Source organism: Paramacrobiotus metropolitanus, unplaced genomic scaffold (assembly GCF_019649055.1).
Source record: "Paramacrobiotus metropolitanus isolate TYO unplaced genomic scaffold, Prichtersi_v1.0 Parri_scaffold0000046, whole genome shotgun sequence".
NCBI classification, from domain to species: Eukaryota; Metazoa; Tardigrada; class Eutardigrada; order Parachela; family Macrobiotidae; genus Paramacrobiotus; species Paramacrobiotus metropolitanus.
In genome coordinates, this window is record NW_026570266.1 from 437,180 (window position 1) to 505,055 (window position 67,876).

The following is a 67,876-nucleotide window of genomic DNA, read 5'->3' on the forward strand; positions in this document are numbered from 1 at the left end:
GACCCACAACTACGCAAAATCATTGATGAACTGGAACACCCAGAGAACCTTGACCATAAGTCGCAACATCTGGAACATTACCAGATGGCGCAAGAGTCTTGTACAGACTGAAGACCATCAACACAAAGTTGGAACGGTGCTTCGTCGTACCACTCTTTATGCGTAATCAAATCATCCGATCACTCCACGATGGAAAAACCGGAAACCATTTCGGACGGGAGAAGACGATCGAAGCGCTGAAGCTGCGTTACTATTGGCCACGGATGAACACCGATGCCATTGCCTACATTGAGAAATGCCGACAGTGCATCATGACCAATAAGCAACGACGCCCACCACCTGGTAAACTCCAGAAGATGGAAGTCGGTGAAGCCTGGTATCGCATCTACGCGGACTTCAAAAGGTCCTCTTCCTCGGACGGAGACGAAGGGATACCAGTACATCGCAGTGGTAACCGACCAGCTGACAAAGTTCACCGTAGCCCGAGCAACAAAGACGAACACCGCGAGGGAATTCGAACGGTTCTTCGTCAAGGACGTCCTCCTAAAGTACGGAATGCCGACCTTCATCCACTCGGACAGAGGGGACACACTTCACAGCGAAGACGTTCGCTAAGGTCGCAAGGATCTTCGGCATCCAACATACGCTCGGAACCGCCCATCATCCGGAAGGACAAGGACAAGTCGAACGGCAAATGCAAACGATTTGGGACGGAATAAGGAAGTTCTGCGATGTAAAAGACGGACACCGATGGCACAGAGCCTTGGATTATGTCGTCTGCGGAATGAACCGAGCCGTCCATGCCGCGACTAAGTTCTCACCATTCTACATGATGTATGGTCGACAGATGACCATGCCACAGGATATAGTGGCCGGAACGAATACACCGGAAACCTTTACGGATAAAGAACAATATATCCGACGGATAAAAGAACGACTTCAACGCTCGCACGAGATTGCTCGCATCAACATTGATGAAGCATTCGAACGGAACGCCGAGCATTACAATAAGAAGAAGTCGAATCCGACCTTCAAACCGAGGGACAAGGTAACGGTGGAATTCCCGACTAAGGATCCAGCTCGGAAGGAACGCTATGACGGAGTTTGGACGGTCATCAACTACGTTGGCCCAAACAACTTGTTCCTCCGATGCGAAGACGGACGTGAAGATACGGTAGCCGTCGACCGAGTTAAACATTGCCGAGTCGAGACAAGTCGACCAGCAACTCGGTCAACTGGCCCGGTAGCCGACCCGACAGAAGGGAAAGCTACTCGGAAGCCGAAAAAGAAAACGGAAGAAACCGTCGAAAATCCTTCGAATCCGACCAACGATGCGGATAAACCCGAACCGACGGAGAAGAAGAAACGAGGTCGACCTCGGAAGAAACCACCGACCGACTTCGAGACACCTGCACTGAAGGAACTTCAGAAGCAAGATGTGATAGCTGCTGACCCAGTACCGACCTCGGAAGAAGTCGCTGACGATAAAGTTCAGCCGACCACCGAGCAGCCGAAGAAGTCTGATGACAAGTCGGAAACCCCGGCACAGCCAGCCAACCAACCCGTAGAGGGACCGAAGTCGGCAACAAAGCCAGCTCGGAAGAAGAGGACGGTAAAGCAAACCGACTCGTCGGCACCGACCACAGAGGCCGTTGTAGCCGACTCGGCAGTCCAACCGACTAAGCCAAAGCGCAAGTACACGAAGCGGAAGGTCGACTTACCTAGTACATCGGCGCCGACCATGAAAGTCGTAGCAGCCGACCAGGCAGTCGAACCGACTAAGCCGAAGCGGAAGTACGGTACAGTCAAGAAACCGAAGCTAACGGCACAACAGATGCTGGAGGAAACAGAAGTCGCTGAAGATGAAGCCCATAAGGAAATCCTCGAACGAATTACCGAAGGACGGGCGGACTCGGAGAAACCAGTCAAAACAGCAAAACCTAAGACACCCAAAACAGCAGTCACAACAGAACAGACTCAGTCATAGGGCCATAGGCGTAAAACTTAGAATAAGTTTTAGGTAGCTTAACAATGGCCAGATATAGATGGACCTTTGGTGTCGAAATGGAACCTCTTCAGTTGACCGGAACATCTTCAGTTGAATGTACGGGAGTTGGTAGAATTCTAACGCGCCGTATTTCCTTTCCTTGACAGCAAGCAACAATGTCAGGCCGTCACCGGCGACCCACCTTCCAGCGGATCGAATAGCGGACGTAGTGGCAGCGGATCGAACCGATCACAGCCCTACCGACTTCCTATACGAGTCATCGCTCGACATCGCGATTGGATAACTCGCGGTCGGCCACGCAGACGCCTTTACCGCAGACTCGTACGGAAGAGCCTCGAACGGAAGCCTTTACTGGGGACTGCCAACAGTGCATGGATAATGTGACGAGGGACAACAACAGATTGCCCTGTGCGCTGTGCATCGTATCCTTTACGAATGAACGAATTACCGGCACCGGAGCGCAACACCGAGCTCAGGCGGCGGCACTTTACCTAAATGTTGTCGCTGGCAACCTGAGTGCATACCGGTATTTGGCCGGCCGAGAATACCTGATCAACCAATTGGAATCACACGAACAGGATAACCTGGCCACAATTCAGCGGCAACGAGCCCGCGATCCTAGATGGGAAGAAACTCGACCACCAGTCTTAACGAATAGACTGTTCGAGTATCGTCAGATGCTGGACATGCAGCGTCAACTCGACGACCAGAAGAAAATGAAGGAGGTCGATAGAAAGATCGCCACAATGCGAGTCCATCCACCACCGACCGACTATGAACCGGAAATAAAGATTCGGGTACAGACACCCACACAAGGTCTCCCGACAGCTGGAGAATTGACCCCACCATACGCGATGTCTTCGTCGGAGATCCGGACCGACCGATGACGGGTGCATCTATAACAATGATGATGAATATGCCGGACGGAACTCAACAGCCAGTTACTTTTACACCGGCAACTCAGGAACAGTTGATGGCAATCCCACATAGGGCAACGCCAGTAGTCACACAGGCTCGTCCAACTGTTTCTCAGCAGATTCCTCAACCCGGAACTCACGGAAAACGCACTCAACCGGCAGCTCAACAACAGCAGCGCCGGCCGAGTAAAAACCTTGCGGGACATGACCTCCGACATAGGATCGGTCCAGTTGACCTTCGAGACAGAATCGAAGAGCAACGAGCCGTTATTCGACAAGTCGGAAAAGAGCCAACCAGAGCTCCACCAGGGAAACGAACCGGATCTGGAGAAACGGGAATGGGACTTACGGTCGACTTAACAAATAAGTCAAAACGTAACTTCGTCCCACCCGATCAGCAGCCGGAAGTTCAACAAGTAGAACCGGCGGCTGAAGTCCAAGCTGAACCACCAGCTTAACAAGAGCAAATGGACGTTGATGTAGCCGACCAGATGGCACAACTGCCACAAGTGGAAGTGCCGATCCGAGAAGACCCTCGCTACGACCGAGCTCGACAACAAGGAATCGAGGTCGTCATGCTACACCCCACCGAACGGACAAACTACATCATGAATGTCATGAATTACGAGGAACGGAACCGACCACAAATTTGGCGGATGGTAGAAAACCTTCGTCAATTCCTCGTCCGATCCGGATATCAGACACTGTTCGAGCAGCACCAGTGGCAATCCGACTTCAACATGAACGCGCACACAGCGCCGAATGTTGAACACCCATACACCAGATCGATTGCGTTACCGTCGATGACCGATCCGGTTTTACTGAACGTGCCGCTGTATAGCCCGGACGGAACACGTGCGAGCCAACTAGGAGCTCGGGAATGCTCCCATGACGAGTTGGAGAGTATTGCCCAGTTCGTCATCACGGACGCCCATCCAGCCTTTGTAATCACCGCGGCTCGGGCAGCACTGGATTTAACCCAGTACCTTCCAGAAGGAGAAGTTGACATGGCTCAGGACGGAGTCACGGCATTTTTGCGATTTATTTTCGCAGCCCGACTTGGCAACTACTTTTGCCATTATACTCTGTACGGATTGTACCAGAACGAAATGATACCAGCGGCTGTGGAGACTCTCGTAGCCCAACGTGGCACACCGATGAGAAGTGTCATCCTGGCTGTCTGGATGCGCGACTTGCTGTACACCCACGAACGGTATGCGACAAAGTATGCCTTTCGTGAGGATCACATAGATCCCACCAGATTTATCAGCTGGTACCGACGAAAGAAGACTTTGCCCAGCGGATTTAATTCGTCACCCTACGAACCTTGGATGTCGGACGACATAGCACCCGGTGCACGACCATATGCGCTGCGGCTCCGAAAACAAGCGGCCAGGGAATCGAAGAAGGGCAGAGCGGAGCGCTCAGGCCAGGAAATCGATGAGACCGACGAGATGTCTCAGCGTGGTGGCTCGGCGACCTGTAAACCAAAGGACTCAACTATCCGGCCGCACAACCGACCTGGCCCGGACGACGATGAAGAAGAAGATTACTTCGGCGGCGATAAACCCGTCGAAGTCCCACTTAGTTAAGGTGGAGCTCCCACACTGGAACTCGATCCCCCCATTTGGAATAATCTCGGGAACTTAACGCCGAGAAACGGCATGGTCGAGAACCGACCTGACTGAGAAACAGTCCAGCTGAGAAACAGCACCGTCGAGAAACGACTTCGGAATGGACACTTCTTTAGTTTTCACGGAAACCGACTAACCATGTACGCGGCGGACGTCAAGGACGACTTTGCCAGAAAGCCGACTACACAAGTCGGCCGGATTCTTTGGTCGGACCCGTAAACGCGTGGTCAGACCTGGGTATTTCGGTTCTTTCACCGTACCGGTACGTCCCCCAAGGAATCCCCTGGAACGAACTGGACAACCGACCCCAGTTCCCCAGCACGGCAAAAACAGATCGTAACCACATCTGCTAACATAGCAGATCGCAACCACGACCGTCGGAGCCAACAGAAGCCCCAATCCGCGTTACATGGAGATTACTCCGGCCAACCGACTCCGGAGCATAGACCGAGAAGATTACGCTAACATGGCGCGAAACACGTGACTGCGCGCGTTTCACGCCATGTTTGCCAAGCTCCCGTGGCCAACTTCGGAACCGGGTAGCCGAACAGCCTTCACCATTGTAAACAGCGGAAATCCCTCGGCCGAGTCGCCAACAGCGCAGGAATACTCGGATTTGACTGCGCGTACTTGAGCCGACCACAAAGGTCGACTTAGTACCTCACTCACAACCTGGAACATAACCGAATAAGCTGCACCAGCCGACCACACAGGTCGGTTGTGCAAGCCGACTACACAAGTCGACTTTGGAAACGATAGCCAGATTGACTAACGAGAAGTCGACATTACGGCCGACCACACAGGTCGACCATAGCGGCCAACAGAAGTCGACTATGGAGAATGGATGGAAGCTGGCAGTAGTCACGTGGCAATTCAACCGGATTCTCCGTTCGAATCCAGACCTACAGGCTCTGTACCTGGAGATCAACCGCAGTCTCCCCCGGGCGATATCGGGTAAACCAGCCGATTCACCGGTGACCACGACTACGCGCGTCTTTGAACGTGCTGCCATTCCCTGAAGAGGAACAGCGACGGTGATTTGGCCGCCACTCCAACGACTCCGCCGCGACCTGCTTCCCCATGTCTTCAATGGAACATCCTAGGCAGACCGAGTTAGAACACTCGGCCTGCACCCCTTAACGAATCCCCGATGGCGATGACCACCTGCCCGCAACAGTAACGGCCAGTTGGTCAGCGTCACCGGCAAAGAAAAATTTCCCCCGCGGACGTGAGTCGTCTACCCCCAACAGAAGCGGCTAGGCGTCACAGGTTCGCGACAAAACAAAACGGAAGAATCGGATCTGACGACCTCAGGGACTTGCATGTGCATGAAGTTTAAACCCAAGAGCTCGGCTCGGCAACCGGGGCCACAAAGACCCTTAGTGTTGTGAGCGAGCGCAGTGCATAATAAACGCCAGTCAACCGGCCAACAGATGCCAAGGAACTCCTACCTCGCAAGACCTGGCGGCCCAGAAGCAAGTCATTCGGATTTACCGATCTCAACAGTAGTTCGGATCCGACCCAGAGTTCATGTCGGAAATTACAGAAGGAACGGAGTTGTGCTGCTGAACATCCTTCTGCCAGTCAGTACTGACCGAATGATGTCCGAACAACGAAGACCCGGCCAACTGTAGCCGAATGCACAGAACTCCTAAAAGGAAGTTGGCAATCACCAGATGGAGGTCGGAAGTAGACGACAACAAGTCGGAAAATCCATCAGAAGTAGGAAATTGACCTCCCAGCCGAAAAACTTCGCCTTTTCGACGGGTGAACACACAGTTCATCCGACTCGAGGAAGTCGGAAACCAGCCGACCTCCAAACTTCGACATGGACAGCCGACCTCAGGTCGGAAGTCACCGCACAGAAGTCGGAAGGATACGACAACAAGTCGGCAAAGGCATTTAGAAGTCGAGAACCGACCTCCTAACGGAAAAATTCGACCTCGGACGGATGAAAACAGTTCATCCGACCTTCCGAAGTCAACCATAACCGACCACAAGTCGGAAGTCGGAACCCCAGTCAACATGACGGAAAAAGACCGACAGCTGTCTGCAGTGGACGAATTCGACTTGAAGGAACTTGTTTAGCCCTACATGGGCATGTTATTGCAGGTTAACCCTAGTCGACCACTAGCGGATAGGATGACCGACCTCGACAGAAGGTCGGATAACAACGTAACATACTGGATGGAAGTCGACTTGACACTTCCGCCGAAGAAACCCATGATCTCCGATCGGACCTTCGAGCCAGTTCGACTCGGATTATTCCAAACTAGGCTCGCGGTAGCAGATTGAACGGTTGTAACCGACCACTTTTGAACGGAACTGCTGTACATGACGACCACACAGGCCGCATGACTTACACACAGCTTTTTCCGACCTGGACTTTAGCAATTCGGAACATAGCCGAATTTCCCCTAGCCGCCGGTCGACTTACCGGTAGGCCAACCTTGGTCAAACCGACCTCGGTTCTATTCCCCATTCAGAGAGGATGCCTCGGCATTTGCAACTGCAACAGTGCCTCTCTATCCCTGACGGACGGATACGAGTCGGAAGTAAGTGTTTAACCGTGCTTATCCGACCTCGGTGAATGTAACCGGTTACGACGGGTAACTCGGGAACCGATGCCCCGGACCCAACTTACCGGATGAAAGTGGACAGGAGACCCCGTGGAGACTCAACTGCCCCGTGGACGTCATCCTAGTCGGAATAGGACCCCCGGACAGATTTTTGCATTTTTCTTTAGCATTTCTCCTAACAAACGGAATTGTATTTTTCTAGTTCGATCTCTTTAACAGATCTGTTTTGTAACCCCTTTTGCTCACTGGAATTGTGATTAAACTTTATTTCAGACTTTCTTTCGCGCTGCATACAACTTTCATTACATTTCTCTTTCACATTGTTCTCCGCTGCCAACAGAAGCAAGAAGCCAGCCAACAGAAGCATCACCGGTCCAACGAAACGCCCGAGCGGCTTCCGGATTTCTCGGCCGTGAGTGGTTTCCACTCATGGGTCTGGAAGTGAAGAAGGGACGGTCAACCAGACACCGGACTCCCACTGCTAGGGGACGCGTACCAGCGACCCCACATTGGGTCCGACCGGAGAGCTGTGCGGTACTGGTGCGGTACCGAGTCGGAGTATCCTTCGCAGGAGCTCGGATTCCCGCCCAGAGGCATGTCAGAGGCGTACGACTGCGCCTGGTGCGTACGGTCCACACTGGACGTACTTGCACCATTGCTTGCCGTTATCGTCTCTCTCGCTGTACGTACGTGTGCTGCTGCACTGCACTCGTATCCGCTGAAGCGGATATACGCAGCGCATACCCTGAGCCACACTTGCTCTCTCGTTCCTCTCTCGCAGTATGACTCAGCGTTCATACGCTCGCGTTGGATCGAGTCCAGTCTGCGCATCATCACACAGCTGATGGCACACACCACGTGCTTGCCGCGAGTTGCTTCTTTCACGCCTTGACAGACGCTTAAGAATCCACTTCAGCATCACTTGCTGTTTAGCCATCAGTGCTTTTGTTCTTGCTTTCCCTGCTATTACGCAGCATTGTTCCTTTATTTTGTACAATAAAGCTCACTCGTGATCTCCTCGCGCTTGCCTGTTACAGCGATTTAAAAAATAAATTAAAAATGTGGATTAGACTATTATTTGTTACAATAAATCACGCGAAACGCACTGTCAGTTTAATCATTGATCTAGTATACAGTCCGTATATTAGCATAATGCGCTCAGTTCCCAAGAGCACATCACAATACAGAGCCGTATTTTGTCAACGAACGGCAGTACGAGTATTGAATGCTGGTCAGGCATTAATGGCTTGTCGACGTCGTTGACTACTGTACTGTCGAAGAGAAATAAACCGGCCCAAAAAGACTGAACTACCGACTAAAGACGCTGATTGTTTTAATGGGGTGCATCGTTAGCTTTCATGTCATAAATGTTGTACCGGAAACCGGCTGCAAGTGCTGTTACAAAAAGTGCATTCGCGTAATACTACTTAAAATGATTCAAATTTAAACGTTAAAAAAAACAGCCAAAATCGTTATTGCTATCAAAAATCCTAGGACGCATATTCAAGGTGCCCAAAACAGCAGCGGCATTTCCTTTCACTACAGCTAGACTTAATCTCTGCTTCAAAAATGCAGTAGAACGGGATTCCCCTGTCACGTCGCGAATCTTTCTGCCAGCGAAACGAATGAGCTCCATAAAATCCGAACCGAAAGTGCCAAAAGTTTCGACTGCCAGGGCGTAAAACAGGTAACCCATCCTTTCCACCGTAAGCGTTACCATATGCGTCACTACCGGATGCACTCGCACTTGCCCGGACATGCGATGCGGCTACCGTGTCCCAGCATGTAGCGTCCCATACCAGCGCCTTACCATCCCGTACCGGGACGAGAGTCATGCCGTCTGGCCGCGTGTTGTTTATGCCTGACAGTCCGAGAGGCTCGCTTTGACATGGATACCCCGCATGTTCCAAAGCCCGCTTTATTTCGGCATTTAGTTCCGTATGTCTAGACCATCTGCCTCTGCTGCTGGTACAAGAAAGACCGTGGTGGCCATTCGTCTCCACATGGCTTCCGCAGTTCACGCAATCGTGCTTTTCTACTACTGGAAGTCCGAAACGAAGTGCCACACCGATTCGTACTTCTTCATCCCGCAAAAACGTACGCAAATTTGGTGCAGGCAACGCATTCAGCCATGCGCCTGAGTCACGGTGTTGCGCAGCTAACAATACCGCTCGACTCGTTTCGTCGGTAATGGCCAGTCTCATTGACACCACTGCTTTATCGATCCATGGCCGATCCCATGCAAACTGGAATTTCCTTTGCTCTGTAACAGGGGGTTCACAGCCTGTCTCTTCCATCCAGCGTTGCACAATCGCATCGAGCGATTCCTCCGTAGCAGGGCGATAGATTGTTGAAACCAAAGAGATCACCGAGTACGCCGATGCCAAAAAGGCAGGAAACACTAGCGACTTGGCACTCCGTAGTCCCATTCCTCCGTCCCTGATAGGAAGCGTCATCTGGCTCCACTGTGCATCGTTCACGCGGATGTTCAGAATGGATTGCAAACCGGCACGAACGATCTTATCTATAGTTTCGGTCAATTCCACATGTTGATAAAATCTGCCTGTGCGGAACCCGTAGAGTAACTTCGGTATCAGCAAGCAGTTTTTCAGGAGATATAGACTGTAATGTGCTGGAATGATTTTAAGACGCGATATGAAGAATTCCAGTTGCTCACATTTATTGCGCAGGAAAACGTCACATGCTTTTGCTGTCATTGGCGCACCAAGGAGTACAAATTCTTCTTCTTTCGTTACCACCATTTCGGGAAAAGCATCGAGCACCAACTGAACAGCATGCAACCGATCCGCAGTGAATTGACCCACGGCGTAAACTTCGCATTTACTCAGATTGAGTTCTAGTCCCATTCTAAAACCACGTGCAATGATTAAACGAATGGCTGCGATGACTGTTTCTGCGTATCCTGCTAAGGTGACATCATCCAAGAAGCCCACTGCTATATCGCAGCTTAAATTTTCGAATAGAGGCAGCGTTCCAAGACAATAACCGAAAGGGCCGGCCGGATCACCTTGCTGTACGCCGGTATCTGATGACAACTGGATCTTGCCGCACGAGAGATATGAGGCATAACGATAGGACTGCCAAAAATAGTGGAAGTATGCAGGGAATTTATCACGCACTGCTGTCAATAACACATCCCGGCGCAGAGTGTTAAAGGCATTCCTAAAATCCAGTTTCACAATAACTCGTGCGTCTGCATGGGTAGCTTCAAAATAACTTCTGACAGCATGGGCGGCCGCTTCGGCACCTCCTCTTACGCCGAACCCAAGTTGCACAGGGGAGAACATTCCGGCTGCTTCTTCAGCGCACCTCTTGCTGGCGATCTTGGATACCAGCCTGCGTAACGTCTCCCCTACAGCGATCGGTCTCACGCCTCCGTCTTTTTTTCCCAGCGGGATTAAATTGGCACCAAAAAAATATGGTCGGATATCTTCAGGAATGTCTGTCTTGAGTACCAGATTTGTCAGATCGGTGAGGGCGACACAGAGATCACTTTGTTGATCATCCTTACGATTCAGAAGATCCTTTAAATGCTGCGGGCGGAGGCCGAAAACTCCTGCTGCTGATCCAGTAGGGAAGCTGAAAACAGCATTCATCACCTCGGCGGGAGAGACTGTTGGTGGCAAAACGTAATTATCAGGCTCTGGTGGGAAACGGCAGTCATCGGGTGGAGTATATATAGTACTAATTTGGAGTAGAGAATTATGTTTTCTCAGGCTATCCAGTTGGCTATATTTTACACAGGGGAATATGCTAAGATTTCGAGTTACGAAAATTAACAGAAATGCGTTACAAAGCATATCGTTGCGGTTACCCCTATGTACAGTCTGCACAGCGTTTGCATTTCACAATACCCACAAAATCTTTGCGCATGCTTTTGGAAGTTTAAGAAACCTGCGCCCTCCTGGGGGGTGTCCCCTCACTCCATCCCCAGGGGGGCGTCAATCTTTAAAATTCCACTATTTTAGGCTCTGAAGCTATACGTACGTAATACGCAAAATAGCAGACGAACAGCCAACACCTTATTCTTTGTGGAAAATTAAATGTGCCAGTCGGTCATCCTCCACCTTCACGAAAAATCGATCCGAACAAGGACGAAACGGATCGTGGGTATATCCAGCAGCTGTAAACACTAGCTGAACAAATCGCACAATCTCGTGCTCTCTGAGCTTCGGGATGAGGCGGATGTGATGTGATTGAAGAGTCAGTCTGCCAAAGTTCTCGTGGAATCGTCCATACAGTGGTGGCTGCTCCGTCGGCAGCTGTATAACAACTTGCCACGCATGTGCAACCTGTCTGATTTCGTGGTCTCTACTGCCATTATAAGCCACCATCATGCATGGTGGCCTTTGTGATGCACAGGCGAGACAATCAGGTTTTATTTGCAGCATTCGGGCAGGACGGAAAATGTACGGTCCATCAGCACTGCTGCGTACAGCAACGAATACATTGCCCGGTCTCCAGGGTGGCTTGTAGTAAACATGCTGCCACACATTTGAGGAACTGATCCAAGCAGGCGCTACAGCGGAACAATCATAATCGACGTAAACGTTATCGCCGTCCACATCCTGAGCGTACGCCAGCATCCACACGTTATCACCACGATTAATCAGCACAGTGTTTCCATAGTTCACGTGATGATCGTTACGCTTACCGTAGGAGAAATATCCATTATTTTGGGAAGATTGCAATTCTGCGCTAAGAACTTTTCTGCTAACTTTTCGACCGGCTTAGCGTTTGCCGCACAAATAGAGTGAGCAAGTGGACAACCGCTGCGATCAATTATTCCCCTTTATATTGCAGTTCGTTTGGTTTGCGCTGATATCCGGGAGTAAGACCTACAATCGCTGACCTGACCTACACAATATTTGAATTGTTTTTACCTTGTGCATGTACATGTCCGTGAACCGTGACGAAATTTCGAGCTCCAAATAGCGCACTATTGTGCTATATTATATCGTTGTCTTTCTATGAGTGCGGCAACGCTCATTAAAGCCATCCGGATTTAAAAAAATGAAGTGTAATAATGAGGAACATAACTCTTTAAACTATAAAGAATACCTATTACTCAATATCCATCTGTATTTTATTGTTGTAACCATCAGAAACATGGAAAACAATCCAAGGGCAATTCAATTTGATGACAATTCGACGATATCCGCGTGGCACGCCACGATTACGTCCAAATAAACGTCTAAACACCAACCCGTAATATTAATAGCTAACGGGATCTGCTCAACTTATAGGATTAATCAGTGAGCAACTGCCAGCCCATCGTACGACCCAGAAAACGGGATACGGGACTCAGGATATGAGATACGGGAGTCATTTAGGATACGGGAGTACGGATATGGGAGTCAGTTTATATTACGACCGTATTGCAGTCTGATTTAAACACGTGGCTGTGTGGTACTGATATCTGGGAGCAAAGCTGGAATCTGTGACCCTAGAGGTTGGGGTATATGCATGATGCATCCCCTTTTCGTACGTGTGTTATTACGTTATGTCATTATTATGTAATTATTATTTTTTTTGATTTGGCGTCTTCGGCGAGTGAATTTACAGTTTACCGTAACCGCTGTAATTTTCAATTTTGGCAAGAATTTTACTTTAGGAATTCATTCACCATTTCGTAGCTGTGTTTTAATCAGTAAGTTCCGCTGTTCGCTCGCACGGTGTATGCGCGATTCTTCGGCCAGGAGACTCCATTACCAGCTCAATTCATACATGCCGCGATATCCTTTGCAAGAACTTTAAGGGTCATTGGGAACAAACCATTCCTCATGAGGTTGAAATTTAAATGGCAGTTCCGTGCTGGCGCCCAGTAGATGCAGCATGAACCGGCTAAGATGCAGTGCGTCGAAATCACGTAGGTCCGCAGTTTGCCAGTACTCGTTGCTGATTACTCCATCGCCGAATGAATGGCTGCAAAGGGTTAGATAATATTACTCAATGTGGTTATAAACGCGAAATAAAATTAATGTGTAAAAATGCTTTGTACGGTACGTTGAGTTCAGTCGTGGGACTCACAAACCGGTTTATTAACCTTATCTTAGAAATTATTGTGGTGTGTCTTTTAGAATACTAACCATATTTCTAGCTGCCTAATTTCGTGGCGCTCGTGGCTGCCTTATGGCTACTAACAACAAGATACAGTACCGTAGTAATGCTCAGAGTATTTTGGGAACTGGTCCATCTCACGTTAACTGGAATAGTTTCTTCATCTAGGTCGTGCGAACACTAGGCGCTGCCTTTTGCAAAACATACTGATTAAAGTTATTTGATAGGTACAGTAAATAAATCCAAAAAGCAATGCAGTCTATTGGAGTGGAAAGTCTGCGCGTTAGTTATTATTATTATTATTATTACATCAGGAGCAGACAACCCGCTAAACGGGACTTCAACGTCTGGTCGGCACAACACTAAACAAAATAACAATTTCTAAGACAGATCAACTGTTCGGAGAGCAAATTTGAAAAATCCCACACCATCAACACTGAGTATATGCAAGTTAACTTTTTGTATGCGCTCAAAGATGTTCTTTAGTCGCATGGCCAGCGTGCCTTCTCCGATCTTCTTCTTCGCTCTGGCAGCAATTCTCGTTGGGTTCCGCAGGTTGTACCGCATTCCGAAATCCGTGAAGTCGATCATCTCGACCATGTACCTCGGCGGATGGTATGCTTCGTGGTTGTAGATCTTATACAACCAAACCGCTTCCGACTGCTTCCAACGGTCGTACACCGGCAGGATGCGCAGTTTCTGATACAGCTCGGGTGTAACCCGCTCCTTGTAATCAGAAATCGCCCGCAGTGCTTTCCGCTGTGCCCTGTCTATCTCGTCGCGTAAAGCCGAAGATGCCGGCGACCACGTACCTGACCCGTAGTCAAGGTGTGGCTGTACACAGGCATGGTAAAGGCTCCTACGCTGAGGCAGATCCAGGCCGTCTTTCGCGCGGTTGATCATTGCGATGCCGTAGTTGACTTTCCGCAGTACGTGATCGTAATGCACACTCCACTTCAGGTTGCGGTCAATGTAAACGCCAAGATACTTGACCGACTGTTCCGCTTCCATCTGATAACCGTTGATCGTTACAGCAGGAGAGTGCTGGCTGTTCTTTGCGTCCGAGCAGATGTACATTAGCTTGCACTTCTTCTCGTTAATGCACAAGGTGTTGTCTGCAAGCCAAGCCGTCACGTTGCTAATTTCAACAGTCAGTTTCGCTGCTGCTTCTGTTTTGGTGGCACCGCATCCGAACAGTATGGTGTCATCTGCAAAACATTCTGCGTCGCTTCCGTTAGTCATGTCGTTCGTATAAACCGTATACAGTACAGGCGCCATCAGCGTCCCTTGCGGAACTCCCGACCGCACTGGAAGCCACTCAGACACACGCGCGGTTACTTTCACTCTCTGCTTCCGACTGGTTAAGTAACCATGAAACCACTTCAACACGTTGCCTTCGATTCCGATCGTTCTTAGTTTTTCGAGGAGTTTGGCATGGGAAACCGAATCAAACGCCTTTTTCAGGTCAAGGAGACATATAGCAGTGACATGCCCGTTATCGATTGCTTTTCGCCATCTCTCCGAAACTTTAAGGAGCAGTGTTTCACAGGAGTGTCCTTCTCTAAATCCAGACTGCTTGTCGGAAAGGATGTTGTTTTTTTTCAGAGCGGTCACCAACTGATTCTGCACTACCTTCTCAAAAGTTTTGGAGAGATTGCATACGAGGGATATGGGGCGATAGTCATCTGACTGTTGGGCATTGGCTTGCTTTGGTATTGCCACTACATCGGCACTTTTGAAAATATCAGGATATACTCCGGACTTCAGCGAAGTCACGTCAACGGTTTCGTTAAATACTTGCGGATTCCACCGAGGATTTTTGCAGGTATACCACATGGTCCAGCGCTTTTTTTTCGTTTGGCCATCTTCTGCAACTCGAAAGAAACGACATCCTCGGTGACTTCTTCAAATCTGCAAAGCAAAGGGTTAGTACTGCCACCGCCCGAAGGGGTGGGTGGCGTAGCGTGTTCATTGCCATGCAGTCCTTGTGCTACAAAGTGCGCATTCAGTAAATTCGGATCCAGTGCTGGCTCTTCCGTTTGTTTTCTCTTCCGAAGTAATTTTCCAAGCTCGCGCCAAATCACTTCTCCAGCATCCCGGTTGTGTTGGAAGAATTTCCGTTTTTCGTCGATAATAGCAAAGCGGACTTGTTTTTTCAGTGCGTGAAAATGATCGTCATACTGCGTGTATTCGGGTTGCTCACGGAACTGGCACCGAAGGCGGTAGGCTTGATTCTTTTCTTTAATTAGGTTTTTTAACGACATGCTCATCCAGGGTGGATCATCCTGGCGGACTCTTCGGGATCTTAGGGGATAGCACTCTTCAACGATCTGGTTCAATTCATTCACATAATTTGTTATAAAATCTTCGATGGGGATTTATTCGTCATACACGCTAAACTTCTCTGAAACTACATGAACGCGCTGGTGGAACACTTCCTCTGGTGTATGCTTCCACAATCGGAACGTAATCGTTTTATGTATAGGACTTGCTGATTTGTAGGACGCAACTGTTCTGCATAGTCTGTGATCTGAAAAGCACACGTCCTCGGCTGGCAAAGAGGAATAACTTTGTGCTGGTGAACACAGCATCACGTCAATCTTCTTGGCACTGTGCATTAATGTACCATCTTTCTTCCGAGTTCGACAAGCTATCCTGGTATATCCCGCTACCGTATCGATCAACGCATGATTGTTCAATAAACCGCGATAATAGCGAAAATAGGGAGAAGACTGTACTGAGACGTCAATGTTAATATCGCCACATACCACATGATCAATACCAGGATACTTAAGCAACATTTCGTCCACATGGTTAAAAAGAAATTCAGTATCAATGGCGCTGGCATCAGGGGCTCTGTACAAGATTCCAAGTAGCACCTTTCGCTGTCCTATCTGGAGGAGAACCCACAAGCTTTCACAACGCCCGCACGTTTCAGTTCTGCGAACCTCTTGACATGGGATATGAGCAGGACAATACAGTAGCAGGCCACCCCCCCTTGTTTTACCCGATGCTTTCGTGCGGTCCTTACGAAACAGTTGGTAGTTAGCAAAGGTGTAGAGCTGATCCGGATCATTATCAGACAGATGAGATTCCGAAAGACATAAAATTTTAGACTGATTATCCTGATTAAGTAGCAACTGATGGAGTAGGTCGACTTTAGCATAAGATAGTCCCTGGACGTTTAAATGATGAAAAACAACGGTCGAGAGCCTACACTGTTTCTTATTCCCAATAGTGCGAAAGCGTACTCAAATACAGCAACTAACCACGGAAAAGATGCAGAAAAACTTTACCTACATTTTGGTACAAAAAAACTTAAGAATTATTCCATGTTTGCGAAACTAAATCAATAACTTTATGCTGGCTCGACGGAGCTAAATTTAGCCCGCCAGCCAGCCTAATACTGCGGTAGTGGCACTCGTTTGTCACCGGTAGAAAGGCTAATAGTCGAAGGAGAAGCATCCACCTTCCTGCCGGGCTAATACGAGCTAATAAAGGATTACCAATGATTTACCATGTCAGAAAATTTCGAAAGCGTCTCCATTCCAACGGATACTCAGCTTTCTTCGTCATCACTTCCCACATTCTGCGCACGCGTTCTCGGACCAAATCAACTAGAGGTAAACTGTTTTCCAATGCAGCCATATAATGATGGACACCAATGAACATAACATCCTCCTGGGATTCGGAAAAGGCAGAGCAGTCGAAAGCCTCTTTGAAGAATGTTACAGGGAGACGAGGCTTGCCCGGGCGAGAGCCAAATTCATAAGGCCGATACCGCTCGGAACAATCGCAGAAGACATTCATAATCGAGTAATCTCGGAGCAACAACCGCCGGCAATACGGCATCAGAAACGATAGATTGTGCAGAAAATGCTTCATTGGCCTGCGGACGCAGTCTAACTCGAGCGTGACAACACAGCTTTTAATGACAACGATTGCCAGCCGGATCTTCCTTTGGCTTAGCACAGTAGCAACAGTGCTTAATGCTCCATAGACATTCCCGCGTCGACCGAGATGCAGTAGCGCTAATGTCTGGGTGGAACGGTTCACGCTGCGATCGGCCACACAGCCAATGACATAACCAAGGGTTTCGGCACAAACCAGAGGATATTGGCGGATGGTCAGGAAGTCAATTACAACGAATGCCGCGAAGGAGACGGTTTTCAGCACTTCATTCCACAGGTGACACACTCTGAAAACGACCGCTTGATTATTATTTTCGAAAACAATATTTTGGAAACCGATCATGGTATCAGGTCTTTTTCAACCAAACAATTTCAGTAGGCAGCCGGATAACCAATCAGCTATCACTTACCGTTTCATTCTAGCTCGAGAACAGCTGTCCAGTTGCAGCAGTACTTCCGGCAAAACAGTGACGGCAAAAGTTCCTGGCACGAAGACTATGCTGTCTGCAACGACAATTTGGACAGTATTAGGATACCGCAGCGACAATACTTCATTTACATCGCATTACCAGAAGACCAAAACGTTCGCACAAAATCATTAGTTGACTCACCTGAATGAGCAAAGCGACCTGCTGAACTGGGAACCGTGTGGTCACAAACATATCTGTACAAACATCTGTCTCTGCTGCGCACTGGAAATAGATATTGGCATTTGCATGGTGCAAACCACTCATTCGCAACACGCTGCAGAGCTAACGAATCTGGCAAACCGTAGCCGTTCTGCGCTGAAGCTGCAAACAAATGAAAATATTTGCAACGATCGTACTAATAATTTCCAAAGGTCTTTTTCCAACTTTAATGACCTGGTATGTACTTATAGTCATCTATTATGGCAAACTGAAAAGCTCCAAATTCACAACCGTGTAATGCACAACTTTAAGACTGCTTACGTACCTAAAATGTAAGCGGTCCAGCGGGCTTCCTGCTCCCTTTTAGGATTAGTGTAGAATTCGATGAGATTCTCGGCAGCACATAACAGTCTCCGTTTAGCACTAGCCATGAAAACGAAATTTCTGCTCGCTCTATTTGCTAATGTATCCCATCCATGCACCTCCATAAGCAGCCATTCCAGCCGGTCGTTCTCCAACTTCACAAAGAATCGATCCTTTTGGGCGCGCAGCGAATTGCACTCGTATCTAGCGGCACTAATTACTAGCTGCATAAATCGCAAAATTTCGTGCTCTTTGAGCTTGTGTATGCGATGAATATGGTCTGACCGAATAGTCAGTTTGAGGAAGGGAAGCTCGCGCACTCGTCCACCCAGCGATGGTTGCTCGGTCGGTAGCTGTTCGACAATTTGCCACTGATGCACCACGTGTTTGGCTTCGGGATTCCCTTCAGTGGCACTAAAGGACACCATAGCGCACATTGTTGCATAGAGGAGGGGTTCTTGTATTTCTAACACGCTGGCCGGACGGAAGATGTACGGTCCCTCCGCGCTGCTGCGTACAGCAACGTAGACATTATGCGGTGTCCAAGGCTTGTCGTCGTAAACGTGCTGCCACACATATTCAGATTGAATCCAACCAGGCACCAGCGCGGAACAATCATAGTCGACGTACAAGTTGTCGCCGTCCACATCCTGAACGTACGCCAGCATCCAAACTTGATCACCACGATTAACCAGCACAGTGTTCCCAAAATTCGCGTGATGATTATTACGCTTGCCGCACGTAAAATAATCCATTATTCTGGGAATGATTGTGCACCCGCGTGATAAACTCTCTGCTAACCGTTCGGACAGCTTACCATTTGTCTAATGACACCAAATTAAGGGACAGCAAAAAGAGCAAAAGGCATGAAAAAGTGGAAAGCCACCCCGATCAAAAATCATTCACCGTTATATTTTACTTTGTTGATGTTATGCGAAGATCCGGGAGAAACCCCACAACCTGTGACCTACCCTTCTCAAGATTGAATGGTTTTTAATTTTAATTAAGCAGTTACTGCACAGCAATGACTACAGTGAGAGAAAAACGTTTTACAGTTACGAGCTGCAAATAACTGGGCCAGTATGACTGAATGAGTTGGGTCACGCTCATAGATGCCACCCGGAATTAAAGACACGAATAATTATACATACAGGGAAAGACTCAATTAAAAGCCGACAGCGCAGTATGTTGTCTTCATTTCTACAGTATTCTGCTCATGCAATCAGCAGCAGCAGCAGCATGCAGCAGCAGCAGCTCATGCAGCAGCAGCATTAAAAGCAGTAGTTGCCACCGTCTCGTACGCTTCATCACCTGTTCTTTTTAAGTACATAGTTTGTACTCTTATGTTATACTTATTAAAGGTATTTAACCATTAAAAAGCTTCCATCTCAATACTACAATTAAAAATTTTTAATTACTGTAGCTAGTGTAGTAGACAAATAAAAATGCTTCTTTCCCAGTTGTTCTCCAGACACCAAAGCCATTATCAACAAAAAAATCGTTCTTCCCCGGCAAAATTCTTGAATTAGCTTAAGCATTCCTTTTAAAAATCGATGAACTGATTTGTTCTTTAAAAAAAACATTTAGATCAGTTTATATGCTGGATTTTGCACGAATGATTCCGTTTTCATAACCGAATATTTATTTAGCTGTGTCGTCCAATATTCCCATGGTCTCCTCGTCAAAGGGATAAGATAAATACGGCTTTTCTTGTATCTGATTAGTGCGCTCCGCCTTCTGTTTTCCTATTCCGCGCGGAATCAACTGATAAAAGTGGCAGTTCAAGCGTATGAACTTATAAATTATACATTTGCCTTTTTATACTCATTCATTACGCACTGTTTCTTTGTTGGTATATGTACACGGTCAGCATGAATTACCGAACAACATTTCTGCCGACACTTTCCTTTACTCCGATCGCGGTTCTTTAAATACTAGTTGATTTCCGGAAATCGGAATTAACCAACCAATCGGGAGCGGAACAGCCAATCCAGTTCCAATCCGCTAACCGGCTTTTGCATAGCCGGAAATGGCCACCAAGTAATGCTTGCTGGACGATGGTCCTGCCGTTCGGGTTTATTACATTGGACTTCAATTTAGAGATAACGCATACCCACAAATACGTATGACACCATCAGTTCAGATTAGGGTATGGTTGACAACGCCATATTATTTAGTTCATTGTACCAAAGAACTCGACGAAAGACTGCTTGGCATCCTAATGGCATTCCTTGAACTTGATGGCACCGTAAATCGGCCGCCATTCCGGCGAAATTTGCCATCTGGTGGAATCCTCACTTAATCATAAACGTTGCACTCCATATCAGTTTCCATTTTCTAGCGCGACAGTTTTCGGTTCCAGAGGAAACTGCTGATTTCCCGCTGATATATTGCCTCTTCGCTACAGATCGAAGATCCAAGGGCATTTCATTACGATGACAATTCGACGATAGCCTGCGTGACACTTCCAAATAAACGTCCCTAAAACCAAACCATACTAGCTAACCGAATCCCCTAAGAGCTGCCATTCAACACCATCCACACTATTGGGCAACGCAACAGTGTAGTCCTCCACCGTATCGTTATATAAGATACCGCACTTCTTCTTGATGGATCGGCGACCTCCGCGTTTCTGCTCGTCAACAATGCCTAACGCCGCGGTCAGCATTTCCACCGTATGTTCGTTCGACTGCCGTTTTGATCTATCTCGCCACTCCTGCTGGATGACGGCACCAAAGAGCTTATTCAACTGAACACCAACATCCCAAAGGTCAATACGAAGCTTCACAGCATGTACGTAAAATAAATCATCACCAGAAGAAAGGCCAGCACAAGCGATACCATTGACTAGTGCGACCAACTGTAGAATCTTGTCGTTCGTAATCAAGAACACATCAACAAGAGGAAAACATTCCACTAAAGACTGCGTAAGTTCAACAAGTGAACGATCCACAGAGTCATCGGTGAAATCTGTCATATCGCACGGCAATAAAGGCACACTCGGTAGCTTATTTCGCAACGTTGACAAAACCAAATCGGTTGATGCGCGTCGTGCGGGATGACCTGCATATCGCTCATTGATCTCACGCAGTTCATAATCGACATTGCTCGGTAGTACCAGAATACAGCTGTTCATCTTGCAGACAGCAGATAACACAGACTCGAACTTAGCACAATAATCGACCGTTCCGTTGTTAACCTTTAGGATAGCTTGACCGATATTCATCAGAATGTTGGTGTCCAGAATCCCGATCGAAATTCGGGGATGTGTTGACGAAGATGTTTCTTCCATTACTATTTGCAGCAGGAGATAGCAAGTGGCAGTGTGATGGTAAAGAATCCATAGTCAGCGCAAACGATTTATATACAGTATCTGTTTACGACTGTAGTTACAACCGTTTTTATCGATATGTCCCTGTTTGACCTCAATTAAGCAATGCTGTTTACAGGAGCATTCTTTTGACTGCTGGGCATTTACAACCAACGTTATCGATAGCTGATGCCATTGCGCCTATTTACAATCGTAGCTCGACTTGAAGGCTACAAACACCACAGAAAATCAATCACATTGCTACGGTCCTGATTATTCATAAGTCACAAGTTACAGACACAGCAGGCTATATTGTGACTGATTTAATTAGGTTAATAATCTAGATGACCATTCTATCTGCGATATCTGTAACTTAGAACGATAGACCCTCGCTGTGGTGAAAGCCGGTTAGCAAAATTAATTGAAACGAACGCTTTATCATTTATCAGGCTGCCAGGCCCGCTGCCTAATTTTGCCACACTTGGATACAGTCTTATAAGTACTAAATGGAATGTAGAATAGATATGCTACCAGCAGAGAGCTTTTAAATATACGAGTGTAATTACGACTGTACAAATAATACGAAGCTACAGAGTACAGCAATACGACACTCAAGCCTGCTTGTCTACAGCCGGAATCGTAAATCAATCTCAAATTTGCACCGTACGTACACAGCTCTGTTTCGTACAAGACAGCATTTTATGAATTATAATCAATTTAGGTTTTAATACAGGGAGAAACAGCCACACTATGCTCCGGTTTAGGTGATTAAACTGGACTTTAATCATTAGATAGGCGTTTATACAAGGTATGATTTTGACATTTATTTTCGGTGCAATATAAGTACTGTATGCGGGATTTGCCCATTATGTGGCCGGCAGATTGCGAAGACTCCGGATCGTACAACCATTGATTAGTCTGGACCACAGATAAGCACTGCAACATACTTAATAACTGCAAAACTTATTGAAATGTTCGCTGAGGCGAGCACAAGAAAGCTCTTTCGGTGGCTGCTTCTGTAAAAGAAAAATAGTGAAAAGATTAGATAGCACGTGCGACAACAAAACATGCATTGTTCATGCCGCTATCGCAATCGAAGTATGGTACCATTCAGTCACGCAACAACCATTGTTATGTGCAAAGCGAATTGTTTGCGTTATCGCTGCAACACAAAAGTCGGTAAAAACTGGCATGAAAAACATTCAAAAATGCGGTATTTTCAACCATTCTGCGTTTTCACGTGGCTGGAATTCTTGTTGCTTTCGCTATCATAATTGCGTTTCAGGCAAGCAAAATGGCGGTTTCGTTGATTAATGCTTTACTGGGTAAGAGCCGATCAAAAATCTTAGAAAGCAGTAGATTCTAATAACGCTGTTTTTTATTAGTGGTGTGCCTCCTGGTTGTTCCTTTCGTGACCTGTGTGGGACGGAATGGACGTCTTCAGCTGCAAAATAGCCGAGCGCGGTCTGCGGTGGCAGTCCGTTCCAATCCGACGTTGGATATCCGCGTAATGCATTATTACTACGACGGTGACTGCGATCCCTGGATTACCATTATCGCCGCTAAATGCGAGCCGCGTTTCACCATCACCTACAGCTGGATCAACACCGCGGGCGTGACACAGTAAGTGATCTGACGTTCGGTTACTTATAAGTTATATAACAAGTACCTAAACAATTTTTGGATATTAACTTAAAGCTGTCGAGAATCTTTTGCACGCTTCTTGCGCTTCAGCCTAAGCAATCCAGTAGTACTAGTAATAATACTCCTCATTAATTTACAGATTAATTTTGTTTTAAACGTCGGTATCAGGATAAACTTGTACTCGTTTTATTTTCAACAACTTTTTATTGTCTCCGTTGTACTCTTTAGTCATAATTCTCGAAAACAAGCTTTCCCTTTTCATATTATTTCAACATGCAAAGGCCTTACTGATTTCGGAATGATTTCAGTTTGACATTTGAAATGTCAAAACTTTCATGTCAAAGCTGGTTTTTACTCCTAGAACCCGATCCCAGACACATAACGGCGGTGACGATGTGGCCGAGGTCAACTTCCCCGCCAGCATCCGTCTCACTGAGCCCGCCCAGAGCGGCAGCACCGCCACCGTCTTGATTGCCGTGGTCGATGAAGATGTCAGCAGCGACGATCTCATCGGCAACTTCTTCTTCGACTTCGACATCCCGGAAGAACCCGGCAACTATATCCCGACCACGGTGACCAAGCATCTGGCCAATGGTGCACAAATGTCCGTTGAGTTTAGCGTTCGATATTGAAAACCTTAACCAGCTTAACCATCTCGGAACATCGATTTCATTATGTATCATGTTCGGCATTTTTATATTATTGCATTATCATTGACGTTTTTGCTTGTATCAAACTCTTATAAAAATATTAATAATATCATGATCCTCTGTGGAATAATAATGCGGCTGTTGACGGCATGCGACAACTACCGATTTTGTTGACGAATTTTAAATTTTCCGGGATTAACCAAACAGTGGGCACCCTTGCGGCAGATTCATACAATTCATATGTAATTCTTGTACCTTTATCACGTAACTCAAATTTATTGCTGCAGATAACCTCGAATTTATTGCTGCAATAGTTCTTGTACCTTTATCGCTGCAAAAAACGAAAGTTATTGATGATACACCGATCGATATACGCAAGTATAACTTCGATTTTGCGGCGTAGAATGCCGTTAGAGAAAAACGTGCAGAGAAGTGGAAATCAAGGAACGTATTATATTGTCCTAGAATAACAAAATTAACAGAAAGACCGGAAAGGTCTGATTATTTTAAATTCAAATGCCGTAGACAATCGCATGAACAATACAACAACAGACGCAGTCGCTGAACTGAGTGAGCTGCTACATGGACAAAAAAGGATATCTGGACACATTTCTCACTTTAAACTGCAATCAATCTGACCATAGTTGAAAACGAGGGCAATGCTGAAATTCCTGCGTGAGAGGAAAGCGTACCTGGGTAGGCGGGATTGGTGGACAAATCCGTTCCGTATATTGTTAACTGCGCCGACGCAGTGCAGTGTTGTTCGAGAAAAGCCGTAGACACCGCCGACCACGGTGTAACGTGGAGTGCTATCGGAAGTGAGGACAGCCGGCGCTTCCGCGGGCAGGTCACGACTAGCACAATTAATGAGTATTCTCCAGGTTATGTTTTGTAAGTAGACTGCGCGTTCGCTTCACAGAGTGTTACGGGTCCCGATATGCAGATCTGGTTGACAAACGGCACGGTCAATGTCAGCGAAGCCGTGATGCACGGACAGATCTTGTCGCTGCCATCACCCGCGGACGGGCCTGTGCTGGACGTTTCCCAGCACGGGCTGATAAACTTGGTGGAGACGGAAGTACTGGTACTGCACACCGACGGCGTTATGGTGCGACTGGGGCAGATGGTGCTGGTGTTCGCCACGGAGACCCGTTCGTGTTGCCCTTTCCACTGGAGCGGACCCAATCCGGCACCGGGGCTATCGTCATAAGGTGGAATGAGCGGAACATACTGCGGAACTTTCAGCAGGTTCTTGGGTTGCTGTCCCGGATAACGGTAGATCGTATCGGGCCGTCCGTTATCCAGTTGGTGACTTGGACGAACGTAATGGGCGTCCATGTCTCCATGTAAGGCGCTCGTTCCCAGTATTCCCTTAAACAATAAGAGGTTATCCAGTCATCCAGTGTGAATGCCGCGGATAATTACTGATGATTTCTCGAAGATCAGTAAAATGGCGTTTTATTGTGAGGCACGTGCTGGTTTGCATTAAACTGCGCAATCACCACGTATTAAAACGACTTACAGCTTAATCTCACTTGATTTCTGCCGGACGCAAATAATAATATTATATGTTTCTATATAATTTGCTGCTTGAAATTTTTTGGCATCGTGTGAACCAGAGGTTTTTGATTAATTTTAGTTTTGAGTACAATAGTTTTTGTCCGATTTGCCGACGGATTATGAATGCTTACGCTGGTGCGCCAGGTGCGTGTGTGCTCGAGTCATACTGTGCATGGTGCTATCATTATGCAATTTGTTTTTTTTTTATGAAAATGGTAGCACTGTCTGCCTCTGAGTGAATCGTTAAAGAACTGCAGCTCCAGCCAATATTATTATATTTTAAGAAACCGCAGACTCGACGCTGTCATATTGATGCAACTAATGCAACAGTCGAAACAGACGCTATCAAGGATATGAATTACCGCTACAAAACCATATGCAACATTTCAGTTCCTTATCTATTTCTCTGCCGGCAAAACAGAATGTACAATTTTAAAAATATTATTCCACAGACAGAATGTACACTTTTAAAAGTATTATTCCACAGATTTTTAATCAGTGAACTACATGTACAGTACCATGCCAGTACGTGTACAGTACTATAGTATATGCCCTGCCATGGCCATGCTGTTACTCTCTGCACACTCTGTCTGCCCTCTCAGGTTTAGTCCATTAGCACTACACAAAAGAAGCGAAGGTCATTGTAGACAGGTTGCATGCTGGCTCCCTGCGCATAACTCGGATCTCCTTCACTGTCCGTTGTCACGTGAGTCCCGTAGATCGTGAGATCGTTGGTAAATAGGCAAGAGACTGCTCTGGTACTCGTGGCAACGACGACTAGCGTGTAGCAGGGAGAGTCCGCTGTAGTGCTGGTCACGATTGGGAAGCTCGATGCTGCCTCGCAGGAGTAATATACAGACTCCGTAAAAAGCACTGCAGTTGAGCCTTCTTCGCCTGGGAACGCCTCATACACCGTAAGCTTCTGTATGACGCAAAAGGAGACAGTTTTGGTGGTGGTCAGCGTGAGTGTTGCCGACACGCACGGAGCACTGCTTACCGCCGGACACTGGCTGGTCTTCCATTTTTGGATAGTTTCGGTGAGGACCAGCGTGCTGGCACGGCAGACAGACGATGCGATGGTGGGGCTGGGAGATATCGTGGTGGGTGCGGAGAATGGCTGGTGCTGACCTTTCCAGGGGACTGGGCCGTCTCCTGCTCCGGGACTGTCATCATACGGAGGAATGTGCGGTACGTTCTGCGGAACTTTTGGAGGATTTCGCACGAGCTGCTGATGGTGACTGTAGACGGGAGCGGAGCGAGGACTAGCGAACTGCATGCTGGGCTGGATGTAGTACGCGTCTGAGTCACCGCGGTAAGCCTCCAGCACTGCCGCGCCCTGAAAGCAAATGCAAGCTGAAGTATGCCGTCTTTATGTAAATAATGTTCCGAGTATGAAGAATTTAGAATTAATTTCGGCTTCTCCTTTTAACAATTAAAAATCGCGGAATACTTTTATTTTAGTATCTCTTTATGTATAATTATTTTGCAAAACGAGGTAAGAATATTGTTCAGTATCACGTTATGTAAAAACCACAGTATGATTATGTTAAACGTTACGTAAGAATACTTACATTATACTTACATACTTATACTTATTATACTTATAAGAATACTTACATTACAGTATTAAATTATGATTAACCATCGCACAAAGGTTTTTACTAATACGGAAGAATTCTCGAATCTAAATCTTTCGGGAAATATCAGTAGTGTTGAAGAAGGTGTTTTCTGTTTGACTTAGACTTTGACTATCAGTACTTCGCTTACTGCCTTATATGGGCTCCCCTTATATTACTCTCCCTTATATGGGCTCCCGAGCAATATGAGCAACCCTCTACATCGGCGGTTACGTTATTACTCACAGTTTTGCAGCTGTTATCAGTGTTATGACTGAATGAAAATTTAGATTTATTAAAAATACTTATTTCGCCAGTACTTTTGTAGCATTGAGTTTGTATGAACGTGCTCAGGTTGCATCAACGACAGATTCAAAATCTTTCTAAATATATTTGTGACTTTGTCAAATGGACCGTGAAGAAGCGATTTTGTCTGCTGTGAAGTGCGTGCAAGATGGTATATCGTCGTTAAATTCTGCTGCCAAGCACTACAATGTTCCCCGCGCAACCCTGTACAACAGACTGCGAGGAATTGGAAAGCAGAAGCGCGGAAGCTGGAAGAAAAAGTTTACGGATGCAGAAAAAGAATACCTTGCAACCTTCCTGCTGCACTGTGCAGACATTGGCGTTCCTTTGAATAAACCATGCCTGAAGAAACTCGTCACCAGCATGGCTACGGAAAAAGGTAAACAGTTTATCGTAAAGTGCAATTATTAATTAATCACTGCTTGAAAATACGTTATCCGTAAAACATTGTTCGTTTTAAATTTCACAATCTAAATTTCGCAATTTCACAATTTCACAATTTCGTTCGTTTTAGGTATGGTAGCAAAATTCAGTGACAAATGGTTGAAAGGGTTTTTGGAGAGGTTTCCCGAGTTATCGCGTCGTATTGCACATGGCGTCAATAGGAAAAAGGCGAGAGAATGGACAGCCGATAACTGTGAAGGCTGGGTTACATTGCTGAGCGAGCTACATATAGAAGGATGGCTAGACGACCCGGCTGGTATCTGGAATCTGGATGAAAGTGGATTTTCTACAGCAGAAACCGTTGATTTCGTGTATGCCCGGAAAGGCTCCAAAAACGTAACGTCTTATTACGATGGTAACGATAAAGAGGTGATCACTGTACTGGCTGGTGGCAGTGCTGCGGGAACTATCCTACGCCCTCTCATTTTGTTTGATGGTAAAATGCACACGTTATCGCGTTATCAAGGAACGAAAGACCGATGCTGGTTGGGTGTGAATCGCTCAGGGGTAATGGACACCGACGTTTTCCTGGAGTATTTTGAAAAGGAGGTCCTACCGGCAATGACTGCTCCGAAGGTAAACAAAAACAAATCTATTAAAAATACTGAATTCCGTTACAATTACTTTCACTAAATAAATGCTATCGTGATTATTCGGTTTATTTATTTTTGATTTCTTTTAGAACCTGCTAATGCTGGACGGTCATAGTTCGCACGTTTACAACGAAGAATTTCTGTTGAAATGCGTCAAATCGGAGAAAAATATTCGGGTTGTAACATTTCCAGCTGGCCAAACCAGCAAGACCCAGCCGCTCGATCTGAAAGTATTTGGACCGGTAAAACGTTGCTGGAAAAATGTGCTGCGCGTGAGGAACTTAAGCACCAGTGCGAACGAGGTAAATTTTGAATTGTACATTAACCTATAAAATTATCTTTTCGTTTATATCTACATGATTTTTGTGTTTAATTGTTGCAGATTACAAAGCAGAATTTTGCCAGCGAACTGATGGAAAATTGGGAGAAATTTAATATGTCAACTAATATTAAGTCCGGATTTCGTGAAGCTGGCATTTTCCCGTACGATCCCGCAGTAGTGTGCAAAGATTTCCTTGGATTTGTTTCTCCGGTAGAGCCATTTCCCACCATAAAGCCTAGTGAAATATACGCTAAAGAGTTTGAGTCGATCCGCGCCGGTTACCGCAAGATTCATCTGTTTTCGGACTGGCAAATCGACCAGATTATCGAAAAATCTAAACAAGTACTGGACGGTGTCATTCCAACGGTGTCGCCGAAACGCGCTGCAACGGAGTTTAAAGACAAACTCTGTGACGGCAGAGCGGTCAAGCGACGATATGAAAAAGACTCGAGATTGTGTACTGTGAAGGGAGCTATCGCCACGGAATCAGCCTTCCTGGACGCTTTGGAGGAAATAAACGAGAAGAAACGCCGCCCACTTAAATGCACTAAGAACCCCATGAAAAAATGATGTGATATGAAATTTCGGCATTTTTTAGTTTGTTCATTGGCAAATCCGGTTGAAATTAATGAAAGATATATATAGATAATATAATTATATAAATATAATTCGGATGTGAAATTTCGGAATTCTTTGGTGTGCTCACTTGTAAATCCGGTTGAAAGAAGTAGAAAAGGGTTCTGCTATAAATCCGATAAATAATTTGACGGGTATTGCTCACTAGCCGGGAGCCCAGATAAGGGAGAGTAATGTAAGGGGAGCCCATATAAGGCAGTAAGCGAAGTATGTTTAATATCTACAGCACGATCGTAAAAGTGTACATCTAACGTACCACCAGCACAAGGAGAAGCATAATCGCGGAATCCACGAAAAATATCATGATGCGACAGAATGCACAGCGTAAGAACCGCAGAGTGAAAACCCAAAAAATGGCACGTTACAGCATACCGGGCACAGCACTCGTGTAGTTTGAACACGAAATTACAGCCGTTTTTTGAGTTCGGATTAAAGAGCTCCCCAGCAATTTTCTTGCTGGCTTGTACGGTAGATCACGAATGTCGAGCGTTTCGATCGCATCCCTGTACAGCACAACAGCGCTAGCTGAGTGGATGAACTGCCGCATAATAAGAGCGATGCACCGAAGAACAATGATGGACTTTATTTCGTGTGCTCCATTTTGTGGTTGTTGCATTCAAGTGAGTGATTCAACAAACAGCGCCTGCTGATGGCTAGGAAGCCGCAATTTTGCGTACACTTGGTTACTGTACAGTAAGTCAAATAACATTGTCCCAAAACAGTGAAAACGCTGATATTATCTCGAGAGTTCGATCAAGGATAGAATGGTTAAGGCGACCGTTGTACTCGTAAGCAAATTCAAGCGGCGCTAGTCAAGTTAACCGGTAGACATCAATCGCAGCCTCAGAACCAGTACCAGTTCATGTTCTGTACGTAATAATAATTATTGTACTCGTACAAACCGACCATTCTCCACTGAACACCACACCATTTACTTTTTACGTTTTTCAGTTCTACATTACATAATAGATTTTCATAAAAATTCAGAACAGTGACTTTACAACCGTGTGTGCAGCGCTGATATGTATAATTCACACAATCATTTCGCCTATATGTAGACCGGTTTTAACGGCTCAACTGGTTGTTACGTTCAAAAGTTTCGTTTCAGTTGATTGTGTAAAGGTTGTTTTACTTACACGATAACCAAGTGGTTTTACCCATTTTGTAAGTCTACCGACTTGTGCCGAATGTCACACTTTCAGTCACTAGAAAAAACGAGAAAAAAATGCGGCTGGCCATCCATTACTAGTTTTCAGAAACGATCAGATTGTCAGAAAACCTTAAAATGACTTCAGAATCGCCGCTTGGTAGCTGTTATTATGGAGGACTTGGTGAAAAGAAATATGATTATTTCTCCGGAAATATCCCACAGACTACCGTCCGACGGTTCTTAACAGCTAGCAGTGTTAAGTTTGGGCATTGAAATATAAACCTTTCAATATAACGCAGTTACTGTCAGCGATATTTGATGAAAGTGAAAAATAAATAATAATATATTGAACAAATTCTGCTGCTGGTGATGTTGACAACAATTCGAGACAAACTAAATGAAACGGGCTTTGCAGGGCCTAAAAACTTGTGCTCACATAGCACAAAATGTGCTCACATAAAGGTGCATGTGCTCACCTAGATCTCAATTAGTGCTTAAAAATTGTCAATACTCCCCCCTTCTGTGTAATTAACCGGCTTCTAACTGTTTTTAATTGTTTTAAGAGAGCAGAAACTTTCACGAACAAACAAGTAAAAGCTATAAGCCAATGCGTGTCACGTTAACTTTCACTGGGAGATGTGGCAGACGGCATGTTTTATACTTACTAACCACACTTCTGATGTTGCATAACTTACATGCCCACAAGTCAATAGTGCTCTTGTTGCACGTAGTAGAATCACGCGCGCTGTTTATAAAATTTGTATAAATGTCTTTCGTGCGCAGTTAGTAGAGTGCATAGGGTCGTATAATACTGAAAATCAATCTTTAATCAGCGAACTCAAAGAAACAGCTACGTTCTCTTATTTGACCTCCAGTTGGCAGAATCAGGTGAAAAATTATGATTGTGTGAATTTGTGTCATTTGATGTACAAGCATTGTGTGCTTCAACTTTCACGGGATGATCTGGTGGTTATTTGAGAGAACGACCATTTCGGGTAGACATGCGGTATTTTAGTGGCTGTACCAGCAACAGTTGTCCATTTACCGATAGAGTTAAATAGGGAATGCCATCTGCGTAATGGAAACAATAGTCACATTTATGAATACTTTTTTCGAAATTGCTGATATACCTTTTTCTCATTTCCGCTTTTGGATTTACCCTGTGAAACAGCATTATTACTAAGTTCAACAAATGCTGCAATGCGCTATTGTGCATTTGAGTTATGTAGCGGCAGAAGTGTGGTTACTTAAAAACTTTCCCAGTGTCTACTGGCAAATCTCCCAGTAATTGAAAACGTTTAAACTTGGTGGGTATTTGGCGCATATATCTCTCTACAGGTCGATATTTTTACAGCAACTACTCGTAGAACTTGTGATTTTGGTCGACCATTAGAATATCTTAGCGATTCAGCTCGTGGTTATCTTAGTTTACTTCATCTTTATCAAATACCAGTTCCCCCGGTCCAATACTGACACGTCTCTCAGATCTTCCCGAACCAACTTTTCGCAAAGCACAACGGACATGGGACCTTCCGCTGTGTAATGTGTCTTTATCAGTTATGCTGGACATTTTTCGCGACGATAAGGTCAACCGTGCTCGCTTATTGGCTCAATCAACACCGGAAGCAGGCCTTTGGTTAAATGCCTTGCCCTCTGCACACATCGGTAACCTCCTTGACGATGACACAGTAAAGATTTCAGTGGGTCTGAGACTGGGCGTAAAGATTTGCGAGCCGCATTCATGTGCGAAGTGTCACAAGTCCGTAGATGAGTATGGACACCACGGCTTATCCTGCTCCTTTTCCGCTGGAAGACACGCACGCCACGGCGGTTTGAACAGTATTGTGTGTAGATCGTTAGTGTCAGCCGGCATCCCGGCTAAGCTGGAACCCCGGGGTACATCCCACACGTCCGATCGCCGTCCGGATGGGTGCACAACCTTTGCCTGGAAGCGTGGTATGTGCTTGGCGTGGGACGCGACGTGCGTGGATACCGTTGCGATGTCTTACCTGCAATCTACGTCAGTACCGCAGGAGCTGCTGCTGCGGAGGCCGAAGATAAAAAATTACGACTGTACTCGTATTTGTAGGGTAGATATGTCTTCTCTCCACTAGGTTTCGAAACTCTTGGGCCATGGGGGAAGCTAGCCATACTCTTAGCAAAAGAAATCGGCAAACGACTTCAACTACACACGGGTGAACCTCGCTCCCATGAATTTCTCCGTCAACGGTTGTCACTAGAAATTCAGCGGGGCAACGCCGCTTCAGTACTCGGAACAGTGGATGGAGCGGCAGCTTTAAATGAAATTTTGTTGTTGTGATTACTGTTTCTTTTCAATCTGTAATGTATGCGCGTTTATGAAATAAAAATAATACCGGCGATACTGACACCGTTGCTGAATGTCAGCCGTAAGGTCATCAATGCAGCCCCTGCCATGCTAAGAGCTCGGGGCAAAACGAATCACAATACAAAACGCTTCGCTAGTTTTATATACGAGTGTTTAACAAATTTGACAAACCCGAAATAGTTTTGAATAAATAACTTAATTTAATTGATTTTCTTGTGCTTTCTGGTCAAAAAGCAACGTCGGCTTCGCGCTTCGCGCGAGGCCTCAATTCGGACTCAAGAAATAAGCGAAAAAAGACAAAACATTCGCCGTCGTATTTACAAAACTGCTGCACAAAAAAACTAACAACTTCAGTTATCTCAGAACTCATGTTTTTTGTATTAAATGCCAATTTTACTGGATAGGCACTCCCATAAAATATTCTGTAAATTTGCCAACGCGTGCAATCTCCTGAGTCATGACAATGTCAGCCAGTACGAAAATCAAAGCAAATAATCAATACCCCCTCTTTGCGAAATGAAGTGTGCTCACATAGATTTTGAAGATTTTAGGCTCTGGCCGGCTTTGTGCATCATCAGTTAACTTTATATCAGAAATTTCGGAAAATCAAAGGTCGCCGGTAAACAAAGGCGCGCTCGTAGTTGTGGTTGTTGCAAAGGTTAGTGTTACTAGTGCGAATGACAGATAGAATAAAAGCGGATTAGAATCAATATCTGTACTTCTGGTAGAATTTATTGATTAGAACGAAAGTTTTGTTCATGCCATCCATATGTAACATTCTTATTAGGCAAAACTTTTTCGACTAAAAACAACCCTTTTAGTTCTTCTTTATGTGGTCATACGGTGATGCACCAGACTAGTTTATTCTCGTACAGCAGTGCACCATGCAAATTTTCTTCAAAGCATTTACTACGCTATTATTAAGCAATACATAACGCATATCAAAAAGGTAATCGTGAGCGAACCCTTGTTGCAAGCTGTTTATCACATGTTTCTCCTTAGAACTAAGCAGTACAATGGATAACACAAACTAGTAGGAATATTAGCAGGTCTGTATTGCCCTCAGCAGTGGGCTGACCATCATTCTGCAAACATGATACGCCGGGATCATTACGAACAACCAAAACTCTGCACCTGAATAACTACTTTTTCGTTAACCCCGCTTGAATAAATGGGACTCTCCTGAATGTTGGTAGTTACACCCGTCCCGTAGATGGTGGACTTTACGGTTACGGTGCAGCCTACTATCTTCGTGCTAACTGCCGTAACAGCTATACTGTAAGACGGAGAACTTGCTGATGTACTGGCTGTGACGGTAACAGGAGGCAATGCTTGACATAGGGGCAGCGGGGACGGCGTAAATGTGGATATAGCGGCATTACCTTCGGTAGATACCGCCTCGTACACGGTCACCATATTAAGAGCGCAATAAGCGGCAGTGTATGTGGTAGTCGCAGTGACCGTTGCAGTAATGCAGGGAATGGGAATGGCGGTGCTGCTTTTCATCGAACACGTACGGATGGTGCGGGTGGAGATAAGCGTGCTGACGCGGCAGACGCTTGACGGTGTGGGTGTGGGACGGATGGTGCTGGATCCGGAGACGCCTTCATGCTGCCCTTTCCAGCGAACTGGACCGTAACCGGCGCCGGGGCTGTCATCGTACGGCAGAATGTTAGGCACATGTTGGGGAATCTTTGGCGGATTGCGAACGAGCTGCTGGCTCGGGTTGTAAGCGGGAACTGGACGAGCTCCGCCCAGCTGCAGACTCGGTTCGATGTAGTACGCATACGGGTCGCTACGGTACGCTTCCGCCATCACCGTGCTCTAAAAAATAATTCTGTGATTATTGGTGATTTTCAGAAGCGCCACGAATGGGCAACAGTTTCTGTATGAATACATAAAAATCAATGCAGTTTACTCTACTGGGCAACAGTTTCTGGATGAATACATAAAAATCAATGCAGTTTAGTACATACGTCTGTTTACAGTCAAGAAAATGTTATTTTCCAAACGCGTGAATGGTAGAGTAAATAATGAAGTATGACTCTGCAAGGAGTAATTATCCTTGCAATTTCGACAAATCGCATATCCTAGGCTGCAGAGCTTGTATACGGCCTGAAACTATACCATGACAGTACAGGCAGAGCGTAGCTTGTAATGATTTTGTGAACCGTTGCAAAATATACTGTAGCCGTTAGATGAAATGGCACCACAGAGTCTGATGCACCGAAAACAGCGCACACGCTGCTGTTACGTGTGCGCTGTCCGGCAGGGGGGCTGGCAGCAGCCGGATCTAAAAGTGGTGCCATTTCATCAAGCGGCTACAGTAAAGTCTTTACATAAGGACTTTACGGAACAAATGGTTCAGTTTCGTACCTCATTAATTTTATCGTTAAAATAATGCAGCCGCACTTTATCGCGTTGGGTTAATCAATAATTACTTAGTGAAGCGAAATACTGTGATGATGTAGAATAGAATGCAAAACATTTACATTCAAATGCTGTGATTAAATGACCAGCTGGTCATTTATTCTTAATCAATGCACTTGAGCATCTCAGTTATCTTTAGCACATTACAGTGTCAGTTGGCTTACCAGAAGAAGCAACACGGCCTTATGTAAAATGGTCACAGTCATCATGTTTGCGTCACACCGCAGGCTATAGGATTAAAATTAACAATCCTCTTGAATCTTAGAAAAGCAATCGCGCAGTGTGCTGGTCGGTAAAAACCAAACTGACATTCTGATCAACCGCGTTGGGTCACTAGAATGCATGGACATGAGTTATGCAGTGGTGGCAATGGCGGTAACGTTTTAACAAGGGAACTTTCGTTACTCGGCCAACGGACAAAGAAAAACAGCGTGATAGCATTTGCAGGGCGTTCTTGCACAATGGAAAAGCTGTTTAAAAGGAACAGCGCACAGAAACACAATGGTGAACTTTATCCCGTAACGTTTTTTGCCATGATAACTTTTTGCAAAGTAGAACGCGATTATATAATATCATTGAGTTGTACAATATCTGGGCGTCCAGTGGACGCTCAGATAATAAGCCGTGGACGCCGTCCACGGCTCGTGGGCTTTTTATTAAGAACTGCCAGTTGCGCATATATAAACGTGCTTCCTACGAATCTGATTCATATACCGCTGCTATCGCGGCAGTTCATCGTGAAGGATTTTGATAACGTTGTCGTTGTTTAACAAATTCATTTTGAATTGACGCTCGTGCAGTACTTCTACAGCAGCGACGGTTCCTGTTAGCTGAGTACAGAGTAGAATGGCAGTGTTGTACAGAATAATTCTATTACGATTGTTCGTAATTTTAGTGTATCAGATTTAGGAAATCATTAACTACTTGTAACCGGCACTGGCAGTTATGGAAATAATTTAACACAGTCGACCGTTGGCATTGCTGTACATACATACTGCACATAGCGCCGGTTAATGTGTTTAATTATTGTGCAGGCGACTTCACACCATATTATCCTCGTTACTGCCGGTGTTTTTCGGCATTAGCCGACGGGTACCGACTATCGTATATCCGTCGCCGGTGTCGGCTTACCCGCGGCATCACTGGGAGATGGGCAGTTCGGACAGTTAAACGTCCGGTTGACAGGTATGCGTCGGCGCTGCGGTCAAGGCTAACGGTTGCCCGTCGGCACACCGCCGCCGGTGTGTGCCGGTAGATACCGTCATACCGACGGACGCTCACGCGCAGCCGCGGATCAACTGACCCAGCACATTCAGCGCCGCTCGTCATAGTATAGGCCGACTGTGTTGACCTATAAAGCGGCGTTAATCGTTGTAGCAATCAGATTGATTACGCCGACGGGTTATTTACATGTAGCAATGTTTATTCGTAACATGACAGGTGAATATCGATGCGCCAATCAGAAACAAAAAGTCGTATAAAAATATTCGAAAGACTCAAAATTATTAATATCTGCTACAATATTGGTAATTAAAATCGATAAGAGACAAAACTAATTTGTAAAGACTGCAGTGTTCAGTAACGGCTATTTGCTCCGTCGTATTTTTTATGAGACGAGCCTATGAAGTCGTGTCTAAAAGCGATTTCGGGCGTTTAATTACTGTGTAATAATATTATGGTTATCAAAATTTTGATGCTTGCTGTTGCGGTATACTCGTATGCATTAAAGTGATTAAGTACAGGTTGAAAATGTAATTTGTAACCGAATACGTTAATAGAAATTTTCTCATTGGTCAGAGCGACCGTATACAGCTCATTGTTTCATTGTTTCGCGTTGGATGTACTGTGTACTAAGCTGTGTAGAATGATGGCCGGGTGTTGATGTCCACGTAGGCCTAGGTTCATAGCCTAACCTCACACAGTCACACTCGTACAATCAGTACAATCACACCGGCACCTTGTTGAATGGACGGCTGACAATGGGCAGTCGGCATTACCCAACGTGGTTGATTGCATTATAAGGAAGCGGCCAGCAGTGTGCTATTTATTTTCGCATCTAAGTCAAGTCCATCATGCAGCATACAGCCATTCCTGTCGTGCATGCCACTTTGTGTTGATGTGATGCGCTTGACATAAACGCGCACGGGATCCTGTTATGGTTGTCCGTAGCACCGGTTTCCCTGGATGATAATCTCTGTGTGCCTTGCAATGGCGCCACCGGGACGCAAAAGCAGCGGGCTGGGCAGTATTGGAGTATTATTTATCATTGGTATTAATCAGCAGTATTTTACTGGATACTTACTTATTTAGTAATTAGTAACAGCCTGATTTTGTGATAATTGCAGTTATTGTTGTATTGGAAGTATTATGCGTGAAGAATGTCTGTGGATTACGCCATGTGCAGTCGCTACTGGAATCGCAGTACCAGGACTGGCCGCACTCAAGGGTGAGAAACATCTTGTAGTTGTTACAACACTTTAAGATCAAGTGGCGCTTACACCGAATAATACTACGAAGCGGTCGCCGGTGATGTTTGCTTTGAAGATTCGTTGTTTACTTTGCAATTATACTGTTTACACGTATGGAGTGAACCGCTGTTTAAAAATCTTTATCACCACTCCATAGTTTTATTACTATAAGTCCATAATGAAAATTAAGATTACAGGCCCACACAAAACGGTTCCTCGTTAATTTTTCTTAGTTTTACAAGTTCGGAAATATAGAAACGGTTTTGGATCGGTTTATACCATTTCTTATGTTCAGTTATAAAGCATTTGGTTTAAACACTACTTAGTTGTAAGATATCGCGGTGAATGGTTTTTCCGTAGGTGCGACGGCAGCTTAATACCGATGCGCTACGGACAATGTTCAAGGCGCCATGTTTCGGTCGCGTGGGATTCTTCGAAGATCCGTTCTCCTGTAAGGTCGCATGCTTTGGCATCTTGACAGGTTTCCATATCGGCTGTCAAGAGCTAATGATCCGTTCGTATCTAGGCAGTCACTATTACCACTGTATGGCCAATGGAACTCATGTCAGGTAAACCGTTTTTCCGCAAATAAGAAACTTCATGACATTGACTAACGGATTTTACAAGGACATTGTGTGACAATTAATATACAATCGACACACTTATTTTTACACCAGCGTGTTCTATAACGAAAAAACAACTACAACAATTTTCAGTAAAATTTACTGGATTTGTTTTTCCCAATAGGCGAACATGCATCCCGCCGTTGCAATTCAGCGAAGAACGGCAGATGTGCATGGATCCGGGAACCGTCGGTAACAATGCGCCAGTTCCTTAAAATGCTTCGGTTTCTTGGATTTCTTATAAACGTGCGCGACTGAATCTTTTTAAAATCTACAGATTGTCCGGATATTCCCGATTTTTGGTTAGCCGCCGCCGCCGCAGCTGCCGCCAACTCCGCCCCCAGCCCCGCTTCCCCACCGTCCCATCCCAATCCGGCACTGGGTCCACCGATGCCTTCATCCCCACCGGCACCTGCACCCAACAACCCCTTCGTTTCCAGTCCGTTGAGCTTCAACGCACCACTAACCCAGCCGCAACCGCCGACGGGACAGGCGCAGTTCAACACCCACCATGCCCAGGCGTCACAGCAGTGGAATAACCAATACCCGGGTCCGGCGCCGAGCCCGTCGTTCTTCGAGCAGAATCGGCCGTTCCCGGGATCCCGGGCCAGTCCGGCGGATCCGAATCCCTTGCTGCATGCGCAGCCTCCACCACCGCAACCGCCGCCACCGGCGGTTATCGGGCCGCAGACGCCGACGGGATCAAACGGCGCGGTGCAGATGCGTCCGCTAACGGCCGGGCCTTATAGTGCGCCGCTACGCGCCGGATTCATACCGCATTATGGGGCGCAAGTTAATACGGCTACGGCGCCGGTTCAGGCCGCGGATATCAATCAAATATGGTAAAAAATACGAAACCCTCGTTGAATATTAGTTTTCATAAAAATAAACATAACTTAATAAAAAATTAAGTACTGCTGGCTGCAAGTCAACAGATCAGCCGCCTTGGTGTGATTGGGTGAGACTCATCCTTCGACCGCAAAGAGTTGTCTGCGTAATATTAGGAGCACTACGGTAGTCGGTGGTCTGTCATACGAATATCAGTCAGGCATCAGGAATACTTATAAGAAAATTGCGCATATTATGAATTATTCTTATGCATTCGGCTGAGACTACCGTATAAGACGGGTAAAATTTAATGAACAATAATTTCCATAAACATAAGCTACTTAAAAGAAAATTAATTACTGCCTGTTCTAAGCCAGTAGAACGGTAAATGATAATTGTACCCATTTACGGGCTTGGCTACTCAATAAACAATCAATGGACCAGTCAATCAAAACAGCCACTCTACTGCGATCTGTTGAGACTCTTCATTCTTCGACCTTAAGGATTTGTCTGTATAATTTTTTAGCACTGGTCAGTCAGGCATTGAACATACAGTCAAGAAGCCAAATAACCAAGAAAGCAAAAGGATGCGCGTAATAAATTCTAGTTGTGCAGTTTTTTTCTGGCGGTTGCGATTTAAATCGGGCATTAAGACGGTTATATTGATACATTTTTCTCTCTAGGTATAAAATGGATCCACAAGGGGACAACGTTCTTCCTGTGCCGCAAGCCCAGATCCCGCAGCGCCGCTTCGCCACACCCAACAGCCTGCTGGACATCCAGCGCCTCCAGTCGCAACAACACCAGCAACTTCAACCACAACAGCATCAGGCACATCAAGCCTTACCCCAGCAACCGTCTCAACAGCATCTGAACGCCATGAACGTCCTGTCTCTCCTCAACGCTCAACTCGGACTGGACCAACAGCAACAGCCGCAGCAGCCGTCGCCGGCAGTCTACGCTCAACCATCGGTCAATCATGGGCAGGAGATGATGCGACCGGCACCGGCGCCGCAAATGCAGCAGTTCGAACCGTCGTACACCGTGTTGAATGATGCGGCGCCCCTGCGATCGATTGACGCACCTGGCGATACTGGAATTAATCTGGCCGGTAAAGTGACGACAGCGCCGGCTGCGGCGTTGAGCAAAGATGTGGTGTCCATTACGTGTAAGCCGGGAGAAAAGGGATTTTTCGCGGATGTATCGTTGTTTTGCAGAGGTACGATTTAATCCTATCGAAGTATGGTTTAAAACTTAGGTAGCTAACAAAGAAATTATAAAAATTACAAACAGTGTCTGACCTTAAACAAATGGATAAAACGAGAAAAATGTAATAAAGCCCCATGTTATGTTTATTAAAAAAATAAGGTCACCAAAAATGTGGCTCGAACTTTAATAATTTTATTTGCAAGTAGGTGCCTAAGTATAAAAATAATGATATATTAACTTTATATCAAAATTATTTCGCAGAAAAATTAATGAATAAATTTTAAGCAGATGCTAAAACATTAATGGTTTGACTATAAGTTTCTGTTGACGCTATAGGTTACTATTTTTGCTCGCCATTTGGAGACCGTGCAGAATTTTCTTGCCCTTCAGGACGGTACGTAGAAGACTTCCTTGACGCATGAATAACCTAAAAATACCCGCATTATTGTACTGTAAAAGTACCGGTACGATGTTATAACCGCCAGCACATATTTTTACAGATACTTCAACGAAAAGACCGTCAGCTGCGAGAGCATTGACAAGAGTAGGTGTCACGTATGCCGCGTATAGTGTATTCATTGTCACCGGCTCACTATTACCGGCACATACTCGGCAACCCTACACCCGGCACAATAAATCTCCCCTGTGTGTAGGCTCATGTGCGGAATTAGCACGCGACCAGCACGTTCACACCAAATCCGACACCACCGACCAGCCGGTCCCGCCGGTCCCCACCGCCGCCGCCCAGGCCACGGCCGCGGCCCCGCATCCCGGCCATCCGATCGAACCGGCGCGACCACCACCGGCGTCCGGGCCCGAGACCAGCGGGGTGCTCTACCAGCTGGGCAATCCGGAGCCCCCGGCCCCGCCCACCGCGATGGCCGTCGACCCGACCCGTGCCAGTCTGTGGAAGTTCCCCACCGCCATGCAGACGCTGCAGGCGGAGGCGCCGACGCCGGTGGCGCACCCGCAGAAGCCGGAGGTCGTCCAGGAGCTGGCCCCTTTAGCTCCTATTGATCCTCTGCCTATGGATCTTGTCGGTGTTATTGGTGCGTACTGCGTGCTACAACCAAAATTCCAGAAAATATTTTTCAAGATATCGCATTTAAAATATTGCACGAAATAATAACCTAGGTTAATTAGTAAGTTCATCGTTCAACTAATTAAATAATTCTTTGTTGCTCAGTCGTTCAGTAAAAATTAATTTTACAATAATTTAGACTCACAAGTAATGAAGTAAGTACGAGTACGAATATGATAATCGTAGTCTATGGGCGACTTAAGTCATCAATTGCAAGGTGTTCCTGTGAGAAAGTAGCCCGCCATTGAGAATCAGTTTGTTAAGTGGCGACTCCTTCGTTCGCCAAATTGTTTTCGTTACTTATTTTATTTATTTTTAAGTTCATTTTATATTATGAAAATTTATTTACGTTTTAATTCAGTTGTTCTATATTATTTTGTATTTTCGTACTTTTAAAAATATATGTATTTTTTGTAAAGCTGCTGTTTATCGATTTGATTATCAAGCTAGAAACTTACGTAACACCGTACATATTTAGCCCGTGAAAACTAATTTTTTTTAACAATAACTGCTATCTATTTGTCAGTAATAAATCTTTATAATTACTTAATACTCATTACTTCTTAACTGTAAACAACACCGGTTTATAAATATAACTTATTAGCGGTCGGTCCCACAACTACGAAACAACTCACCGACATTTCGGACACTACGCCCCCGTTGCCCTCGACCGTCACTGTCCCCGTTCCTAGCGACCCGCCCATCCGCCCCGCAGATCCCTTCCTCGTCCAACTTCCCGCCACCAGTGCCGCCTTGGAGAACCGTCTGCGCAGCTGGAACATGGCCAACTTCTCTGCACCCCCGGCGTCGGACGCCACCATCGCGCCGGCCGCCGCAGTAGGTGGTTCCCTAAGCGCCACCGCTTCTCCAGGATTCGGCCCCATGCCCGCTCTCGGTGCTCCCTTCATCGGCTCCCTGTCTGCTCCCCTGGGAGGTTCCCTTCCGGTTCCCGTCAGCGGTCACCTGTCCGCTCCAGCCGGAGGCTCCCTGTCGGCTCCCGTGGGCGGTCCCCTGACCTCTCCTGGCGGTGGTTCCCTGTCCTCTCCCGCCGAAAGTGCCCTGTCGGCTCCCGCGGGCGGTCCGTTGACCGCTAGCGCCTCGGAGGTCATCCCAGCCGACACCACCGCCGCGCTGTTCAACGCCGTCAAATCCCCCGGGATGCCGGTGGGACCCCTGGACGTGATCAAGGAAATGCAGGACAAGGAGGCCACGGCGCTGTCCATGGCGTTGGCGTTCTTACGCGCCCGTGAGATGCTGTCCACGGCACCGCCGCTTCGTCCGCTGCGGTTTGTCGACGCCCGCCGGACGGTGAATCTGAAACTGCTGGCCGAACTGCTCAAAGGCAAATAACGGCTTGTGGATTTAAATCATTTAATAAGTGTTTTAAATGGTTTTTTATCGGGAATCAAATGGATTAATTTAAGGCGTATTATTTGTGTTATTTTGTACAATTGTTGTCGTTGATCTTGGAGTTAGATTAATTTAAATAAAAGTGAAAAAAGCCAGCCGAATTATTTTGTGTGAAATAAGCGCTGACACTCGCGGTATTACAGGCACACGAAGGCGGTCGCTATTGCGACTAGTGCAGACCATGAAATCGCAAATTAGAGTTTTTATTTAAATCATAAAAATCATAAAAAATCATAAAAAACGATAAATCATACACGATAAATCATAAAAAATAAGAAAATATATAATTTACATCTACAACAAAGTAAATTTGGACAATAAAGCTGTGCTGCTAGTAATCTCTAAATTACTTACTTGAAGGAATGAAATTTCCTTTCTCTAATAATTATTTTTATTAACAGAAATTAATTAAAATTAAAGAATGAAATTTAATTTATTGCCGATCGGAATTTAATGAATATACTGTACATACGCTCGGCTCCCCACGCCACCGGAATTCATGCACAAACAGGTTTATCAAACACAGCAAATTTTGATTTTCGCTTTCCTTTCGTCTGCTCTTTCCTTTCCATTTCTACCGCATCGCCATCGTATTTAAAATTCTCCAGTGAGTGAAAATATAATTTCCCCGAAAATGTGGACGCACTGAAGGATCAGCTGATTAAATCTGCCCCCGCGATCCACGCGTCAAAAGGGACAACGACATGATCGCCCAGCGATCGCTTTAATCAGGCACACCAGCATACTGTATCCCACTGGCTGCATCGATCAGCCGCATTCACTGTTCGTCTTGTGTGTAACGGAGAGAAATCGATCCAAACGCCCCGGAGCCCTGCGCAGCCATCCTCACTCTGTCAGTCCCTTTTGTGTACTGCATTCCGTTGGCAGCACGTGTGATAGGGGCGCAGTAGCAGCTACTTTCGCTAGTCATCGAGGAACCCGTTGCATCCCGTCGTTGTGCTGACACCCGCGGACCTCCGGACTGCTTTCGTCCCGACAGGATGGCGTTGGACTTGAACAGTATTTTCCAGTACATTCCGCAGGAGAAGATCGCCGAATGGCTGCGCTGGATCGAGAAGAACCCCACCACCTTCATGTGAGTACAAGGGGGGTACCCTGGTACCTCTCCCCGCGAGCCAGGGGTGGCTCCCGGTGTTGGAGATTAGGTTGCTTCTTTCTAACTGTACTTAACTGACATTTTCTCCATGAGGAATTTTTTATGTATTTTCGCGTACGTATTTAACAAGAAATTGTAGGACGACATTTTTCTTTGATTTTTTCAGTCGTGTTTTAATTTTTATTGATATTATTCGTCATGTTATTACTGCCTGCGATGTACAGGGAACTTACCTTGTCGTTTTTTTCTTGACCCAAGTTTCATTTATTTTAATGTTTTCACTTTTCCGCCGTGAAAAATTTCTTATTTATAATGCTGATTTATTTTTATTTCTTTGCGCTTTTCCGTTGAAATTGAAGCACAGGTTTTTGTAAAGCAATTTTTTGTTTCGTATTTTTATTTATTTAATGGTTTTTGCCGTCGTGAGAAATGCCGTCGATTTTTATTTATTTATTGCTTACAGTTTTCAGGGAAATTAGAAGAATGCCTTTTATTTATAATTTAATTAAAAGATCCGTTCTAATCTTTTATTTTTACTGGTATTATTTGCCGTGCAGATATTATGTGATCCTCATCCTGTCGCCATTCCTCCTGGTTAGTGCCTTCCTTTCCTGGAAATTGTCCAAAGAGGTAAGCCAGCGTCTTTTATACAATTTGCACGTGCTGCTTTCACCGAGATTGTTTTCATTCGTTTTAGCTTTCATTTGTATCAAAATAAAGCACGTTTGAAAATTTCCCGCTCATGAAGTGTTCCAACACTATGTACTAGTAAGAAAATAACCTGTGAAAACCTGGCGTTGGGGAAATTGGAAGATTTTTACAGCGTTTTGTGTATGTTGAAGTTTAGATTTCTCACGTGCATATTTTGCATTCGATAAATAATTGATCGATAACAATTTACCGGTGAGAAGGTGGTAATTTACGAGTACATGTATGTATCGATTTTTTTTTATCGATAGCGAATTCATCTACATTCTGAATATGATTTACATATTGATGACATTAAGATATGCTAACTCCGCGGAAGCTTCTTTTAATGGCTGACGTTTTTTTTACATGTTTATGGCAGATGTTATTATTGAAGGCTTAGAAATTCGGTAACATTTTGTTGAATTAATATTTGGCAGAATTCTGGTGTTGTGTTGATGTTTTGGCACGTGCGGTTAATAATTAATTATTAGTTTCGGTCGTTTTTTTACTCTGGTGCTGCTTAATTTTGCCGATGCTCCACAAATAACGTTCGGTAAAATTGTAAACCTGCAAAGAAATAAAGTTAAGAAAAATTATAAATTATACAGTAAGTGAATCAAACCCGTTCGCGTACAGCGCATTGAAATTTAATTTTTAAAAATTTAATTCATAATGGCAGCCTTTTGTTTAACTTAAAATATATTGTGTGCCGTTGGTAGAATTTATCTTGTACGATACACTGACACATATTTACCAGTTGGCTAAAATATATAGAATTTTCTTTTACAATTACGTTCATCACCTGACCGAACCATTCTCCAGTTTATAATTGTTTTTAATTTTTGATTGCGTCCATATTTGTCTGGCCTGATAGTGCGTGATCCGGCTGTCCAATCTTGTAAAGTAAATAAGTTGTGTAAAATAAATAACTTGTAAAACAAATAAATAAACAAATAAAATAAAACAAAATAAATAAAGGAAAATAAAATAAAGCAAAATAAAATGAAATAAAATAAAAAATGAATAAATAAATGACCAACAAAGTAAAAGAAATCTTGCGGCTTTGTGTAGATGCAGAAAGAAGCCAAAGAGAAGAAGCAGAAGGAGTCGCGGACCAAAGCCATCCTGGCGGCCAAGGCCAGCCGGACGCCCAGCGGCAAGTCGGAGTCGGACGCCGCCAACGGCAATACCGCCCCGGCTCACGACAAAAAGCACAAGAAGAAGAAAAAGTGATGCGGCGGCACATCCGTTCATCCCTTTCGCCTCGTGCAGCACTTCGCCTGTGTGATTTTCATCCCCGTTGTGCAAGTCGTTTTGTTGCGCCACAGTCGCCAATGAATTTTCATTTTTTCCCGTTTTGATTGTTGCACTCAGGTGTTCGGACATTTGATTGTTTTTTGATTGGTTGAATTTTTGGTGTGTTTGGGTTAATTTAATTTTCTTCGATTTGGCTGCTTTGTACAGTTTCGCTGCCGGTTTGTATGCCATCTGAATTATTACCAAAAAAATTATTATTAAAAACACGGACATTGGCTCGCCGTGTAATTTTACAGTGCCACGGAAAAACGAAAAAAAATTGCATAATAAATTTCATTCGCACGGCAGACTTGGGATAAACCCGTCATAAAAAGCTACGCATAAGTGTTTAATGTTTCCAGTGTTATAATGCTGTCAGTTGAAAAGGACAGCACTTTATTTTTTTTTTGTGTTGGAAGCGCTTGTGCTATGGCTTCGCGAACGAAAAATCCACCACACGAATTTTCCCGTATCGGTCTACAGGAAAGCGTTTTCTAAAGAAAAGTAACCAACGAATTTGGCAAGGATCATTGAGAAAACCCATTGCGGAATGAACTACGCAATAGAAAATTAAAAAAATAATGTGAAATGGTGTTTAAAATAGAAACATTGTTGACTGACAATGCACAACAGCGGAGCGCCTGGAACAGCCTACAGAGCCTCTCCAGAAACTTACTGGAGACACTCTCTAAAAACCAAAGGGATTGTTAGCCCTGTTTTTAAGACTGCTCTCATGGCGCTGCTGCGTAAGCGACAAAAGTGTTTATTTGCCTGCAGTCCCTACTACTATTCATTCCTGAGCCGTTGGTGAGTACAGGTGTGACCGGCAAAACCATCCACACGAAAAAAATCGTTCACCGTTCGCTCTAGTTTGAAAACTGGCTAAACCGTCCGCCTCCCAAATCCATATTATACTGATTGTTGACGAAACTGATTGCCCCAAATATGCAGGGAAAATCGGTACAGTCGATATGTCGTTATCGAAAAAGTGCGAAAACTGAGAGGCAAAACCGTCTGGTGGACGGTTCTTTCGTCTGGCCGATTTTGTCGATTACATGGTCTTACACCGACAACCGTAACACGGTCCAAATCAGCTTCGTTCCTTAATCTCAGCGAGGTTTCGCTTGGTCATCGAGCCAGGAAATATCGCGCCGTTGAATGATGAACGTAAGCGAACACACCGGATGCGACAGCGCCGGTAGCGATCCTTCTAACCCAACCTTACTTTTCTTCAGGGGCGGACATTTGAGTCAAAACGGTATGGGTGAAAGTGACTGGGTTGGGAAGAATCTCGCAGTAGAATGTCTCAGTCACGATCGCACTCACGACGCTGACAGTCCCACCCAGGTATAGTCACGTTACGATTTACATGTGTGAATTCGGCTAAAAAATTAGGCTGCACTTGAGGCCCTGACTAATCGGTTGACTCTGCCAGACTCGGTCTCTCAATTTGCACCCAGTTCAGACTGAAACCCTTAAGTTTTCTTCCAGAAATCTACAGTTCTTAGTAATCTTCTTATTTCTTACCGTATATTGATTATGAGCTGTGTATTAGAAGGGAATTCCCGGTACGCCTAAAGATCTGTTGATTATGATAACTGCGTCAAGATACTCTGCGATTTCTCATAACAGTGCTGTTGCTCTTCTTGTGTAAAACAAAACAAAACTTGGTTACAGAAAGAGCTTCCAAAGTACAGCATAAAATATATCGAACATGATTGCTATGGTTCACCATAAATTATTGTTCTTTGATCCGAACTGACGTCTGGATTTGTGAGCCGGCATTCGAACTTTTTGGGTTTTCTGTATTAGAGAAGTCATGCATCTTAATTCATGAGTTCTTGGTATTTTTGGGACGGAATTTTCTTTGATTTATTTGAGAGCGATGTAGAATCAAAAATTAAGTATGCTTTTAAACAATAATACGTGCATTCACAAACGGGAAGAAGGCGCAAACTGGCAACACGTAGCTGCAATGATTAACCAGATAAACAAACACAACGGTTACTACGTTGTAAGTGCTTCCGTGTAGGCGCACTGATGTACTCTAGTGATAAGGCATGTAACATGGTGCTTTAGTAAACAGCCACTCCATACACACGTGACACGCCGCTGCGGCCTGACCGGGTTTTCTGTGAATGAGTGAGATACAAACTGCGTCATTTCCCGTCATTTTTATTTCGCTGTGAATCGAGACTGTTTTCCGGTAACCCATATGTCGCTGTAACTGTCGCCATTGTACCATTTGGTCCACCGTGATAAGATTGAGAAAATGTGTGTTACGAATGGTGCGTTGCAAACGTGTCACACTGAACAACAGTGACGGCAGCGTGAACAAGGCTTCCGCTGATTGGTGGCGTTGGTGACTGCGTTTCCGCTAGTGTTGTAACGCAATGTAGCCTAATAGTAAATTACCAATACGCAGTGCATTTCTTCACGGGAGCAAACTACAGTAGAGCAGAACGCTATATAAACTGGCCAATTTTGTGGTGTTTATATCGGTATTTTACTTGTTTTGGTTGTTGGATTGTGCCGGTTCTCACTTTTTACCAGAGTACGCGTTCAGGGCAGGAAGTAGGTCCTTTTCTACGCTTTCCTCTGTCAGTGCACCTGTCTTATTTGCGAATGTGCGCTGACAGCGGAAGGCCTAGAAGCTGGCCATTTTGGGCTGCTTTACAACTGAACGCTGCCAGTGCTAAGAAGTATTGCTATATGTAATCGAAAAAACTTGATGACAAACGACATTTGGACAAGAAAACACTTTCGGTCTGGCTACTTCCAGTTAACGAAAATTTCAAAGAGAAAGTTGGGCGCGGAAAATTTATGGCGGCGTTTCTTAGAAGGCTGTCCGAACACCTTTTGGCCGGTTATAGTTGGGCATATGCATACAGGATGCAAGCAAAATAAATAAGTTATGTGCAGACAGCGAACATTGATAATTAAGCGTTATCCAACACTAGATTAGCCGTACAGTACGTGCTTCTGATAGAGGATAGAGAAGTGTTAATATTATGTTGCGCAAATGTTCTACTCTAGGCTATCATCACAGTCCATGTATTCGGTACATGTATGATGTATCTGTATAATAAACTGCATTCTGCAGTAAACAGAAAAATGATGCCGGTATGAGTCGTTTTTATCACACTATTAGCACAACTGATTTCACAGCCGGAACTCACCTGTGGACGCTGACAGCCAGTTGCTCCGCCTGGTTCCGGGTTCCGTGCAAAGCGTGGTTGTTGTTGTGTTCAACCACATTAGAGGAGAAGAGCCGCACTTCTTATTTTACTTTGATTGGCTCAGCTTTACTGTCTCTGCGGCGACGGTACTCACCCGAAGAGAATTTAAGAGGAGCATGAAAAAAATGTCATAGGAGCAATCTTAAGAGCCAAAAAAAGATTACCTATACTTACAAAAGATTAATGTTATTACTACCCATTATTCTTACAGAATTATGAAGAACTGCAACCTTTCGTAAGAAGATAAGCACGAGTAGCTATTTCACGGACAGCTAACGCCGATTATCCTACGATTTTGGTTTTCCATCAATAACAACCAAAGACAGAACAAAATTTGAGGAATCGTAGCGAATTCAATAATAAGTCGAGCGGTTTCAGCAAATTTGTGCGTCACTTGATGGGTGTGGTCGCTGGGAACGTTCCGTCCGGTTTACATTGTAGTATATACACAGGAGATTATAATGCCACATAAATACAAGGCGCATTATTTGCTCTTAACCTATTTTACAGGAGCTCCCGGCGACCACGTTATGCATCCGTACGGATATGACGATACTACATCCTGTACAGGATGCCATTCACAATACTGGTATGGATACGGCGATACTTGTACAAAACGATAAAAAAATTAGTGTCGTTATATAGCCTGGAATGTCATACAGTACAGTACGTCTAAGCCGTGTAATAAACACCGTGGAATATTTGTGGGTCTTCCGTCATAGCTTAGAGCGTTGTTCGACGATGTCATTTAGCATAACAATGCGAATACGTTGTCGGAGATTATACGGAGTCTGACGTTCCAACAACAGTGTTCGATGAAACTCCGTACCCGGACGGTGCCTCGAACGTGATCTTACGTTCGAGGATGACGAAATGTCATCAGTGATTGACTGAACTGAAAATGCTATATAAACTGGACACTAAAGGCTTCTCTTGCGAACAGATATGTTTTCTGTCTAAACATAATTTTCGGTAAATATCTCCCGGCATCGAGCATATAGTCTAGTTATAGCGCTGGATTCGTCTGAACTGGAATTTTTCCCAACTTTTTCTTATGCAACATGAATACGGTCGGCGAATTTAGTTTCAAAGCTGTGCAGGGAATAGTTTCAATTCATTTTGCGGAAATCGGAAAGCAGTCATTCAGCTGGTTTGCTTCTGTACCATCCTGTGCCAGGGCTCAAGTCTGATTAATTCTATAGTGTGCGCTGGCAGAGGGAGGCCCAGAAGAAACCGGGGATACAGAAAATGGCGTACGTTACGGTACGTAGCATGACATTCGTGCCGCAACAACTTGATGATTGCTCAGTCGAACAAAACGCAATTTGACACAGGAATAATAATTATGGTATCACCTTTGGTCAGCTTAAACAGTGGGTGGGCAGAGCGCATCAGAAAGCGCTTCCTCATTGGACGATTCATCCTAAATAATTACAGCAGCTGATGTACAGACTTTCCGTGATATTTTTAATTGCATGTACGCGTAAATTCGCATTAAACAATTTAAAGGTTTTTAGATACCTAACCTATACTGGTGATGCAAAATACAGTATTGCCCATGCTGTAATCTGCAATAAGACAATGTAAATGTTGGTTGTTTCTTTAATGTGTGATCAGTTATTTTTTAATGTCCATCTGCGCAGGCTTGTTGTTATTTTATTGGCTATTGCCTGAATAAAACTGTTACTTAGTTTTATGTAAATGTGCAATGCGATCAATCAAGCAGTAATCAATCGTAGTGCGATGGCTCAGTTGTCAGCCGGAAAAAAATCGAAAATTGTCACCTTTGGTTTTCGGATGCTATTTACATAATTATTATCGTATGCATACCTTTTACTCGTAGTCGTGCATAATAGTTTTTCTCCGGTATTCACTTTTTATAAAGTGTTTTCCCATTTCAGTTGAATATAGTGTTAAACTGTCACATACCTACTGAGTTTGTACTGCAACAGGAACTGATTAATAAACGTAGCCGGAGGTTTGGAGGAGACGCACTTACGATTAATACTCTACTTATACGTAATTCGGGATTCGTATTTCTTTGAGTTTGAATACTTTTTGGCGGCTTAGGTTACCACTTACAAATGGGTGACAAATGTAGAATAATACGCAAAGCTCGACAAATCAGTAATCGCATTAGTGAAAACAGAAGTTACGTCAGCCTACAAGCCGGGGCTTGCATCGTAGTATTTAATTAAAATAATGCACATGCGTTCAATAAAAATACAGTAGCTCATTTAAAAGTGTAACATTTTTATAATCGTAGAAAAATTATCGGAAACCATATTTCAGATTATTTAGTAATCGCGCAGACCGTATCTTATTAATTGCTCATAATCCCTATGTGACAACTTGCAAAATCATAGTAGTGCACAATACTAATATTCGCGTAGACTAAATTGCGTAAAATCTTATTGCAACAGAAAAAATTTTACCAAGTAAACGACATCAGTAAATACTCTACCTCAGAAACTGCTACATCGCTAAGTTGTGCAGAGCAACAAATCTCCGCGCAACATCACCGGCCAACTGTGTTGCCTCAAAATCTGACAAGTGCACTCTTTGATACCTCCATTACCCCGGCACTGCATCTGACCAACCATCACAACAATAGACTTAAAGTGTTCTTTCTATATGTATCGAAATATGTGGTTGATTTATAGGTCTGACACACTTTTCCCGCCGGCCTGCTGCAACAAATGCCGCGGCTGATAATTTGCGGTTTTTACTACCTGCAATTGTCGGCAAAGAACGCCTCACTTCACCGGCTGATGCATAACACACATAGCTACACACAAACACAGTCATATGCACAGAATCACCGTCCACTCATCCGCGTAGTGGCCTTCTTCCATCGGGTGAAACCTTAGATTTGTTTTCTGTAGCGCAAGCGCGGAGGCGATCGCGGTATATGTAATTAGCCGGTGTGTATACTGTCCATCCGCTGCCGCGCACACTTGATCAAGGTTGCGACCAATCGAAGAAACACAGCTTGCACAACACTACCGGCATCTGTTTCAGTTTTCGATCTTCGGTTATGTCAATCTGGGTCGACTGAATAATATTTTCGCGCTAAGCGGATTACGCGGAAGCGCTGTTGTGGTCAGCCACGTCGAAGAGAGGATGTTTATCCTGGATGATTTACAGGATGAGGCGGAAGATCTGCTGGATAATCGCTCCTGGGACCGGTACGATCAAACAAAATTTTGTACTGATTTTAGCATCTAATTTTTATTTAAAATTATTTTTGGAAATTTATCTACTGGTTGAAGTCTATTTCGCCGATAAAATTTTTACAAGCTTTGAATGTAAGCGTAAATGTCTTTCTATGATTGCCTTACAACGAATTTACAGGAAGTTTTCTGTTTATTTAAAACAAGCCTTTGTCGAATGCCGTGGACAAAGACCAGCTAATTTAGGCGGGAAATCGTAAGCCGGCTCGTGTAGTTCTTAAAATCGAATTTTTGTTATATCAGATCCACAGCGTCTTTCATGAACCCTTGTCGCAGTAAAACACAACTTGGAATTTAGAAGATCTTCATTTATACATAATAAAATACCAGTTTAAAACAACTGTCGGTTAATTGGCAAGTACAGCATTTATTGATGACGGTCAGCATGAGAATATTGTTGCAGGTCGACGCGGTCCCAGAGCAAGCAGCGCCGTGACCTGATCAACCGGGAGATCAACCATCTGCGCGAGCTCCTCCCCTTTCCCCAGGACGTCCGGCACCGTCTCTCCCAACTGCAGCTGATGGCCTGTATTTGTGTGTACCTGCGCAAGACCAGTTTCTTCGCTTACTGTACGTCGTTGTTGCGCTTATTTCCGATACAAACTGCTATTAACTGACCATTTAATTTTTATGCAGCTCTAAACGCGGCGCAACGCCTGAATGCGGCCAGGCGATTACTGACGTATTCCAATCAGCAGTTGCCCAGTTTGGACATTCCTTTAGCGACGGATTTTAGCAAAGTAAACAAAGTTTAGTAAAGTTTAGTATATTATAAACATTTATTTTCATAAAAACCGAGAACCTTTTGTCGGTAAATACAGTGTTAGATTAACTACATGTAAATGTATTAGCAATTTTACGTAATACGTAAATAATAACCGAACGAATTTATTTTTGAATAAACCCAGTTTTATGAATTCCATTTTTCCTTGTCTTTATAATAAAATTGGCAGATCATAAATAATCAATAAAAGCAGAAACTTAAAACTGTAAAGTGGCACCAGAACGCTTATTAGATTATGTAACCTATTTTTTATTAGAATATTATTTTAATATTTGTACTGATTTTACCTACAGTTCTTAAAATGTACGTAGACTGGTGATTAACTTTCGAATTTGTTTATTTTAATTTGCTTATTTGCAGGCGCTGAAATGCTCTGTATTATTGTGTGGTCAAGACGGGAAAATTCTCTTCATTAGCGACAACGCTGCCGACACAATGGGCCAGAACATGGTAAGGCATCAGTGATCGCCAGATTCGCAACAAAATAGCGGCCTTTCTCCGATCGGTTGCATCATCCGACGTCTGTCTGTCAATCAGCGCGCATCACTCGACCTTGATTAACCGCGCATTTATACGACCAACAGCCCTACACAGCAGCGTCTAGCGTAATAATGCAGGCGCGTAGTAGTTCCGGTTGCGGGTGAAAAGAAGACAGAGAACAGATAGAGAAGAGCGCGCGAGATGCTGCAAAACAGACAGACACAGCTGTAGCGAAACGGAACGCCACTGTTTTCTTCTTGAACACACTGGCTGGCATTGTACGTACGCTGCAGTGCTGATTGGTGCAATCAGCAATTAGCCGGTGTGTGTCAGCTGTGGGTTAGTGGGTCTCGGTCAGAAAGGAGAACTTGAGAGTGAGAGAGCAGGCGGAGGCGGACAGATATCCGATTCTTTAAGAGACAAATGAGACAACACATCAATGCCAAACCGCTGATGCGCATTACGGCTGAGAGGAGAAAAAATGATATGTATTAAGTGATTTTTCTTTTGGCCGGTGAACTAGAAACTTGAGAAAATGATGATCGCTCGGACGGACGCTGAGATGCGAGTTCCGATTACGCAACCGTTTTTTTTCATAATTACGTAACCGGTGAACTTGACAAAATCATCCAGAAGAAAACCGAGTTCAATTATTTAATTTAGCACTTGCAATTTTTGTAAAACTCTGCCTTTGAAATTGTTTTAACTTCAAAGTAGTAATTTGTGTCAAAAAGAAAAGTAATTCTTGGAACGCTCACAATTTTCCTAACTTAAAAAATATTACCGATTTAACCAAATTGATTAGCCCAATTTCGAATACAAATATCAGGTCTGCTTTGAATTCAGTAGCTTTAATAAAATTCGAGGAAATATCATACTGACTGATTTTTTAATTTATAACTGCACTGCAACATCAGTTATTAATTTCTTAATAGGAAGATTTACTATCGCATGGCGACACGCTCTACGATCTGATTGATCGCGCTGACCATTCATCCTTAAAGCAGCACCTCGACCCGGAGCGTTCCCGTTCAACGCCGCTGCAGTATAATCCCGCGTTTCCTCTAGTCAATACCGGCTTCGACTACAACCAGGAACGGACTTTCGTTTGTCGTATCAATTCCCCGCGGAATATGCGGCGTCAAGGACGCTTCGCCGAACAAAAGGTTGGCTTGACTTTACATTTGGATAAAAGTTGAATGCCCGGATTCTCTTGTGTGCACAAATTTAACAGATTTAATGGAGGAATTAACAAACTCAGGACTTTTAAATCAACTCACAGATTCGAAGGAATAAGTAATTTCTTTCACGTATATCTATAATGACGACGCTTTAGAAGAAGCCACGATAAGGCGTGCGTATACTGGTTAACTGCCGGTTAGCGTAGTGCAATGGCTACTCGCCATCTCGGAGACAAATTCTCTCAATGACTGCGTCAAAATTAAAAGTGATTTCGATTTTGTAAGATGAAACAGTTAAAAGTTTTTTTTAAAATGCGGAAATATCGCGTAGTTCTATATTTATGGATTAACTAACTCAGGTAGGCAAAATTTTCGATGATGAATTAGTGTACAAAATGAAATTACTTTTGTGTCATTGCGCCCCGTGCTCTGTCTTTCGTAATTTCAGCTGCTCCAAATAAAGTTTTGAAAGGTCGAATCGTACTGGACTACTGGCCACAATATACTGGCACAACAGCCTATACATAATTTTTTTACAGACTTTTACCACGTCCTCCAAGCTGGTCATCATATCCGGCAACTTCCTGCCGCTTCCCCACATCCGGCAACCACTGGACCTCCTGGCGCCCCGCCCCTTGGAGGGTCGTTCTCTACTAGCCACGGTGGATGCCCTGTTAACCGCGGAGAACCGAGAGAGCTTTATTAACGGCATCGGGGTGGGAAGGACGTTCAGTACGCTGCACCAGCTGGATATGAAGGTCATCGGGGCCAATCGACTGTAAGTTGGTACGTTCCGCGGCTCCTGACACTTTGTCCTCATAAAATGCGATGTAGAACGAAGGAGCATCTGGGATACGGATACCGCCGGCTTCTGGGCATGTCATGGTACCAACTGCTGCACTGGGACGATATGCACAGCGCCCACGCAGCGCATCAATTAGGTAACCGTTTAAATAGACACCAACGCATGCAAGTTAACGTAAGCGTTACTACAGCGGTACCGTATTACCAGAAAATTAAACGGCAGTAATAAACGTTATACCGGGCATTAAAGAAACATTAGTTCGTAATAATTATATCGCAGCAGCGAAGGTAATTTCACTTTTTGGGCTCGGCGTATTTGTTTTGTTTAATTTCGTTTATTACAGTGTGCAGCATGGATGATATCCAGAGCCATTCCGCCATGCTGCTTGTACGCATCCTCAGTCAGTCAGGAAAATGGATCTGGTGTCATGCAGTGCTGCAGCTCCTTAATGATCGCAGTATCCAGTTGAGTGCAATGACTAATAAAAAGCAACTGCCGGTGCCAGACACTATTGGTTTCAACCTCGAGAACACCGATCAGCTGGGGAAAAATCCTGAAAAAGCCGACGATGAAGAGAAAGAGACAGTGGTGTGCAATCGTATTCTCTGCACTTACCAAATGTTAAGGTATGGACAGCTCAATATATTTTAAATTTGTAGGATAACTGTATCAGCATCTATGTTTCACCTTAAAAACCCGAAAGGTAACGATGTAAAAAAACGGATTGCCGTTAAAATAAGCTTTCTCTGTACAACGAGGCTGCGAATTTAAATGGCTATTTAATAGGACCAACCCTCGTTCATTAATAAAAAATACTAGGCAAGTTGGATAAAAAAACGTTTGAATTTACAGCGAAAAAGAGCGGCGCGTACTCCAACAAAATCCGTGGATCTACGAAACCGACGCCATTGGGAAAGACCTCCACGAACCCATCCGCCCGGTAAAACCCGAAATAAAATCGTCCGTCCTCCACGACATACCATCCAACACCCCCAAATCTAAAAAATCAAAGGATAAACCCAAACCCGTGAAGCGGAAGAGCAAGGACCTACCGAATAAGCCCCCACCGCGGAAGCGCAGCCGTCCCAGCGTCCCCTCCCCTATCCCGATTTCCCCCATCAGCAACCAGGAAAACTGCGACACCCCGCCCAACCATCCGCTCCAATGGGAGGAGAACGGAAACCTGTCGTATTTAAATTATTTATTCCAATCGTCGACGTACACGCCGGAAAGCCAAGCAGCGCATTCGGAATCGTCGGGGTCCGCCGATGTGGAGCCGCTAATTAAGTTGCAGTTTGATGATTTTCTGGATAATACGAATTTCCTCGGTGCTACCGAGACGCTGGTGCCGCAGTTGTCGGATTCCGATTGGAATTATTTGGAGAATATTTTAACGGGGAATTTGAATGGTTTCCATAGACCGCGAGCAGAGGATGCGTGTCACCACGGTGGGCGGAGCGAGTGGAGCGGATCGGTGTCGGAATGCTCGGATCATCGGAACGAAGCGCTAGATTTACTGAAACTGGACGTCAAGAGCGAGAGCGATAAAGAAATACTGCTGTACGAATATGATCAGACAAACTGTTTTCTGCATACCGGTTCGTTGTATCATTTAGATGCAGCGTAGCATGAAAATTTCGCGAAATGAATATCGCTAGTGCTAATGTTGAAACAGCAGTCATTACGACGCCTTTATTACGCTGACATTTTTATAAATTCTACGGTCTCTCTGTTTAAATAACAGCGCTGTAATACTGTAAGTATGCATTAAATCAGTTGAAGACATAACATAATGTAATAACATAACATAATGTAATATTATGTAGAGATACTTGTATACTAAATATTACTATTAGTAAAGATACTCGTATACTTAGTAGTTGGTACTCATAATTATTGTTAATTGAAATTTATTATTTTGCGGCATCATACTTTCACAGTAGGTCAACAAGACTACGTCTTATTTTGTATTGCTATTCATTTTGCTATGCATGCCAATCGCAAGAAATCCAGATAGCATAACTTCACATATTATTGCTGTGGTGTTTCACAATTTGGTTTTACTTCTTTGCGGCTCAACAGTAAAAAAGCTTCCTTCGCTCTGACTTCGCCCGTACTGAATGAATTCCGTCGTTTTGTATTTCTTCCCTGTACCATTGTTTAACAATCTTCCTACGCACAGCTCAAAACGCAAAAATATGTGGGACTGTTGACCCAAACGCTGCCAGGGAGTGTGATTAATTCCGAATTTCTTACTGCTCTATCCTGCATTCGTCCATATTGAGAACGTTGGTACGTGCTGCATCGGTAAGCTCACTACATAACAAGGTAAGCATCGTGCTTTGGTTGCGGGTTCTGTTCGTATTCAAAGTCGATCGGCACAGTGCGTCTGCCTTCACTGGATATAAGGACGATTTCATATCATTCCAAAAAATAGTCCCATTATTTTTTGATGCGTACATAGTATTCTCGCGAATTCGGTCGGTATGCGTTCGTGTTCTGCCCACCTTATCCGCTCCGTATCCATTAAGCGTCTCTCTGCAAAGATCCCTGTATTCCACCGGTATTCTTACTAAGAAAACAGGTTAACATGGAGGAATACCGATGGATACAGGCAGACACGATGATGAATACCGTTGGAAGACGCGGGAAATACTATGAATGCGTTTCGACAAATAATTGGTCGAATTGTTGAAGTGGTACGTAATGAGCATTAGGTATTCACTGCGCGCGTTCGTGCGACGGGCGGCGGTGTCCCGATCAAAATTGTTCACTGACCACCTAATAACGCGTGGGAATACTGTTGTTGAGACCGCTTTTTGTTGAGTAATACTTGTCGGGTATTGCGCTCGTATGTAAATGGTAAGCAGTCATTTTGTGTTGGTCATCGCCTTCCACCTTATCCATAAAGTTTTATTCCTAATGATTACTGGTGCTTGCAGCTTTACGGTTTTTTTTTGTTTTATAAAATACACGAGAGAAGTCGGTTTCGTGCCGTGTGCCATTACTGTCATGTGTTTGCTCGGAAACTGAGCACCGAAACCGGTAGACGAGAATGAAAAATAAGTTTGCCTTGCGGCGTAGTTCCGCTTTCATGACGAAAGTTCCAAACGCCGCTCAATCTCCATTAGAATAATTATTCGCGTAGCATAATGTGCATTGTGCTACCGCTGCTGAAAATGATATCATTCACTGGCTGATGAAACTAGCAGTCTAGAAGCGTCATGCGCCGTATTGTGAGCTTCGTTCGGCGATTTTCAACCGTGCCACGTTCAAAAGTCTACCATGTGCGCGAATCGCTGTCGTTCACGTTAACGCAACTACTGTTGCTTGACTGTTGCGGCTTTCGGTACATTTTGTTCTGAGCAACTCTATGCATTATTTTTTGCAACGGCAGTAGAACGGTTACCGTAATTCGTACGCTGATTCCACCGCTTATTCGTACGTTACCAACGATAAAACGAACGCTCCGTGTGCTGCCAGGTACGGCGCAATTATTTAAAAAGAGCGAGTCGTATGGTTTTGGCATTCATAAGCGCTAAAACCATTCATCCCGGTTGATATCATAGTGCGGCGTAAAGATAACTGAACGGTGCTAGAGAAATTCTCCTGTATCGGTAGTGTCAAGTTCTCTATCTTATATACTAGCACGATGGACCTTAAGATCAATATGGAATCCCCATCTTTTGATGCAAAGGACGAACATCTAACTGCTACACCAGTGCACGGTAACATAGCCAACATTCGCTTTAAGAAATGGAAGGAATCCCTCCAGAGGTTACTCGAACGGTTAAGGAATATTATTGTTGGCCAACTGGAAAAGTGTCGCCGGCTTGGTGTGGGTGCTGCCACCTTCTGGTCTACCTGCGGAATTTATTCCTGAGACTTTTCCGCAGACCGATGATGCTGACCTGGAGGGATATTAGCATTAGACTTTTTTTCTGTGCGTGGTACGCAGGTTTCACTTACTTGGCAATATATCTGGCACACAAGCGTGACAAGCATGACGACAGCTCTCTGATTGTAATTTTGGCGTTGGTTTCTCCTTACTTGTTTTACGTGGGGTTCATTCTGTGCAACTCACCCACCACAGTCCTCGACGTTCTTCAGGATTTCGTGGTTGTATCACCTTCTTAGTTGTACGCAAATATCGAGAAGGCTCGCTCAGGTACATCTTATTGTGAAAAAATAAATTCGGGCCGAAACAATTGAGAGGCTTCGTATTAGCGGTTACTGTGGTGCCAAGTCGAAACAGCACCCGCCCGTACAGTGAGTTACATGCTAAACGGATACGACTCACTGTAAAAAAAAGTTCTGTTTCGACTTGGCACCACAGTACTATTTATTGCCGATATCAACAAGCTTAAATTGCTATACACTCTGTAATTAATGTTAACTGATTTTCATTGTTTTTTAACAGGAAGAACAAAACTGATATTGAGCCCCGTATAAAAATTGCTTGCGTTTCGACACTTTGATCTGTGTGAATATCGATAGACCTTACGGTTTTAAATGACACTGTACTTACTGCAATAATTCGACTTGCTGCGTATTCTAACGTCGAAAAAAAGCGTGCATGAGTATTCGCTTATTTCAATATTTATCAATTTCAGGCCAGCCTTGGCTCGGCTGGGAGATGGATTGCCACCATACGGTAAACGACGGAACCGAATATGGGTTAATTTGTACGACATGGAGCGGTAAAGAGGAATTCAAATGTGTTGATGTTAAGGAGATATCCGCTTCGCGGCTTCCAAGCATCGATGAACTCAACACCCTAAAGGTTACCTTAATTCAAATGTCGAAGACATTCATCTTTGCCGATAGCATAACGGGGAAAGAGTTCCAAAGGAAGAAACAAAACTTCCAAGAAGCCAACCGCTGCCGCGATGAAAATTATAACTTAAAAACCATTTTTAATCTTCCCGGATTCCAGGAGACAATGATAGTTTCAACGGATACTACGTTAACTCGACCGTTCTTTTTCCGCAGCTGGTTGTATGTTTTAGCAGTTTTCTTGTTTCTGGATATGCCTTATCTGTACATCTGCAGTCTGTACTGGTCCAAAATTGTTAGGTACAGCTTCATAATACAGTTTGGGAAGCCGCTGGACATGCCGGCTCAATAATCTCCGACGGCGACCGTCGCTTATTGTGCCAAACTTGGTTACTAATTTGTTGCCGGCAGTTGTTCTTTTTGAATTAAACGCGAATAGAAAACTGTTCTATGACTGATAATTAATTCAAACCATTGCTGTATATGTGTTAAAACGCATTTAGGAGAACCGAAGCTCATTAAAAATTTGAGATTTCTGAAAAGTGCCCATGACAGAACCGCATATGTTTTATTGAAAACTGTTCTATTGAAACGGTGTTCACAAAACATGGGAGTTTTTGCATATCGTGTTGTCTGGTGTCATTTAAATATTAAACAATAAACTCAAATAGTGTATCGTACGTTGCAGCGCCTCTTCCGTTCCAACCGTTAACGATGAAATTACTGTACATAGCTCCTCAACGCTGTATTCAATCGTGCATGTTCAAAAACACATCACAGGCTGAATACTGCAGTTCATTCTAAGAAAAGTGTTACTAGCATGTTTTTCGCTTCATTTAATTTCTACCCACCCACTGCCAACTTTATGCCGTGCAAAGGGCCAGTTTCCGTAATAAAGCTACCTAGTACGTTGCAGCGGCAACGCTTGTTTTTGAATTGAAAAAAACAAGTGTTGCCGCTGCAACGACCCTTTAAATTATCCAGGTACATCGGTATGTTTATTGTCTTTGAGACATATAGTATGAGTCACATCTTTGATGCATTCACTCGTCGTGAAGAGGAAGCGTCTAGAATAATGGAAATATTCTAGTGAAGTCGCTTACAACGATCTGTATGGATGAGAAGATTGCTCAAATAAATCCTGCCCCAGCGCACGGTTTGATGGAAAGGAGGACAACTTTTGCCGAAAGGTGAAGGATCTCAAAGAATTTCTGTACGATAAATGCAGCAAACTTATGCATTCCTTTACGCCTTAAAAATCGTACTTTAATAATTCTATATTAAATCTACTGACTTATTTTTGACACGACGGTACCCATTCATTGTGACCACGTCGGGCTTTATACTTTATTAACTGTTTCACCAAAGCCATCACTAGATCCTTATTCTGCTAATTGCATACTTTTTTCAAACTTGTGCCAGCGACACCATTTACTAACTGCTGTTAAGTTTCTCCTTGTGTGTAACAGAATTGCGCTTGGTGCACCATCTTTGACGATAGCTGTGAGCGCAGGCTCAATAGGGGTGCAGCATATTACGGCACATTATAATTAAGCAACCAAGTACTCGTACTACAGATGTCTGTACATGCATATATATAGTGGTGTTACGTGTATGGTCTGCGAGCTGCTACGCAAATATACTAAGTTTTTTTTGCTAATGCCGCTACCAGTCATAAAAATATGTTTCATTCTCCCTCCTGGAAATACTCTGTAGATAATTGGTTGAAAAACTGGACGATGGAATGCTACCATATGGAGTGCGTGGACGGATGGATTAGAAGAAGCACTACATGGAGCGGTGAAGAGCAGTTCAATTGCACAAAAATCAAGGACATTTCCGCTCCGTCACCCCTTGCTACTACCGATGAACTGAATTCCCGGAAGGTGATTTTGGTTCACTTCTCGAAAGAGTTTGCCATCGCCGATGGCGAGACTGCTGACGCGTTCTTCTTGAGCAAACAAATTTTTCGGGAGGTTAATCGCGGTCGCGATGCCCTGTACGAGTATGGCATGAAGACAGTTTCCAAACTTCCCGAATTCCAGGAGATAATGATAGTATCATCGGATCCCACGTTAAAAGAGCCGTTCCTGTTCTGCAGTTGGTTGTACTGGTTGGCGATGTGCTTGTTTATGGATCTGCCTTATTTGTACCTTTGCAACCTATACTGGTCAAAGGTTACCGAGTACAAAGTGATCAAACAGTTGGGAACACCGGTTAACCAGTGGACTTGGCTGATACATCTTCATTTTCGACTTCGCAACCTTTTTTCGTAAATCGGTCTGCCAGGAATAGAAAATCTTGTTCCTTACGGTGCACCAATAATTTCTTGTGCCGGCATTATGCTCGCAGTATGCGCACGATTACCTACAAAATTTCGATGATGCAACCATTTAAAGAAGCCTCTACACCGCACCGTAACGCGGCCAATACCCACTAACAAAATGGACCCGAGTATCAAAAAAACCCTTTGGTTGATTAGCCAATACAGATAATTCTTCCGGGGCCCGCCGTTACTACCCTGGTGGGAGATTGTCGTGAGCTTAGTCCTCTATGATTATCATGTACGTACAGTGTATGATTATCAACGGCTTGCACCGCTTGCACCACAATATTGCACAGAAATACAGCAGCATGGTTCTTGAATCTTGATGTTCCATTTAACGTGTGCGTTCCCCCGTGGGAGGAGGCATCTGCCGGGCATGACACTGGTGCACCGTGATCAGGCGGCTGTAGTACATACCTGTCTTTGGGACAGGTGTTGTCGAACTCATTAAAAAAGGGCGCTTTTGCGCGGGTGTCGAACTCGTTGAAAGAGGGCGCTATTGCAAAGAACTTCCGGCAAATAACCATAGAAGTATAAAATATAAATAGAAACGAGATTTGTCTGAAGCTGTAGCTGACCAGGTCTTTTTTATTTTTGTTTTGTTGGGCAGTGTGCTCTTGAAACTCGATCGGGGTTATCGCATTTGGTAGTGCGTTCACGTTTGTATTTTTTAAGGCTAAGGCTATTTTGCCGCAGTAGGAACAATATGCGGCACTATAGCTGGTTGACTATTTTGCCGCACACTGCGGCTCAGTAGCCATAGGCTATTTTGCCGCAGTTCGAGCGGCAAGGTAGCTGGTTAGCTATTTTGCCGCAGATTGCGGATCGGTAGTTTTTCGTCACTTGGTAACCCATTTTGTCACAGCTCGCGATTCCTTGGTAAAACCAACTGAATCTACGCTGTTACTAATTTTGGATATTTGAATCTTTGGATATTTAGGATGATTGTTGTACTCGCACAAATTTGCCCTCTTGACGGTAGAAAAAATTAATAAGAGGCGCATCAACGGCTTGCCGTGCACATTCGCGCGCAGCGTGCTGTAAAGAGTAGTAAGTGGATGCTATCTGCTGCCATTTTGATACGACAAATTTCTTATAACAGCTGGTAAGTGAATAGTACTAAATTCCTCCTAGCAGTTTTACCGAAACCGGCATCGGTGGGGCGGGCTTAAATAATTGTTTTAAGAAATAAAATGCATATGGCAGAGTTTCCGAACATGTTCACCCATATTTTTATCAAAGAAGCAGCGGCAATGCGCTGCACACAAGAAAAGGCTTTACATCTGCAGACTTTAGGAATCGCATTGCGCGCACACACACACAGGTGCATTACATCTTTGCGTAATGACTGTGCTATCTACGCCAGGAGAGGGCAGACTTGGGCCCGCGTGCCCGTCAGCTGTACTGGTTTAGACTGGGAAAATTTGTTGTTTTGAGGATGATCATAAGGAATCAGACCAGATCACACCTGAGTGTCACCGCAGAAATGCTTTGTTTAGCATGTTATTTGCCGCTTTGATATAGCCTTGCTCCCCACTCTTCGGTGTACAGTGTATGCCGCTGTATAATATACTATAACTTTCACTGGCGGTTGTTTTCAGTTCTTCGTTCCAGTGAGCCGGCCAGCAATACATGTACACGTCAATAAATTTAATTTTTGTTGTACATAATAAATTGGCATCGACAAAATTTCTTTCTTACTATTGACCTAAGAAAACTTCTTTCTTCTAAAACTTCTTTCTTACTTTTGGCCACATAAAAGTCCTTTCTTCCAAAAGTTCTTTCTTACTTTTGACATTGGCCTTTTTGACAAGTTCCTTGTATACAGTGTTACGCGTTAATGTGTACAGTACTTACTATACTCGTAGTTATTTACTGTTGCGACTTGGTGAAGACGTTACAATAAGGCGATTACAATGTCCCTGCTTTCCTTTTTCCACGGTTTTATTTTGGAAATTTTTCGAAAATTAGGTAACTACATAGTACATATTAATGTATGTGAGTTTAGTTTCATGCAAACAGCCAAAAGAGTAGTCCAGCCATCAGACGGCGGCAAAATAGCTGACAAGCTGAACACCCGCAGTTTCCGGCAAAATAGCCAACAAGCTAACTGGCCGCAGATACTGCGGCAAAATAGCAAAAGGCTATTTTGCCGCAAAAACTGCGGCAAAATAGTCACTCCGATTTTTTAACCCGTGGATGCTGTACTTGTGTTACTGTCTGAACCTCCGCAGCATCAGCGCTATTGAAAATTTCGTTGTCCTATCGCCAGCTGCACTATACCAGATTGTCGACACCGTCCGAACGGGTATGTAAGTGTTTTAAATGCCCTTTCATTCGCTTTCCGTAATGTACGAGTATAATACCGGATATTAGGTTATTTGGTACATAACTACATTCGCTCTGCCGCGTGCGTATACCGTACAGTAATTATCGAGTTTGCCCCTCTCCTGGCTAACAGTTGAATACATGCATCGGGATGCTGTTGGATCATTTTCACAGCTCAGTAGTTGTCGCACAATTTAGCTTAGTCTGTTCTCAACACACCGTCAAAGAACCTGTTGACACCATGCAAGATATTGTATTATGCATAACTATCCACCTTACAGGGACTTCATAAAATAAAGATGTTAACACTCATAGCCGATAGCGCCATGCGTACCGATGGATATCTGTCAAGCATCATTTTTTGAACTCCAGTGAAACTACCGTACAAGCCCGTCCTGCTTCCCTTTGACCGCTGCATGCGCGACGCAGTGAATAGCGCACAGTAAGGCTACATTTTATCTACTCTACGAATAGGTGGCTTTATTTCAAACTTGTACAAGCAAATGCCATTTACACTTAAACTCAAATATCGAATAGCTAGAACAATAAAACAACTCTTCAAGCTCTTTTGAACAACCAACAGTTCCCAGGACAGAAGCGGCATTTCCACGCTGAATTTCAACACTAATACGCTGCCACAAAAAGTCAGTAGCGCGCACTTCTCCTGTTTGACCTTTTATGCGTCGACCAACTTCATTTATGAACTGACGGGTACTGGCGCCGCAACTTCCCATAGTCTCCAAGGACACCGGTTGGAAAAAATAACGATCAGTCAGTTCCTCGTAATTGCGCCTCTTTCGCTCTTCCGCGTCTTCTGCTGCCGAACCCGCTGCTTCTGATGAGCCGGCGATGTACGATATAGCAAATGTGTCGCACACCGTCACATCCCAAATCAAAGGGAGACCGTTCTTCCAAGGAAAAAAAGACAAACCGTCTGGGCGCTTCCCATTTGACCTGCACAGTCCAGGAGGCTCCAAAATAGTCGGACTTTGCCGATCCCAGGCTGCGCTGAATAAGGCTGTTCTGCTTGCGTGACGCCTGAATCTTCCCTGACTTTTAAACATGACAAACCATGCAAACCTTGCATGTCAACTGTTTCACCGCATCGACACTTGTGCTGCTTACAAATCGGAGCTCCCATACGTAAAGCTACTCTACAGTCTACACTGGATGCATTGGCGTAGAGCACACAATCTGAATTGTCATTTATTACCTGTGGTACAACGGTTATGCAACAGCTTAAAACAACACAATTTTACAACATGAAAATTTCATTTAACTTTTCTGTTCTTCCATCGTTCCCAAACTGATGCAGCGTTTCCTCGTTGTATCACTAGTGACAGTCTTTGACGTTGAAATTCATGGGAACGTCTTTCGCCTGTGTGTTGCTCCAGTCGTTTGCCCACCTCTTTAATGACGCGCACACAATCTATCTCACAGTGAGTCTGCGGCTACCTCCCATGTACCGCAGTGGCATTAACGAATACCGGTAGTAGCGTGACGTGCCGAAACGCCTTGAATGGCTCAAGCCAACGTTTTTCATATACACATCCCGGTTATAGCGGTCAAAAGGTGGCAGGATGGGCTTGTACATGTTGCCCAATGCTATGATAATAATATTTGTATCATAGAACTTCCCAAACGACTAGTAGGTTCAAGGAGCCTGATCTGTGAGATGTAACTTTTATTGGTCAGAATTAATAACCGGTGTTAACTTCCTCGCAAGATGTTTTTCCGCATGGACGGGAAATAAATCGTGGTGTCCAAGTAATGTCTCCGTCTCGCTCTTCGGTTACTTAATATTCGTTTACTATTAAATCCTTATTAGCAATAAACTAAGCTAGTTTCTAGGCCAGCCATGGCTGGGCTGGAGAATGAAATCATTGAAATGCTACCACTACGAATTTGATGGTTCCGAGTATCACACAAGATTTGATACATGGAGCGGTGAAGAAGAATTCAGATGCACTGAAGTCAAGGACATTTCCGCTCCACTATCCCATACTATTGATCAGTTCAACTCCTTGAGAATGACGCTAATACACTTGTCGAAAGGGCAGGGGATAAAAGGTGGCACTGGCACCTGCCACTGGCAAGTGTCACCGGCAGTGGCAATTGCCACTACGCGTTCTGGCAAGCGATAAAAGGTGGCAATTGCCAAAAACAATAAAACGTCCACTTTTTCTGCAAAAAACGTCAGATTTTTTTAAATTTGGAGCAACTAATGTGATCCGGTTACCGGTATATCACTTCGACTCTTTCATTACTTGAACCTGGTTAGATCTGGTTAATTTGACAGATTTCTTAGGTTTCTTATTCTTGCTAAGGTTTTCGGAAGTCTTCTAGGCCCTATGCTTTCTAAGAGTGTATGCTATCTATATTTCACGGTTCAGATTTGTTTCAATAAATCATGATTTTAAAACAGAAAAAAATTGCTTATAATGCGCAGCGCAGCATTAGTGTATGTAGCAGTTCTACTTAACGTCAGCGGAACTTTGATCTTTCTTCGATTTTTAAATGACTAATCAAACCTAAAAAACTAAGAAACCTTAATTAACTACAAACCGGTACTGTCACGTTATTCATGTATCGGAACATTACCATAGGTCCATAGCCACTGCTAGTCCCATCATCTTTACCGAAATTAATTATTTCAACTAAAGAAAACCTAGACAACTTAAAGCAAACCTTAGAAAACTAAGAAAAGTTTTAAACTAGAAGGATCCAAAAAGATTGCTGTCGACAAATACGGCAACATGGATGCTTAATGACAGCCAAACAGTTTCCGCCTTTTTTGGAGTTATTCCGGTTGAGTTCCTGTTTTGCTGGCGTGACAAAATAACCTTCCGCGAGCACTCCTGGTTTGTGGCAA

The 67,876-nt window shown here is 44.6% G+C and overlaps 7 protein-coding genes and 1 long non-coding RNA gene across 9 annotated transcripts; 5 read left to right on the forward strand and 3 right to left on the reverse strand.

The window, feature by feature from the left end:
- Positions 1 to 12,912: 12,912 nt before the first annotated feature.
- Positions 12,913 to 18,887, reverse strand: LOC129591447 (uncharacterized). The gene is made up of 5 exons (XM_055487106.1): positions 18,085 to 18,887; positions 17,742 to 17,921; positions 17,541 to 17,634; positions 16,737 to 17,417; positions 12,913 to 13,084 (listed from the first exon to the last, which is right to left on the reverse strand). The coding sequence occupies exons 1-5, from the start codon at positions 18,875 to 18,877 to the stop codon at positions 12,913 to 12,915; spliced, it is 1,920 nt and encodes a 639-aa protein (XP_055343081.1). The 5' UTR covers positions 18,878 to 18,887.
- Positions 18,888 to 22,599: 3,712 nt separating this feature from the next.
- On the forward strand, positions 22,600 to 23,874 carry LOC129591501 (uncharacterized). The gene is made up of 3 exons (XM_055487172.1): positions 22,600 to 22,757; positions 22,818 to 23,055; positions 23,438 to 23,874. Exons 1-3 carry the CDS (start codon positions 22,727 to 22,729, stop codon positions 23,706 to 23,708), a joined length of 540 nt encoding a protein of 179 aa, XP_055343147.1. The 5' UTR covers positions 22,600 to 22,726; the 3' UTR covers positions 23,709 to 23,874.
- A 1,809-nt stretch (positions 23,875 to 25,683) lies between these two features.
- LOC129591483 (uncharacterized) lies at positions 25,684 to 29,813 on the reverse strand. Of its 2 annotated transcripts, XM_055487152.1 has the most exons (3): positions 29,460 to 29,813; positions 26,284 to 26,622; positions 25,684 to 26,208 (listed from the first exon to the last, which is right to left on the reverse strand). In XM_055487152.1, exons 1-3 carry the CDS (start codon positions 29,505 to 29,507, stop codon positions 25,891 to 25,893), a joined length of 705 nt encoding a protein of 234 aa, XP_055343127.1. In that variant the 5' UTR covers positions 29,508 to 29,813; the 3' UTR covers positions 25,684 to 25,890. The 2 variants fall into 2 exon arrangements, with proteins under 2 accessions (XP_055343127.1, XP_055343126.1); XM_055487151.1 differs by having other exon boundaries at positions 25,684 to 26,622.
- Positions 27,244 to 29,326, forward strand: LOC129591482 (uncharacterized). Its single transcript, XM_055487150.1, has 4 exons — positions 27,244 to 27,587; positions 27,723 to 28,228; positions 28,335 to 28,547; positions 28,628 to 29,326. The coding sequence occupies exons 1-4, from the start codon at positions 27,311 to 27,313 to the stop codon at positions 29,135 to 29,137; spliced, it is 1,506 nt and encodes a 501-aa protein (XP_055343125.1). The 5' UTR covers positions 27,244 to 27,310; the 3' UTR covers positions 29,138 to 29,326.
- Positions 29,814 to 37,162: 7,349 nt separating the features above from the next.
- On the forward strand, positions 37,163 to 42,837 carry LOC129591484 (proline-rich protein 36-like). Its single transcript, XM_055487153.1, has 11 exons — positions 37,163 to 37,399; positions 37,476 to 37,576; positions 37,959 to 38,049; positions 38,125 to 38,167; positions 38,346 to 38,413; positions 38,499 to 39,063; positions 39,733 to 40,268; positions 40,595 to 40,652; positions 40,759 to 40,802; positions 40,912 to 41,307; positions 41,944 to 42,837. Exons 1-11 carry the CDS (start codon positions 37,315 to 37,317, stop codon positions 42,687 to 42,689), a joined length of 2,733 nt encoding a protein of 910 aa, XP_055343128.1. The 5' UTR covers positions 37,163 to 37,314; the 3' UTR covers positions 42,690 to 42,837.
- Positions 39,529 to 43,531, reverse strand: LOC129591487 (uncharacterized). The gene is made up of 4 exons (XR_008690848.1): positions 43,222 to 43,531; positions 41,975 to 42,659; positions 40,600 to 41,321; positions 39,529 to 40,281 (listed from the first exon to the last, which is right to left on the reverse strand). It is a non-coding gene; the product is annotated as an uncharacterized LOC129591487 (long non-coding RNA).
- Positions 43,252 to 46,106, forward strand: LOC129591486 (small integral membrane protein 15-like). Its single transcript, XM_055487154.1, has 3 exons — positions 43,252 to 43,845; positions 44,424 to 44,496; positions 45,628 to 46,106. The coding sequence occupies exons 1-3, from the start codon at positions 43,751 to 43,753 to the stop codon at positions 45,787 to 45,789; spliced, it is 330 nt and encodes a 109-aa protein (XP_055343129.1). The 5' UTR covers positions 43,252 to 43,750; the 3' UTR covers positions 45,790 to 46,106.
- A 5,749-nt stretch (positions 46,107 to 51,855) lies between these two features.
- On the forward strand, positions 51,856 to 57,312 carry LOC129591498 (PAS domain-containing protein cky-1-like). The gene is made up of 9 exons (XM_055487170.1): positions 51,856 to 52,279; positions 52,728 to 52,894; positions 52,961 to 53,064; positions 53,469 to 53,558; positions 54,524 to 54,754; positions 55,309 to 55,547; positions 55,604 to 55,710; positions 55,918 to 56,200; positions 56,427 to 57,312. The coding sequence occupies exons 1-9, from the start codon at positions 52,215 to 52,217 to the stop codon at positions 57,199 to 57,201; spliced, it is 2,061 nt and encodes a 686-aa protein (XP_055343145.1). The 5' UTR covers positions 51,856 to 52,214; the 3' UTR covers positions 57,202 to 57,312.
- The last annotated feature ends 10,564 nt before the right edge of the window (positions 57,313 to 67,876 follow it).

Coding starts and splice junctions, on each gene's coding strand:
- LOC129591447 (XM_055487106.1), bottom strand. CDS start 18,877: ATGGATTATTTTACGTGCGGCAAGCGTAATAATCATCACGCGAATTTT. Junction 17,922..18,084: donor CTGGACCGCTTACATTTTAG/GTACGTAAGCAG, acceptor ATTTGTTTGCAG/CTTCAGCGCAGAACGGCTAC. Junction 17,418..17,540: donor TCTCGAGCTAGAATGAAACG/GTAAGTGATAGC, acceptor GGTCGTTTTCAG/AGTGTGTCACCTGTGGAATG.
- LOC129591501 (XM_055487172.1), top strand. CDS start 22,727: ATGGCGGTTTCGTTGATTAATGCTTTACTGG. Junction 22,758..22,817: donor GTTGATTAATGCTTTACTGG/GTAAGAGCCGAT, acceptor GTTTTTTATTAG/TGGTGTGCCTCCTGGTTGTT. Junction 23,056..23,437: donor AACACCGCGGGCGTGACACA/GTAAGTGATCTG, acceptor TTTTACTCCTAG/AACCCGATCCCAGACACATA.
- LOC129591482 (XM_055487150.1), top strand. CDS start 27,311: ATGGACCGTGAAGAAGCGATTTTGTCTGCTGTGAAGTGCGTGCAAGAT. Junction 28,229..28,334: donor CGGCAATGACTGCTCCGAAG/GTAAACAAAAAC, acceptor GATTTCTTTTAG/AACCTGCTAATGCTGGACGG. Junction 28,548..28,627: donor TAAGCACCAGTGCGAACGAG/GTAAATTTTGAA, acceptor TAATTGTTGCAG/ATTACAAAGCAGAATTTTGC.
- LOC129591483 (XM_055487151.1), bottom strand. CDS start 29,507: ATGATATTTTTCGTGGATTCCGCGATTATGCTTCTCCTTGTGCTGGTG. Junction 26,623..29,459: donor TGCTTCTCCTTGTGCTGGTG/GTACGTTAGATG, acceptor ATTTGCTTTCAG/GGCGCGGCAGTGCTGGAGGC.
- LOC129591484 (XM_055487153.1), top strand. CDS start 37,315: ATGATAATCTCTGTGTGCCTTGCAATGGCGCCACCGGGACGCAAAAGC. Junction 40,803..40,911: donor CTGCGAGAGCATTGACAAGA/GTAGGTGTCACG, acceptor CCCTGTGTGTAG/GCTCATGTGCGGAATTAGCA. Junction 41,308..41,943: donor GGATCTTGTCGGTGTTATTG/GTGCGTACTGCG, acceptor ATAACTTATTAG/CGGTCGGTCCCACAACTACG.
- LOC129591486 (XM_055487154.1), top strand. CDS start 43,751: ATGGCGTTGGACTTGAACAGTATTTTCCAGTACATTCCGCAGGAGAAG. Junction 43,846..44,423: donor AAGAACCCCACCACCTTCAT/GTGAGTACAAGG, acceptor TTTGCCGTGCAG/ATATTATGTGATCCTCATCC. Junction 44,497..45,627: donor CCTGGAAATTGTCCAAAGAG/GTAAGCCAGCGT, acceptor GGCTTTGTGTAG/ATGCAGAAAGAAGCCAAAGA.
- LOC129591498 (XM_055487170.1), top strand. CDS start 52,215: ATGTTTATCCTGGATGATTTACAGGATGAGGCGGAAGATCTGCTGGAT. Junction 52,280..52,727: donor GATAATCGCTCCTGGGACCG/GTACGATCAAAC, acceptor ATATTGTTGCAG/GTCGACGCGGTCCCAGAGCA. Junction 55,711..55,917: donor CCACGCAGCGCATCAATTAG/GTAACCGTTTAA, acceptor CGTTTATTACAG/TGTGCAGCATGGATGATATC.